The sequence below is a fragment of the Halichoerus grypus genome, chromosome 4 (assembly GCF_964656455.1).
Source record: "Halichoerus grypus chromosome 4, mHalGry1.hap1.1, whole genome shotgun sequence".
In the NCBI taxonomy this organism is placed as follows: domain Eukaryota; kingdom Metazoa; phylum Chordata; class Mammalia; order Carnivora; family Phocidae; genus Halichoerus; species Halichoerus grypus.
In genome coordinates this window covers 53,804,665-53,876,753 of record NC_135715.1, presented here as the reverse complement: position 1 = coordinate 53,876,753, position 72,089 = coordinate 53,804,665, and the positions used below count along the sequence as shown (strand labels likewise).

General features: G+C 36.3%; 2 protein-coding genes across 11 annotated transcripts; one reads left to right on the top strand and one right to left on the bottom strand.

Moving 5' to 3' along the window:
* Positions 1-16,955: 16,955 nt before the first annotated feature.
* LACC1 (laccase domain containing 1) lies at positions 16,956-28,789 on the bottom strand. 4 transcript variants are annotated; one of them, XM_036081572.2, is made up of 7 exons: positions 28,627-28,789; positions 26,843-27,457; positions 26,030-26,208; positions 25,131-25,296; positions 21,909-22,134; positions 20,651-20,811; positions 16,956-19,661 (listed from the first exon to the last, which is right to left on the bottom strand). In XM_036081572.2, exons 2-6 carry the CDS (start codon positions 27,402-27,404, stop codon positions 20,652-20,654), a joined length of 1,293 nt encoding a protein of 430 aa, XP_035937465.1. In that variant the 5' UTR covers positions 27,405-27,457; positions 28,627-28,789; the 3' UTR covers positions 16,956-19,661; position 20,651. The 4 variants fall into 4 exon arrangements, with proteins under 4 accessions (XP_035937465.1, XP_035937469.1, XP_077926455.1 ...); XM_036081576.2 differs by lacking the exon at positions 28,627-28,789 and adding an exon at positions 28,416-28,605; XM_078070329.1 differs by lacking the exon at positions 28,627-28,789 and adding an exon at positions 28,424-28,605.
* Positions 28,785-61,590, top strand: CCDC122 (coiled-coil domain containing 122). 7 transcript variants are annotated; one of them, XM_078070330.1, is made up of 8 exons: positions 28,785-28,919; positions 29,492-29,595; positions 32,062-32,147; positions 35,648-35,737; positions 36,261-36,376; positions 51,213-51,611; positions 52,510-52,626; positions 61,010-61,590. In XM_078070330.1, exons 4-8 carry the CDS (start codon positions 35,692-35,694, stop codon positions 61,157-61,159), a joined length of 828 nt encoding a protein of 275 aa, XP_077926456.1. In that variant the 5' UTR covers positions 28,785-28,919; positions 29,492-29,595; positions 32,062-32,147; positions 35,648-35,691; the 3' UTR covers positions 61,160-61,590. The 7 variants fall into 7 exon arrangements, with proteins under 7 accessions (XP_077926456.1, XP_077926458.1, XP_077926459.1 ...); XM_078070332.1 differs by lacking the exon at positions 61,010-61,590 and adding an exon at positions 55,010-55,168; XM_078070331.1 differs by lacking the exon at positions 28,785-28,919 and adding an exon at positions 29,051-29,110.
* The last annotated feature ends 10,499 nt before the right edge of the window (positions 61,591-72,089 follow it).

Sequence of the window (72,089 nt, the reverse complement as noted above, 5' to 3'; positions counted from 1 at the left end):
ACAATGGCACTAAATTCATATCTATCAATAATTACTCTGAATGTAAATGGACTAAATGCTCCAATCTAAAGACATAGGGTATCAGAATGGATAAAAAAAACAAGACCCATCAATATGCTACTTACAAGACACTCATTTTAGACCCAAAGACAGATGGAAAGTGAGGGGATGGAGAAACATCTATCATGCTAATGGACATCAAAACAAAGCTGGAATAGTCATACTTATATCAGACAAACTAGATTTTAAACCATACACTGTAATAAGAGATGAAGAAGGGCACTATATCATAATAAAGGGGTCTGTCTATTCAACAAGATCTAACAATTATAAATATTTATGCCCCTAACTTGGGAGCAGCCAAATATATAAATGGATTAATAACAAACTTAAAGAAACTCATTGATAGGGCGCCTGGGTGGCTCAGTTGGTTAAGCAACTGCCTTCAGCTCAGGTCATGATCCTGGAGTCCTGGGATCGAGTCCCATATCGGGCTCCCTGCTCAGCAGGGAGTCTGCTTCTCCCTCTGACCCTCCCCCCTCTCATGCTCTCTCTATCTCATTCTCTCTCTCAAATAAATAAATAAAATCTTTAAAAATAAAAAAAATAAAAAAAAAAAAAAAGAAACTCATTGATAATAATCCAATAATAGTAGGGGACTTTAACATCTCACTCACAGCAATGGACAGATCATCTAAGCAGAAGATCAACAAGTAAACAATGGCTTTGAATGAGACGGGGGACGAGATGGACTTAACAGATATACTCAGAACATTGCATCCTAAAGCAGCAGAACACACATTCTTTACGAGTGCACATGGAACATTCTCCAGAATAGATCAGGCGTCAATAGATCAGGGTCACAAATCAGCCCTCAACCAGTACAAAAAGATTGAGATCATAACCATGCATATTTTCTAACAGATCAAATAGTTGGGAACTCCCTGAAGAACAGGCCAACTCAGCTCCAATACTCAGTCATCAAGAAGTGGAAACAATGTCTGCAGCTTTGACTGGACTTCTGTTTGTATAAGAAGCTCTCGGTACTGAGACAGACTTTCAGTACTAAGCATCATGGAAGGGTTCCCTTTAGTGCTGACAAGCTTTGGAAATGAGAAAGAAGAGGGAAAATTGAAGTAATAAATGTTGGCATCTAGTATTACATTAACTATAACTGAAGTGAACCAAAATCCAGACCCTAAATAACCAACATGAAACTCACTGCAAGAAATGAACAGAACACAAACATCCTCCAGTGTAAATGATGGCATAGAAAAATTCTTCTGATTCACCAAGCTTCCTTATCCTTTCTAATATTCATAATTATTCTGGTTCTTGCCCAAGCATTAAATGTGTTCATTAGTTTCTGACAGGCCACATAGAATTAAGCCTTAGTGATTGGGTTTATTTTTGTGCCCTTAACATTCCCCAAAAGTGTTGTTTCAAGAGCCAAAAGTCTACCATCCAGGCTAGTAGTCACTAGACTTGTGTGCTATACTGGACTCTTCCAATGACCTGTTACTTTACCCTAGTGAAGTGCTGGTTTCTCTTTTTTTTTTAACAGGGAAACAATAACATGGTACCTATAATTTGCCTTAACAGGGTAATGGCGAATGTTCTGCAAACATTAGCTCATGGATATTCTTCTGAACAAATATGAAGAGCCATTTCATATTGAAATTGTTATTACACACTATTAAATATTGATATAGAACATTATAGTAATAGCTTCATAGTGGTTAACAGGGCTGAAAGTCATAATTATACATACCTTTCAGTCCTCAGGATACCTTATTACTGCCCATAATCCTTTTTACTTCTCAGGAATGGAAGCCCCAATGGTCCATTTAGTTTTTCCCTTTATCATCAAAATAGCCTATATTAACAAAAATTCAATCCACTAAAAGACTATGGCCTGTAACTCAGATATTTTTAAAACTGACCAAAGTTTTAAATCTCTACTAGCCCAGATTTCTATTAGCCCAGGATAGGTATGCAAATCTGACTTATGATTTAAATATTATAAAGGTTAGTTTGATGAAGAATCTAAGTCAAATAGTAAAAAGGAAAGATTTACAAATCAGCAGAAAGCATATGTAATCCATTCTGCATCCATTATCATGGTGTTCAATTCACTGAGATGTTGGTTTTTTGCTGCCTTAAGGATACAAGGATTCAGCGTCAAGTGAAATATTAGACGGAATCACTTTTGTGTTCATTTTCTGAGGAAGGATATGTGGAATGACAGGAAGTTTAGGTTTTTAATCCTCTGCCCTAAAAAGGGGTGGGATTTCAGTTTTGTCTGTTATATAATATTGTACAAATCATTTAATCCTTCTTAGTCTGTTTCTTATGTATAAAATGAAAATAATGGCACCAACCCTAGAGAGCTGTAAATGCTTTTGATGCATTCATCACACGAAATTTTGATTTGCTTATAGGTCAGTCTCTGAGCTTCTTTTTTATTTTATTTTATTTTATTATGTTAATCACCATATATTACATCATTAGTTTTTGATGTAGTGTTCCATGATCCATTGCTTGCATGTAACACCCAGTACTCCATTCAGTACATGCCCTCTTTTATACCCATCACCAGGCTAACCCATCCCCCCACCCCCCTCCCCTCTAGAACCCTCAGTTTGTTTCTCAGAGTCCACAGTCTCTCATGGTTCGTCTCACCCTCTGATTCCCCCCCTTCATTTTTCCCTTCCTACTATCTTCTTTTTTTTTTTTTTTAAGATTTATTTTATTTATTTAAGAGAGAAAGAGCACAGGAGCACATGCGAGTGAGGGGAGGGGCAAAGGGAGAGGATCTCAAGCAGATCTTGCTCTGAGTGGAGCCCAACATAGGGCTCAATCTCATGACCCTGAGATCATGACCTGAGCCAAAATCAAGAGTCAGACGCTTAACCAACTGAGCCACCCAGGCGCCCAGTCTCTGAGCTCCTTGAGGGCAGGGACTGTCTCATCCATCTCTATTTCTTGAATACCTAACACACACCAACAAATAAAAATCACTCAATAAATATTTGTTAAATGGTACTGAGTCAACTATTTGCACTGCTTTTGATAACAACATACTAAACATTATTTTTGTAAAGAAGAAAATACCAGTTTTAAATTCAGATGGTAGATTAGATCCCTGTTTATCAGATATTCATCCTCATCCCTCTCCTGAATGAGAAGAGCATATTTTCTCACCCCTTAAATTTAGGCTTGGCCATTTGCTTTGCTTTGGCTCACAGGATGTTAGTGGACATGACATGAGCAGAGGTGTGAACTGTACTTGCACAACTGGGCTTGCTCTCGTGAACTCCTGCCTTTCACCGTAAGATAAGTATGCCTTGAGTAGCTACTAGTCCAAGGAGGATGAAAGACACTTGGTATCAAGCCTTGGAGTCTGGGCGTAGTTTGATAATCGGCATTTTTAACAAGTTCTCAGTTGATACCAATGTAGATGTGCCTGCAGGTTACAGATTAGATAAATGGAAAGAAATTTTTGAAAAAGACTTAACCAGCCTAAAGTATTCATCATTCTACCTGCATCAGTCAGTTTTTTAAAGAGAAGGTAATAGAGATATAAGTAGTGAAATTGGTAAGTCAATTAAGTAGCAGTTTGGTTAAGAAATCTCTTACTTTCCACTTCATACAGTTGCTGGAAATTTTCACTGAGGTTATGACTGTAAAGTAGTCAGCAGGGTGCCTGGTATGTGAAAGCACTCAATAAGTGTGATTATTATTATTACTATTCTAGTTTTCTTTTTATTAATTTTTAAAACTCACTCAACACAGCCAAATAATCACCTCTGCATCTTCGTGTAAGTTATTTAATCACTTGGTCACTGAGTTTATTCATCTGCAAAATAAAGTGGTTGGAATAGATGATCTTTATTGTCTTTCTCTAGATCTATAAGTCTCTAGTTTTACATTAACAGGAATTCATCACACCTGTCTTAATTAAGGTTTTATAGTCACTGAGGGTGCTCCCTCTTTCTGATCACAACTGATGTCCTGAAAATCTTGTTTCTTATTTATCTCATTTGAATTTCTCATCCTGTAGAATACTTCTTTTTTTTTTTTTTTTTCTTTGGTAAAAAGTACATTGGACTTTAGGTCAGTTTCCACCCCTATTTATGCCTGAGAACTTAGAACTGAAGTATTATAAAGAGAAAAACCCAAACAGGAAAGGTTGTATTTTCTGTTCATAGGGTCATACTTTTCCCATTTGGGTTTTCTCTGAGGCTTTCCTCAAAAAACTAAAGCCCCATTAGCAGACATGCTACAAAAAGAAGCTGCTATTGCTTTAATGATGTGGGTCTAATTACAATAATGTGATGTGACAGATTACCATACACTGGAGAGTGTACATCTCAAGTTATTCTAGGATTAGACACTACAAATAATTCACTAAGATAACCATTGACCTCACTGACTGGTCACTGTCTAAAATTCTGTATATCAACATTCTCACTATCAGTATAACTTCACTTATTCACTTAATTTAATGATGAGAAATCAAAACAGAGCAGAAGTGAAATGCACACTTGCCAAAATGATTAATTTACTATTGTCTGTTTGCCTTCTTTGGCAACGCCCTAAGTCTTTGGCTGAAAGTTGTTTTTACTGGAAGAAATGTGTTCTGCACACACACTGAATCTCACTGCCTCTTGCCTATATGATAACCCCTCTCTCTTGCCATCATCAGCTTCTCTCTGCTGTATCTTTGTTCTCTGCTCACAAAAATGGTATTTTATTTCTCCCATTTTAGAAAAATCAAAGCTTTTCTTGGTCATAGCTCTCTCTAGGTTCTGCCATTTTCTGCTTCCTTTTGTAGCAATGTGCTGCAAAAGCACTGTGTATATTCACTCTCCATTTCTTCTCTCATTCTCTCTTGAGCAGACTCCTATCAGGGTCCCCTCCATTTCAACAAAACTGTTATTTCCTTGTCGCCAATTAACTTCTGATTGCCAAAATCAAAAGTCGATTCTTGGTCTAAGCTGACTGTCCTCCTTTTTGAAATACTCTCTCAATTCGACTTCCAGAACACTACACTCTCCTGCTGGCCTGTCCTTCTATCTCAGTGGCTAGTCCTTCTTGATCTTCTTTCCTGAATCCTCCTCAGTTCCTCACCTCTAATGCTGGAATGCCCAGGGCTGAGTCCTCAGACATTTCTTTACTAAGTACATTTATTCTCTACATGATCTCACTCATCTGTCCTATGGATGGATGGCTTTCAGTAACACATTATGCAGATGATTCCAAAATGTCTCTAGTCCAGGCCTTCCCTGACCATTCTTTCTAAAATAGCACTCCCTCCTGTTATTTTTTTTTTCTGAATTACTTTTAAAATCTATACTCTTAGCAACTTTCAAATATATAATATAGTGTTACTAACTATAGTCACTATAATGTACTTTAAATCCTCAGGACTTACTTATTTTATAACAAGAAGTTTGTACCTTTTGACTATCTTCATTCATTTGCCCCCTTCCTCTGGCAATCACTGATCTCCTCTCTGTATCTATGAGCTTGGTTTTTTTTGGGGGGGGGTTAGATTCCACATGTAAGTGAGATCATATGGTATTTGTCTTTCTCTATCTGACTTATTTCACTTAGCATAATGCCCTTGAGGTCCATCCATGTCAATGCAAATGGCAGGATTTCCTTCTTTTTATGGCTGAGTAATATTCCATTGTGTGTATCTCTTTATCCAGTCATACATTGATAGACATTTAGGTTGTTTCCGTATCTTGGCAATCATAAATAATGCTGCAAGGAACATAGGGGTAGATTTATCTTTTCAAATTAATATTTTTGTTTTCTTCAGATAAATACCAGAAGTAGAATTGCTGGTTCAGATGGTGGCTCTATGCCCACTTCTCAGCCCATCATAAAGCCCACTTTCACATGATGGAAGCAGTTTGGCTGAGATTGTCCTTAGGGCCCCATGGTCACTGGGCATCTCACTTGTGGCTTCAGTCACTCAGTTTTGGTGGCTCTATTTATAATTTTTTGAAGAACCTCTCTACTGTTCTCCACAGTGGCTACACCAATTTACATTCCCACCAACAGTGCACAAGACTCCTTTTTCCCACATCCTTGCCAACACTTGTTATCTCTTGTCTTTTTGATAATAGCCATTCTAACAAGCATGAGGTGATGTCTCATTGTGGTTTTGATTTGCATTTCCTTCATGTTAGTGATTTTGATTAATGATGTCATTTTCTATTCTCTTTCCCTGCTTTGTTTCTTCACAGCACTTACTTTTTAGCAGCAACTTTATATTATGTATTTATTCATTTACTTGCTTATCATGTTCCATCTAGACTAGAATGTAAACTCCATGAGGGCAGGGATTTGGTCTTGTTCCTTGTTGTATCTCTAGCACCCGAACAGCATGTAGTATGGTATATATTAGGTACTCAGTAAATATTTGTCAAGTGAATAATGACAAAATTAATTCTTTCAAATTGTTCAACACCAATTTCTTTTATGTAACAGTGATAGACAAGCAAGAGCTTTAGCTCTCAGAGTAGGATTATAGCAGGATGCCCGAGCTCCATTCAGCATGCCAGGATGAAGGAGGATGAGCTGAGGGGCACAAGGAAGGGGACCCTGTTCAGTGGTAGCAATTCTAATTTGTGTCCAAACCAGGGAATGGCAAATCCAGTCCAGCCCAATGCAGATGTTGGTTTTAGGGTGAGGAAACAATGGAATGGGAGGGCCAGAGTGTAGGGACACAGCTTTATAACTATCAGGTGAAGAGTGTACACTACAGGTCTCTAAATAGCAAACAAGGTTATCCAGGGAAACTATCAGATGTTCTGAAGCAAAAGAAAATGTGCTAAGCCCACAGGAGACCTACCACCTTAACGCCTATCTCCTTAATTTCAGTGTAGGATCACGGCTGCCTGCAGATGGCTTCATGCTCAATCCAGTATCAGATGTGGGATGTACTGGAGCAGGTATTGTGGGAAATGCAAAGATAAAACAAAATTTCTATTTTCAAAGTTCCTATAGACTTATAGGAGATGATAAGACACAGCTAATAAAAATAAGAGCATTACATAACATGTAACCTGCTCCTCAGAGAGTCATGGAATCGTAGCAAATTATATCTGCAGAGAGGTTATTTCTGGATTGTGTTTAAATATAGAACTAGTCTCTTGAGTACAAGAAAAAAGAACAATTTACCAGTCACAAATCTCTTCATCTGTAAAATGTAAGCTTTAAACAGAATTCTTCTTTATGTTTCCCTCCAGTTCCAAATTGCTATCATTCTTAATTCACATATATGTATATACATGTACATATTTAGATAGATAATAAAATATCATTAATTTGGAATTGGCTAATCTGGAATTTATGATCAACCATCAAAGTGAGCCTAGTTGAATTTTAATTTTGCTCTAACAGAGACATCAGTAGCCTGTTCACTAAACAGTGTAAACAAATTATAAAAGGAATGCTCACAAAATTTAAAGAACAAACTGTTTTCAAAGCATTCAGAATTCCTATTTGTGAACAAATAGCTGAAGTAGACATCAGCCACTTGGACTAGTGTTTTGATATACTTCATACAGATCCCTGAGCTAGGGCCCAATGGACACAAGGGGGTTGACACACCAGTTCCCTGACCCTCACCTCCATTCAGAGCATAGAAGTCAGCTTGATTTGACTGAAGAAGACAGAGGACATCATATCCAGAAGAACCATGGCCTTGCTGCTTATTCCTTGAGCCTCCTACTGTATTTCTTTTTCTGATAGTAAAAAGTGCTATGCAAAGTGTGCGCCGAAACGATGTATTCTTTTTTTTATTGACAGATCATTATGTAAAATCCATTCATTTGGAAAGATTTATCAAATGTCTACTGTGCAGGAGGCACTAATACATATCCTTGTCACATGATGGATTTTTCAGTGCCACATGTTTATTTGTCCACAGCTCTTGAAAATATGCTAGAAGAATATCTCATTATTACGTAATTCTAATGGGAATTTTAATTACATTGCCTCAAAAGGCTGCATGTGGACCTCAGAGGCAAATGGGAATGTTACCAAAAATAGAAACTAAGGTGAGTAGAAATAGAAAATTTAGCAAAACTTTTAGGTTGAAGGTCAGAAAAGCAGAAATTCAGAATGAAATGTAAATTGAAAAAAGCCAAGAAGGAAATGGAAAAGGAGATCATGGAAATCATACAACTAGAAATCTTCGCTATAATTCAGAAAAATAATAAAGTGAATCATGAAGAAGAGGTGGATATGGGAAAGCAGAAATAGGAGTCATACAACCTATCAGCCGCTCTCTCTGGCTGAGTCAAAAGACAAATCAAGATAGGCCATGGTCCTCAATCTCCCTTGAACACATTGAGGTCATTTCCAACTTGGTGTCTTTCCTAATGCTACTCTCCTCACCCACTGCCTGACTTTTCAGATACTGGTCACTCTTTAGAGCACTGTTTCCAAATCTCCATGTGTTCACCAACCTGCAAGCTCTCAGAACCCCATCCTTTTGGGTTTTTATGGAGGCTTCATTACGTAGTACAATTGATTAAATCATTGGTCATTGACCATCTGTGATTGATTCAACCTCCAGCCCCTAGACGCTCTCCCCTCCCCTGAGGTCAGGGGGTGGGACTGTAAGTTCCAACCCTCTAATCATTTCCTTCTCCTGGCAATCAGCCTCCATCCTTTGGTTACACAGGAGTTTTCCAAAAGCCACCTTATTAACATAATAAAAGACATCTTTCTGGTTCTCATCACTTAAAAAATTCCATGGGTTTTAGGAGCTCTCTGCCAGGAAAGGGGACAAAGATCAAATATATATTTCTTATTATAAATCACAATATCATATTATCAAATTCTGCTGATGCTTTCAGATCCATCCCTGCCTCTCCTTAAGCACAGTTTTTACCTTGGCTCCAGGCCTTAGCATCCCCACCCAGGTTCTATGGTCATTTCCTAACTGGTTGCTTAATATCTGGTCTCACCTTTTTCCAATGTGTGCCATATAGAGCTGGGGATGATCTTTCTAAAATGCAAATCTATTTGTGTCATCCCCCTTCCTAAATATTGTAATGACTTTTAATGCCTAAAGGATAAAGTCCTAACTTCCTTGCATGTCATTCAAGGACCCTCATAATCTGGTCCCTACCTTTCCTTTTAACATCAACTTTGGCCATTTACCTATACATCATACCTTCTAACCATGCTAAAATTGTCAGACTTTGAAATACCATGCCATTTCATAAATAAAACCATATTTGACTCTGTATCCATTTAAACTATTGAGTTACCTCCAGACCTAACTCAAGGGCCAATTTCTTTCTTGACCACTCCTGCAAGGCTGATACTTTGGTCATCACTAGGCCTGGTAATTGCCTTCAATCTATTTGTTCATATACCCATTTTACCAACTGGATCTTTACTCTCAGAAGAGTAGAAAGGGACATAGCAGATTCTGGTATGGAAATAGAGTACACAGTTTGTCATCTAGTTTATCAGCATCATCATAATAACCACTCAAATGTTTGTTGAATACTGGTAAGTCAATGATGAGTTTACAAGAAAAGGAATTTCAGGGATGAGAACAGCAGGAACAAAGGCTCAGAAGTAGCAGTGAACTTGCAGTAGGCTGAGACTAGCCCAAGGTGTTGTTTTTCTGACGTTGCTAAATTGCAGGTTTTTATAAAGGGGCTAAAGGTGAGGAAAGGAATCAGTTTGAACAAGCAGTGAGTCAATGAGTAAAACATGAAATGAAACAGAAAAATAACGCAAAGATTTGTGCCTGGGAGGCTGGCAGATTGGCAGCACCTTAATAGAAAACAAGTCTGATTGCACATTCAAACCAGTTCTCATCATCTGAGTTTGAAAAAAATGTCTAAGAAGGAAAACTGAATGGTTACCTACAAACTACCTATAAATGTCCTTGCCAATCTGAGGGCTTATGCCACCTGGTGGCAGTTTACTCAATTTTAGCTTCAGCTCTTTAAAGTGGTGTCACTATAAATTTGTACCTGCAAACCTTAGCACAGTTCCAGGAACAGAGCAGCTACTTAAACATTTTTTGATGAATAGATATATGAGTTGAATGTATAAATCAATGATTAAACAAGACAAAGCTCTGTGGTGAAAAGAGCTCTGACCTGAGGATCAAGACAGTAAACATACAGCTCCACATTATTACCTGTGGGATGACCCTAAGAAAGTCAACAGATCTCTGGGTCTCAACACTGGTGTCTGTAGACTCTCTAAGTAGATGATCTCTAGTGTTGTGTCCAGCACTAACATTATTGACTTTATATTGGGACTTCAGTATGCTCATCTGGAAAAAAAATTAGGTAGTCAAAGTTGATGATATGTAAAAATCCCTTAACATTATATTATTTGGTTTTGAATAAGTATATATGGAAAAAAGGAAAAGTCCATTGTCATGCAAGAGCCACAGAAATAAGAGATAGGATACTAAGACTATTGGAGCTGAAAAATAGGGGAATTTAGAAAGGGCATGCGTGTGTTTAAGGAGTGAGGTATGAATAACTCTAAAATGGTGAGGGATAAGAAGACCATGAAGGATCATCTATTTTGCAAATGTGTGTGTGAACATATTGGGAAGACAGAGAATGTGGTTGAGAGTCAATGGCAGGAAGTATTAACATTATTAAAATCTCTGTAGTCACTTCTGGGTTGGAGCTTGAATATAGATAAAACTGTTTATGATTTGATACAATGGCTATTTTTCAGATAAAAAGTTTCACATCTTAAATTCAGTTACAAAGGGGGTGGTGGGAGAGGAACAGGGGACTAGAAACAGTATACATTCTTGAGTACATATTGCCACCTAGTGGATGAATGTGCATAACACACAAAACATTTATAAAGGGAAAGACAAAGGAAGACCTTAAGAGGTTATGACCATGATGCTAGTGTTAAAGCTTTGTTTATGCTCAGTGAAGGCCAGATATCATAGGTGATCCAAACCTGAATCACCACTCTTTTAGAATGCCAGACTAGATTTTAATATACATTTTCAAAGTATTCTGATAAACAATATCAGAGGCTTTCAGCAATGAGAGAAAAGTATTATGAGTGTTCTTACCTCTGCGTTAGATACTAAAGTCTCATTAATACTAATGAAACTTATGTCCATGAATTTCCAATAAAACATAACTTACAATAAGGCAGAAAGAGGGTTCTCAGGGCAGAGATTAGGGATTCAAATCTTGACTCCCCAGGGTGCTAAGAGCTTTGATATGAAGTCTAGAACCAATTATATTTTTGGCATAATAATCTTGAGTTTCCCTTCATCTGAAAGCAAATAAATATTAGAGTAGGGATATACAGAGACAATGGATGGAAGTTGGGTCATTTATGTATTGAGGTCATGTTTATGGAGGGATTTCCTAGTGGTTCAACTTGGAGGGGCACAACAGTATCCTTCTCATTGGATAACTCCATAAGAATCTTCTGGTATTCTGTAGACAAGTATAAACCTATTTACTAGGTCTTCTCAAAGGAATAATAAAATTCATGCTATTGTTGTTTTTTTAAGATTTTATTTATTTGAGAGAAAGAGAGAGCATGAGCAGGGGGAGGGGCAGTGGGAGAGGGGGAGAGAATCTTCCAGCAGACTCCCCTCGGAGTGAGGAGCCTGATTGGGGGCTTGATCCCAGGACCCCGAGATCATGACCTGAATGGCAGATGCTTAAATGACTGAGCCACCCAGGTGCCCCAAAATTCATTCTATTGTAATGACATTAGAAGTCCAAGGAAAACTAGTCTGGGGCTTTATTTCTTGCTATGTTTAGGTAGTATCCCCATCAAGGGACTTAACCATCCACTTATGAACACCTCTAGATAGGGAGCCCAGTAACAAATGCGCTTCTTCTTTGTTGGGTCTGGAATTTCTTTATCTAACCCTTCTTATAAGCTAATAAATCAGCTAATAAACAGCCTATCACTGTTTAATGGATGTTGGCAGAAGACATGAGATGCCTGAGCCAGGGACAAAAGACTTCATTATTCACAATTAGCAAGTAGGATGAACACTACATTTGAGCTAGTTTCCCTAGCTGCCAAAGTCCCATGGGGGCACCAGAGAGGGACCTAGGTATATTCTTGTGTACACAAGTTTATGTCCTACGATAAGAATACTGAATTTTGGGAATTTACCACTTTTATAATATAATAAGTGGTAAGGAAGTATGCCTTTTTCCAATGGGATCAAGCAATGCCTGTCTGGTCCAAGTTGGGAAGAGAAGCTTTAAATTTAGATCAGATTGGACTCAATATTCTCAAATTTACTACAAGCTTGAAACAGGAAAGTCTAATGATGGGTAAAAAAAAAAACAAAAACAAAAAACATGACTGAAAGCCCGAAGATAGATCTCTATTGCAAACATTCTTTCTTTATACTACATTAATATATCATTATTTAAATAAATTCAACTAAATGAGGATATACAAGTACCTGGTGACCCGTGGTTCTCAAAGTTGGCTTTGAAATGCACTGATGCCTGGTCCTAACACTCCCACCTGTCATTCTAATTGAATTGGTTTTGGGTGTTATTTATTTAAAGATTTTATTTATTTGAGAGAGAGAGAAAGAGCACAAGTGGGGAGAAGGGAGAGGGGCAGAGAGAGAATCCCAAGCAGACTCCATCATGCGACCTCAGAGCCTGACATGGGGCTTGATCCCATGACCCTGAGATCATGATCTGAGCTGAAATCAAGAGTCAGATGCTTAACCGACAAGCGACCCAGGTACCCCTGGTTTTGGGTGTTTTTTAAAGCTTACCAGGTAATTCTATTCATGTAGCCAAGGTTGAGAACTACCGCTCTAGAGATTCTACCAAAACAAGACTCTAGAGAGTCTACCAAAACAAAACAATTTTACTATTTTACTTTCAAATATCAAGAGAGCTATTGAAAAGTTATTTAATTTTCATGGAAAAGACCTACCTATTTGACCTTCACTCTCTGGATCCCTGTCATAGTGATTTGATTAAATGGTTGTATTCATTTCATTAACAGGATGTAAATAAGTAAGTGCCATGGGGTCAGGGACCATGGCTCTTGTGTAATATAAAATAAATATTAAAACATATTATTACAGGAGTGAAAAAAATCAACAGTTTTGCAAAATACATATTGGTCTCTAACATACAGCATTCCCATAGAAGACACATATTTTATTTTATTTTATTTTATTTTATTTTAGATTTTATTTATTTATTTGTCAGAGAGAGAGCACAAGCAGGGGGGAGCAGCAGGTAGAGGGAGAAGCAGGCTCCCCACTGAGCAGGGAGCCTGATGTGGGACTCAATCCCAGGACCCCGGGATTGTAACCTGAGCCGAAGGCAGACGCTTAACCGACTGAGCCACCCAGGCATCCTGAAGACACGTATTTTAAGGCAATAATTTAATGTTTTTTTGTTATACAAACTGGAAACCAGAAATTCCAATGTTTTTAAGAAACATGGCTGAACACTTTAAACAGATGTTCTTTCTTTAAAGAAACATGGCTGAACACTTTAAAACAGATGTTCTTTCTTTAAAAAGACATTAATGTATCACAATTATTTAAATTCAACTAAATATTGAAGATAGAAAACTACTTGGTAAAAAATGACAACACACACACTCCCCCCTGCCCAAAATGTTTTATAATCTTTATCTTTGGACTTTGTATTGGATCATTAAAAGATTCCTTCCCTTCTCCCTCCTTTTCCTTCTATAGATATAAGTGATTACAATGTGTTAATCTTTGCTAGATATTAAAAATATCTAGCCAATGAGTAAGACCTGGTCCTTACTCTGACGGAGCTTACATTTACTAGTAGACAAGTAAACAGAACATTTAAAAATGAGTACACTGAGGACTATAAAAAGTGATGCACAGGATGCTAGCGAGGAAAATGACCAAGGAAAATGTTCTGGAAGAGAGACCACTTGTCTGAACCTTAAAGAATGGTTATGAGTTATTCAAGAAAAATGAGTTTGAGAACTATGCACACAGAGCCAGCAATAGGTACAAAGCCAGGAGGCAAGATAAATCACCACTATGAAAGATAATGGTAAGACCTGCTGTGAACCCAATGACATCCAAAAAAAATTACTCATGTTTAGATACAGCAAAATTTTGTTATATGGTAGAAGGTAGACTTTGAACATTAACATGGCCCCTCACCCTGCCTAATGGAACAAAAACTACTAAGCTTCTTCTATATATGACCGGCGTACCACTCACTGAATATATATACTACATTGACAACTGAATTTTGGTCATATCTCCCTAAGGAACTAGGGGGACACTGGAGTGCTATATCCATTCACCTAGGTGTTTATATTATATGTCCTTGGTGCTGCTTGTTTTCTAATTCAGTAGAAAGCCTAAGTGAAAGTAACCTTAAACCTAATTTGACTTCTAGTCTATCTTTGAATGCAAACCAACCTTTGTGACCTGACCTAGCTTAATGTATATTCTAGGAAATGAAAAAAAATGCAGAATGGCTAGAATATGTGATATCGATATAATGGGGAGTGGTGGAAATTGAAAAGGTAAGCAGGGGTGAGATCATAATAGCACTTATAAAAGTCAGTGAGCAGGTCTTTATCTTGGGGACAGTGGAAAAGCCATAAAATAATTCAGAGGGATGTAATATGACCAGACTTGCATTTTAGAATAATCAATAATAGCAGTAAAAGAAGGGATTCAATGAAGGACTAGTTAGAGGCTGCTCAAATGATGCACATCAGACATGATGATCTGAATATCTGGCAGCTGTGACAGAAACACAGGAATGGATGATAGATTTACAAAGGTAGAAGCATAGGAAAAGAAGAAGTGAAGGAAAGGGAGACACATTCAGAAACACTCTAAGATTTTTGGATGGGCAACTTCATGGAAAATGATTTCATTCTCTGAGATAGAACATGAGAGGGGAACAAATTTTGGAGGGAAAATGGTAACTTGGAGGATATTGTTTTGAGGGGCCCATAGGATATGTCCAACAAGGAACTTTTATACCCAAGTCTGAATATGTACTTGAAAGTATAAAATTGAAAGAATTAAGTTACCTTATGAATATGAAACATCAATTATGAAAACAAGGATGATGGGGGATAAGAAAATATAACTCTAAAACGTACTTAAGTAAAGGAATAGGGAAGTACGTGTAAGATATAAATTGAAGCAACATGCAATGCAAAACTAAGAATTAAGAAAATGGAAAACTCAATTGTTACCATTAACAAATCTATTTTCCACAAATGTTTCTCATGAAATGAAAATACTCTTTTTGTTGTTGTTGTTAGAAAGGAATGTGACATTCTGAGCTAAAGAGTCTGCTGGAAATTTTAGTTGTTTAATAAAATACACAACTGAACACCCCAGCCTTCTGAGAATTAAATAAAACAAAAAGCCTGCTCCAGATTTAGAAAGGACATAGTTTACCACCGGCATGTGGCACAAGGACTCGGGAAATACGATGTAAGCATTTATTTCTCCATTAAAAAAAAAAATGCATCTAAGGAGAGTAGGAAAAGTCTGTCTCCACAAAATTGACATGCAATCATCATGAGTCCAAACTAAATGTGTTAACCTGGAAAAAGTAGTACTGGCAGATTCTAATTCCTTCACTAAGCAAGTATCTAGCACAGAATAATGCATTATTTGCAGCAGCTGCCCCGTCTCTGAAATCACAAGTTTTAAAACACTGCCTACAATGGAAACGTAGGTGCACCAGACCACAGTTCCCATAAACATATTCAGTAAGCACATAAACCATGATTCCCATTCTTTACTGCACAATTTACAAAAACTTTATAGAAAGAAATCTATTAATTCCACTGCATCCAATATGTTTTGTGTGAATTTACATTTAGGGCAAAGAGGCTATGTATCATATATAACACATACAGATTTCTTGCTTGCCATTTAGCATGAACACTCAGATCCACACATACACACACACAAACACATAGATAACTGAGCAGTGCTTTCTTGAAAGCCCTGAACTTCCATAGGTTGGTGGCATTCTCTAAGAGTTCACAAAAAAGTAGGATGGATATATTCTAAGTATAACTTTAGGACAACCAAGTGAAAACCATATCAAATCCACTTTGGGATATAAAATGATGTAATTCATATGTAATTGACATCTTATCTTTCAGCTTCTGAATTGGTGGGTATTATTTATGTTTTTGTCATGTGTCACAGAATAAGCTTCTGTGAATTTTTCCCCAAAAAATCTACTTACAGAAAAAGAGTTACTAGAGATTCTGTAGAAGTGAGATAGTTCCAGGTGGGTGAGGGTTCCTAAATGCTGTTATATACTTGAACTACAAGATATTTGCATATAAAGTAGGACCAATACATTCATTAAGTTTAAATGCCCCTCCTTTTTTTTTTTTTTTTTTGGTATAACTAAATACAGAGAATAGATTGGTTCAACTTTATATCAAGAAACAGAGCAGAGCTACTTGTAGAAATACTGCTTCCTAGTGGAAAGATCACTTTTTTTATTTGTTTTATAAAGCACTGTAGTATAGCATATTTAGTCACTATGCTATTATTCACAATTTAAAATTACAATTAAATTTTAGTTTGATACTTAGTACCTCCAAAATAATCAAGTCATGAACTCCTATCTGATTTACAAACTTAATTCCTCTTCTTAATAAAACGACAACCAATATTTCCTATGTGCAGTTAGTAGCAGTGCTTAGATTGAAAACAAAACTTACTAAAAATAAAAATTATCATTGTGATCGTACCCCCAAAGTCCCAGAAACCTATATATAAATGCTTGAGAGTGACAGAGATCTTATAGAGATAATAAGATAAGATGATTTAACAACCTAGTCATTATGTTTCTGAGTTATGAATCAGTATTTTTCACTCAGTAAAACAGCAAGGAGACTTTTCATTAAATACTCTGAAGCAGATAATCTAAAATCACAGATATTCAAATATAATTTTTATTTGGTTTTAGAATATTTTGGTACATAAAGTGAAATATGGCCACCTAATACTCTTTTTTTTTAAGATTTTATTTATTTGAGAGAGAGGGCGAGGGAGCACGAGCGAGCAGGGGGAGGAGCAGAGGGAGAAGCAGACTCCCCGCTAAAAAGGGAGCCCAACATGGGGCTCAATCTTAGGACCCTAGGATTAGACCTGAGCAGAAGGCAGACACCTAACTGATTGAGCCACCCAGGTGCCTCAGCCACCTAATACTCCTGTAAATTTGTAAACTTCAAAAAAATAATGCACAGAAGAACTGGAAAATTATCAACCTTTCTAAATGTGTGAAATTATTCTTTATCTTTATAGTTATCATTAAACAGAAAAGTTTTTTGCATGAGTTTGAAATTATTGTCCTATGCTTTGTGTTTAATGCCTTTCGCCAACTGGAAGAAATGAGGTATTTTATTTAAATTTTACACTGAGCTACGAGTTGCATAGAAGAATTCAACTAAATAAGGTATCAGGTTGTGACAGCTATACAACATAAATCACAGTATTGAAATTGCTGGCTTATTGATTGCCACCTTTCACTAGATATTAAACATCTGAAAGGCTACGACTATATTTTTTTTAACCTATCCTTGTATCTCAACAAAATTTTGGCTGAATGTATGAATGGATGATATTAACAAAAAGTTGAAAATAAAAATTAACTTAGATAGCTTTGATTAACTATAAAATCTGAAATGAGATTTTAAGTCACAAGATATGGGTTCAAATCTTATTTTACCACAAATTATATGATTTTAAGCTCCAACGAGACTCAGTTTTCTCACCTGAATAAAAAGAGTAACAACTGACCTATGTATTTCAGAGTAGCTATAAAGGTAAAATGAGATAATGTATGTAAAAGTCCTTTGTAAATACCTAACAAATGTAATTTTCCATTATTCTACTACATGTTCAGTTAGAAACAAATGTATAATAAGAAAATTTTTTAAGATGCAATATAACTACTCACATTAAAAATAACATGTCATATATTACATGTCACACCATTTTCTCCCAAGTGAAAACAGCTTGACGCCTCTCTTCAGCCTACAAATATACTTAAAAGTACTGATCAAAAAAAAAAAAAAAAATACCCCTTCCTTTGAGATACAACCCCCAGTACTTTATTTTCTCTAGTAAATACTATCAAAGAAGAGAGGACACTTATGCATCCTCCTCCTCAATGCACTGAAATCAGACTCTGCCACCATTGCTTGTAGAACAGCTTTGATATGGTTAATCCACTGGCTTCCTTCTCAGTCCTCATTTTATTCTATCTCTGAAAATTTCTTGTACCTTGTATCTCTGGAAATTCTGAGTACCTCTCACATTCATACTGGCTACTTTCTTCAAAATAAGTATACTCTGTTTTTTCCCCCCTTAATTCTAATGATTCATCTTTTTTTTTTTTTTTACTGGTTCAGCTTCTTATTCTTCAAATGTAGGTGTTGTATGAGGTTTCACACTTGAACCTCCTTTTTCTCACCCTGTAGTTCTGTCTAGATGATTCAGCCTACTCCAACAGATTCAGGCCTCATTTCTGCATAGCCAACTTCTAAATCTGTATCTTTCTCCCAGCTCCCACCAAGATGTGACGTCTGTATTTCTAGTTATTGACCAAATATTTCCATCTGGATATACTTCAGTCTGCATGTCAAACTCATTATTCTTCTCCCTTTTCCCAAACATCTTCCTTCCCCTTGTTGCTGTCGTTGATAGTCAACCAAGCAGAAATCTTGGAGTCATCAATGACTTCTCCACTCTTCCTCACCTGTCATCTTCATTATCTATTAAGAGGATCTACTGATTCCATGTCTGAAATGTCTCTTCATCTACTCTCCTCCATCTTAATTCCACTGTCTTCATTGTTTCTTTTTAGAAGTATTTTGCCTCTTAAAAAAGTCGCTCTGCTTTGGTCTCTCACAATTTAAATCCATCCTGTTACAAATGACACTAAGGAAATAAAAACACTCCCCTACTTTTTATGCCTACTCTTTATCCAGAAAATCAACTCTAAACTCTTTGACATGGCATTTGAGACTAACTAATCTCTTTCCAACCTGTTTTTCTAGTAACTTCTGCCTACACCCTTCTCTCTCTAGAACATGTTTTACACTTTCAATTTCATGCCCTAGTTCATGGTGTTCCCTCTACCTGTTATGGTTGTTCTTCATTTATCAAAAGCCTGTACATCTTTTGGGCCCATGTGATATATCATTTTCTCTATAGCACTTTCCTGACCCTTCCTTCTTCTGTACTCTTCCACTGCTATCAAAATTAAAGTATTATAAGTGTTTATCTCCTCCACTGCATTCTCAAGGAGAAAAGGTCTTATTCACTTTGATTCACTTATGTTTCACACAATGCCTGACAAATAGGATATACCCAGTAAATAATGAACTGAAGAGACCTATTCCTGATTTATATAATGAACAGAACAAACTTTAAGAATAATCCTCATCTAGATTTTACTAGAATCAAGTGAAAGTCATTTGGCTTTGGAGAATAGTGAAAATATACCTAAAGATGAATTATCCATTGTAATCCTTTTGGTTTTAAGTAAATCAAACAGCTAAATTTCTCTCTTGTAGTCAGTTTAGAAGGAGGCAAGAAATAGTTGTATAAAAATCCAGTCAAGTATCTGTAAAAATACATAGAAAACAAATATAAGATTCTTACTAGTGCTATTACAATATCAAGGTAAGGATCATTAAGCCTACTAAAGTCTTTGGTATATTAAAGAGTTAAAGACATTGTGAAGATTAAAAATAATATTAATTCAGTTAAGAGTAAACTTAAGGAAAATTAGATATATGCTAATGGGTCAGCACTAAATCACTGTCATGAAATATTTTTGTATAACTCTAAAAAAAAATCTGAAATAAATACTAATTTAATGAAATTATACTCAGTCTTACTCAATGACTACAGATCGTGTATCAGCAAATTATAGTCTGTGGGCCAAACCTGCCTGGTCCCTCACCTGTTTTTTATAAATAAAGTTTTATTGAAACACAGTCAAACTCATTTGTTTGTGTTGTTATATCTGCTTTTGCGGTATAATGGCAAAGCTAAGTAGTTGAGACAGAGACTGTATGTACCACAAAGCCTAAAATATTTACTATCTACCCTTTAAAGAAAATTGGCCAACCCTTGCTATAGATAATCAGTTGCAAATCTAGTTGAAAACCAAGCCAGTTTGGATATGTGAGGACTTTTTATTATCCTAGAATTTAAAATCTTTATGCAAAGATTTCTTCTCAAAAATCAAAAGAATAAAAAAGAAAGGTATAAAGGTGTTATGATAGGAAATATACTGATGTCAAGTACATAGGTGATAAATGGTATACATACAGGATTTTTTAAATAAATGATTTTATTTTTATTTTTATATGCTGGCCTGATTATTCTTGATTAACTAGGAAAAGGAGTGGCTATTCTTTATATTAGAGCATGCCCCTAAAAATTAACTTTTCTACCTCTATTGCTTCACTAAAAAGTAGAAACTTAATTCTTCCTCCAAGAATAAAGGGGTAAAGTTAAATATAATTAGTTATTTTTAAAAATGAGGGGAGGGAAAGGTGGAAACAGGAAGGAGAGAAGTAAAGGGAGAGAAAGAACCTACTGTACCTCATTCTCTAATTGATATGAAGCCAATCTGTGTACCAAAATTAAGGCCATCTCGGACATGGGAGAAAAACTTGTCAGGATGGCAGGATGTACAGAGGTTAAGATCTTGGTTCAGGTCCTGGATATTCTGTGGTAGAATTCCTCCCCGTTCTAGAAGAATCCTTAGGATAAAGATTTTTCAAAAGATACCAAGAGTTTATTTTACCAATAGCCAAAGCAGTAAAAAATATATACATCTGGATACTGGTGTAAAAGAATTCTGGGAAAGATTTGCTTGAAACAATGCAAATTGGTTTTCAGATATAAAACATGAAAAAGTCAAGAAATGGAAGACTTTATCACCCTTAATCTAAGTTCATATATGAACTGTAAAACCTTCTATATTGTCCTGCAGACATGACCTGGGTACAGAATTTTATAATCAAAATCAAGTACTTATTTAGAAGAAACTTCTAAAGTTACCAGGGTATTTGCAGAAAGATTCATTTCGTTCAGACAGAGCATGCTTTTTAGTCATTTGGCCTTCCCATCTCTTGTCCTCCTATTAAAAAATTTTTCACAGAGAGGTTGCTTCTCTGTAAACACTTTACAATATGAAATATGACTATAAATTAGTGATACTAATTCCACAAGTTACATTTAAGAATCAACTTCAATCCTTTCTACTTATGTGCTAAATCATGCAGAATCTGGGCAAGGTTTTGTTGACGAATAGAAACACAATTCAGATCAGACAATTTTCTTTTTTAGAAAAGACAAATAATGGCTTTTAATAGCAAAATTTCATAATTCAAAATTGAAAGGGACCATAAAAAGCTTGAAAGTGACTATGTGCTTATATTATCTAACATTTTTGCTAAGAAATATATTCCTCTAGTTAATTAGAGAATAAAAATAATTTTAAAATATCATCTTCCTAATAGTTTATTACATTAGAGATTTTAGCTGAAGAAGGGCTATGAAGTACATGCAACTTTTCTATATGAAGTTTAAGTAGATCTCTCAAAACTATATGCCAAATATATCTTCCTTCACTTTAAAGTCAGTTAAGACATAACAGGAAAATTTGTTAGTCAAATGTAGATGAGAATATATTTCATAATCAAAATAAGTTTTTATATATATGTATATGTCAGCTACTTATTTATCTGCCACCTCAATTTTTCTTGGAGTTACTAATTGTTGTCTAAAATAATTTTCATTTTAGAAACAATAAGCAATAACCAAACTTGCAGTTCTGGAATGAAATCAAACATACCTGGTGGCTTTACGAATGTCAACACAGGGATTTGGTGAATCAAATAACCGTACACATTCAGGATCAAGATTATGAAATCCCTTTGCTGATTCCCTTGGCAGAGTAAAACAGCAAGGTCCTACTGAAGGTCCCAGTACAACAATAATGTCTTCCAAACTACAGCCATATTCTGTGATCATAGCATTCACTGTAGCCATAGCAATACCTAACAAAGTACCCCTCCAACCTGGTAAATAGGAAGAAAAAGAGATAAGGGAAGTTAAAACATAACATTTCACCTTGATTTATATCTAACTTAAAAATGAGCAGAGTCAGTTTCTTTTTTTCAAAGTCAGAAATAGCAAATGAATCACAAAATCAATTAATTAAGCTAAGTAATCAATTAACTAAAACACTGGTTTTTAAATGAGGTACACTATGAAAAGCATCTGACATGGGAGAGATACTTAATGGGAGGTCCTTTCCACTTCCTTTAAAAATATTCTACACTTTCAGTTTCCACTGGGATTATACCATGTTAGTCTTCTTCCTCTCCTTCACTTTTTATTCACATTTCTTTAAATTGGGGGGGAAATATACATAGCATAAAATTTACCATTTTAACTCTTTTTAAGTGTATACTTCAGTAGTATTAAATATATTCACATTGTTGTGCTACCAAGTTCTAGAACTTTTTCATCTTGCAAAACTAAAACTCTATGCCCATTAAATAACAATTCCCCCTCGCCACTTTCCCCCAGCACCCCCGCACCCACCATTCTACTTTCTGTTTCTATGAATTTGACTACTTTAGATACCTCATATAAGTGGAATCTTACAGTGTCTTTTTGTGACTGACTTATTACATTTAGCATAATGTCCTCAAGGTCTTCATTCAGGTGTTAGGATTTCCTTCCTTTTTCATGCTAAATAATATTCCATTGTATGTATATATCACATTTTGCTTATCTAATCACCCATCTATGGACACCTAGATTGCTTCCACCTCTCTGCTAGTATAGATAATTCTGCTATAAGCACGGGTGTGCAAGTATCTTGTCAAGATCCTGCTTTCAATTCTTTTGGATAGACACCCAGAAGTAGAATTGCTGGATCATATGGTAATTCTATTTTAAAATTTTTGAGGAACCACCATACTATTTTCTATAGCAGCTTACCACTTTACATTCCCACCAACTGTGCATCAGAGTTCTAATTTCTCCACATCTTCACCAACATTTGTTATTTTTTGTTTGTTTTTTTTAGTATTAGCTATCCTAATGGGTGTGAGGTGATATCTCATTATAGTTTTGATGGCATTTCCCTAATTATTAGTGACATTAAACATCTTTTCACCATTTGCTTACTGGCCATTTGCTTATCATGTTTGAAGAAATGTCTATTCAAGCCCTTTGCCCATTTTTAACTGAGTTGTTGATATTTTCTGTTGTTGAGTTGTAGGAGTTCTTAATATATTCTGGACATTAACCCCTTATCAGATACATGAATTGCAAATATTTTCTCCCATTCCATGGGTTGCCTTTTAACTTTGTTGACTGTGTCCTTTGATGCATAGTTTTTTAATTTTGATGAATTCCAATTTATCTGTCTTTACTCTTGTTTCTTGTGCTTTTGGTGTTGTTTCTATGAAACCATTGCCTAATCCAAGTTCACAAGGATTTACACTTTGTTTTCTTTGATAAGTTTTATAGATTTAGCTCTTACATTTAGGTCTTTAACCTATTTTTTTTTTAAAGATTTATTCATTTGAGAGACAGAGAGAGACAGAGAGAGCACACAAGCAGGGGGAGAGGAGAGGGAGAGGGAGAACCAGGCTTCCCGCTGAGCCAGCCAGGAGCTTCATGTGGGGTCGAACCCAGGACTCTGGGATCAAGACCTGAGCTGAAGGCAGATGCCCAACCATCTGAGCTACCCATGTGCTGGGTCTTTAACCTATTTTGAGTTAATTTTTATATATGATGTAAGATAAGGATCTAACGTCATTCTTTTGCATGTGAATATCCAGTTTTCTCAGCACTATTTGTTGGAGACTGTCCTTTCCCCACTGTATACTCTAGACACCTTGTTAAAAATCTTCTGATCATATATGCAAATGTTTATTTCTGGGCTCTTTCTTTTATTCCATTGGTCTATATGTCTGTCTTTATGCCAGTACCATACTGTTTTGATTACTGTGGCTTTATGACAAGTTTTAAAAATCAGAAAGTGTCAGACCTTTAACTTCATTCAAGAGTTGACAGCTTTGATCTTTGGTATTTAAAAATAATGTTTCAAAACCTAAGAAATAACAAATAAGATTCTCTTTTTGTATCTAGGAAATAAGACTCAAATGTTAAATAACTTTTTGATACTGTCAAATCATAAATCTGACTGCTAGACATCCAATCCTATAAGTTTAGCTAGATCAAAAGAAAAATATGCCACTTCCTTATCTTTTGTCTAAAAAGCAAAGTAGTCAAAGATTTACAAGCAGAAGGAACTCTAAAAGATCATCCCTCATTTCACAAAGTTATAACCACAGGATAATCCAAATAGCATTTTAAAATACCTTCAGAAAACAAAATTCCATAACCTTAACACAATATTTAAAAATCCTTTGTTCTTAACTATACAGAATAGTTAAAGGCACTAGACTACAACATACTAAACTAAATGCAGTTTTCCAAACATATCTTGCTTCTTAACTCCATACCTTTACACATGCTGCTGCACCTTCATCTTCAATGAGTACCTTTCTCCGACATGCCTTATCTTCCTATTCCCCATTGCCTAGACTTCAAGGGTTCTCAACCAGAGGCAGTACCACTCCCTTTGGAGTGCTCTGAAAAGCATGTAGGAGCTTTTTTTGTTGTTATTACAACAACTGGGGGTGCTACTGGCATTAGGAATTTTGAAAGCCAAGCAAACTGCAATATAAGATTATCTTGCCCAAAATGTTAATAGCGACCCTGCTGAGAAACCCTGGCACCTAGTCAAGTCCTACAAATTCCTCAGGAATCAGCCTGGGTATTGCTTCCTTTGGGAATTCTACTCTGATTCACATAATTTGACTTAGGTACTGCTTTTATCTGCTCCTATAATAAAAGTATCCTGTCTCTATCCCTATTTTTACACTTAGTACCATGTAAAGTAATTAACTGTCATGCCCAGCAGAAAGAAATTATAATTTTTCCTATACTACAAAACTGGTAAAATCCTAAATGCTTAATTAAGTATACTTACCAGAGTGAGCAACACCACATGCTTTCCTGACAGGATCAGCAAAAACAATTGGTATACAGTCAGCAGCAAGAGCTGCTATTGTGACTCCCCTCTGATTTGTGGTGATTCCATCATAAGATTCAGGTTCTTTCCTTTCCATAATCCAGACATCACTGGCATGATCAGTCTAATACCAAAGATGTGTGATAAAAATATTTTGAAAGAAGAATTTCTCATACCATAAGCTTTTTCTGAAAATACTCATTTTGTATAAAATTATATAACTAGTTTAATATTACTAATAAGCATTAAAAATATCACTTCTATGGTAAAATACCAAATTTACTTGTCATTTAACTTTTGGTGTTATAATTTCTGCATATTTTATGCAAAGGAAAACAGACTTTAACACTTAACAATTTAATAAAGTCCATCACAAATATCTCCTACTAGAGATGGGTAAATCTCTACTTGCAGCACTTTCCATAAAGTTCTATTTATGGAAAGAAGTTAAATTAATTACCAAATTAAAGATATTTTTACTTTTCCTGACCCAAATAAACCTAGAATTCTGTAAGAAACAAAGCATCAATAGAGATCCTAGTTCCTCCGAATGCTGATTTAGAAAATAATGGCCTTTCCCACCATTCTGGAATCTTCCTTCTAAATCAAAAAGTGCAGTGGTACTATAAGAATTGACTACTTTTAGATACATTGAACTTCAGGTGAAAGATACCTATCATAGAATTGATTTTTAGGCTATAGTGTACAGATCTAAGAAAAACAACCATAAGCATTATCCTAAAATTTTAGATAAAACACAAGATGCAAAAGTTAAATAGCTTGATTAAAGTCCATGTAGTCATTAGCACAGTCAAGAATATATTTTAGATCTTCTAAAACATGAAACAAAATTTTACCTTTATTCGGTAAAATTTCTCCACATTAAATCCTGCAGCATTCCCCAACCTACGCAGATTTTCTTGAACAACGACCTTGGGATCTCTCCTTTTGGAACTACTGAAGAGATTGAATGAGCTAAGAGTTGGGATGTAAGATATTCCACCTGTTCTTGTAGTAAATCCATGTAAGAAAATATCTGTTGAATAGAAGTAATAAAGATTAAAAATACACTATATAAAAGACTATAAAATGTTACAAACCCAGTGTCTCACTAAGACTTTCTATGATCACCTCAAGCTGCATGTTTTCCTGGCTTCCAATTTCTACAGCACTGTGTACCTCATGTGTTCTTGTTACATATGGCTTTGTGTTTTCTTTACCATCCCCATGGGATTATTGCTCTTCAGAGTATCTTCTGTCCCCTTTGTTTTTGTTATTCCTAACAGCATATAGCCCACACTATATATCATTTAACCAAGAAGTAAGATTGACTTTCTAAAATTTCATTCTTCTGTGAAGGTGCCAATGAGTTAAGGTATCAAAATTTCTAAATAGGAGATGCTTAGGGTCATAAATCTCATTTTAAAGGAAGGCTGGGGGATTTGTCTTAAAACTGAATTTGCATAAAACAAATTTATCTATTAAGGGTGGCTCTGAAGGGACTATCCCTTGATATCCCTTGACATCCCTCACACTCCCATGTTGCAACTGATGCCAATGAGCTCATAAACCTATAGTCTACAAAAGAAAGGAGGGAAAAAAAGGCGAACAACCTCTAAAGAAAGACTAGTTTTTCATGTATACAGTAGAAACAACAGTGTTTAACATACCTGAGATCAAAGGAGATGTGATAATGGTTAACTCTCCTTTCAGTGCTGGCAGACTTCTCAAATATGTTTGTATTTCATTCTGGATTGCTTCTACTTCTTGAGCTGTGATCATGTCTATTTCAGTGGATTGTTTCAGAGGAACTCCCCTCAAAGTCACCTGTAAGTCTTCAAACTCAAAACTGTAAACATTGGTGAAGAGTTGATCAATAAAAGCCTTCAGTAATGTCTTCCGGTGCATGGGGACAATTACCTTAATGCTGCTCAAATTTTTTTCATCAATTTTTTGCTTAATAGTATACAAGGAGGCAGCCATACTAGGATTGCTAACAGTCTCAAATTCTCTCAAGAGAGTTGATAATCCATTACTTGCTTCTAATTCACAGTTATTATGTGCACCATTCCTTTCACAGCTGATGTTATTGCAACACATTATGCAAAGAAACTTGGCCTTGGCAGCATGGTGGTATCGGATAGCATTCAATGTCTTCAGTAATGCCTGATGACTATTTTTCTGAGAGTTACATTTCAAACCACAGAAATCAATCAACACTGCTTCTGCCATCCTTCAATACGGTACAAAGCCCTTCAAAGATTTCTGTACCTCCTAGAAATCACCTATAAAGAAAAATTAGCCTAAGAATGCAAAATTATATCAATCTTCTCATAGTTACAAATTTGTACCTACGTTCTTAAAAAAAAAAAAAGTTTCACTGATCTAAAAACGTAACAAAATAGTAGATCTAGACGATTCCAAGCAAAGATAGTCCATTATTTGTCCTAAGAGAACCAAAAGAGTGAAACCATCTCTTAATTCGTTTTGTGAAAGTGATTTGTACATCTTTCCAGCAGAACAACAGTTACTCTGTGTGTGTGTGTGTGTGTGTGTGTGTGTGTGTGTGTGTGATGTTTTTTCATACAGCAAATTTTAAGTAGGGAATTACTTATTAACTTAGACAAAGTCCTGCTTTTTAATTACAGGGTGTCAATTTATCTTATATGTATATCATTAATCCTGACATGACTGGCATGTTAGGTCATACCCTTCATATGAAATATCGGGGCCTTCAATAGGTTAATGGGAGCTGCACCTAAAATATACATTTTTAAGGGGATAAAAGCTGAGACGATTCCAGGATTTACACAGCACTCCAGGTGAGCGATTTGGATTAGACGTGCTACCCACCTACTTCTTTACTCGGTACCAGCACCACCATCACCCGCTCTCCCCGGCGCGGATCTTCTCCCCTCCCAGCCCTGGCAGTCGGTTTCTCTTCAGGGGCCGCCTCTGGTGGTGACCCCCTTGGCCCGGGACGCTTTTCTCCTGCAGCCACTCCCAACCTCCACTCCGTACCGAACTGGGCTCGAACTGAGGTTCATTTCGCCAATTTTGAAAAACGAGAGCAGCGAGGGGGGTGACGACCATACTCCCTTCTGCCTTGGGAAATGCCACAAAAAGCATCTGTCCTCCCCGCCCCGCCCGGTCCTGCGCTCGGTCTCCACCTGCCCTGGCGCCCCCACCAGCCCTGGCGCCTCCACCGCCTCCACCCCGCACCCTTGGGACTTTCTGACCCACCGACGCACAACGCAGGCAGTTTTCCCCGTCCCGCCTGCCGGCGCTCCGCCTTGGCTTGTCCTCTCAGTCTTCCGCGAGCTCCGAGGCGCCCGGCCGCCGCCACCCGCCGCCCAGAGCCTGGACGGAACCCGGAAGCCACGAGCGTGGCACCTGGAGTTCTAAGCCCGACCCCGCGACTCCGCCGCGGCAGCGCCTGCCCCACCTCACCCACCTCACCGCCGACCGACCACGGGCGCCCGGCCTGGCGTGGGCACGACGGCTGGGGCCCCGCGACTGCGGAGGACCGGGCTGGGCCAGGCCAGCGATCCGCAGGGAGGCACGAGCGAGTTCGGGGGAAGAGGGCTGGGCACCGAGAGGCGCGGGGAAAGCCCGGGAGGAGCCGAGCGCCGGCCCTCGCAGCCGCCTCAGCAGTTCCGGGTCAGCGCAGCCCGTCGAGGCCGTCCTCCGCCGCCCGGTTGAGGCGATAGAAACAGGAACCAGAGCCCTCCAGCAGGAGCCAGCCGGGTCAGCCGGCGGGGGCCGGGGCGGCGAGCCACGAGGGGAGCTGGGAGGGAGGCGGGCCCGTGACGGGGGCGGGGCGGAGGGCGGGCCCTTGAGTGGGGAGGGACGTCGGGCGCGCAGGTGAGAGAAGCGGGGCGACTGGCAGGCTTGCTGGCCCCTGAGGGGAGCCGGGCGGCTGAGAGGCTTGCGGGCGGGTGAGGGGAGCTGGGCGGCGGGAGGGCGGGTCGGTGAGGGGAGTAGGGCGGCTGGAAGGCTGATGGGCCGGGGAGGGGAGCAGGGCGGCGGGAGAGCGGGCGAGGTGAGGGGAACGAGTCGGTGAGGGGAGCAGGGCGGCGGGAGCGACCGGGGGAACAAATGGCAGACTCCCTTCTGCGAATGGAAGCGCTCTCCCCCAACGCTTGAGGACGAGCAGTGTGGGTCAGACAACTTGGTTTAATCACCAGAGCCCAACCCTGAGACAGCCTGTGTTATCCCTTGGCAGTTCGCCCCATCCAGGGTTCAACTAATCGGCCTCCTTGGGTGGAGTTTGTTTGTTCTTCTTGGTGTTTTTCACAGTGTGTTTTTTTTGTTCCCAGAAACACTTGGGTTGAACCTTCCTTTGCCTTTTTGCGGATTCCACCTTACTTGCTGACTGGACCAACACTCTTTACAGCTCCTTTATTTGTACTGACAAAGTCTTGTAAGGCCGTTTAAAGATCTGTGTCACTAGTAGAAAATTAGAAGACAGTAACTCTTAGAATTGTGATAAATTAGCATCCCTTGTCTAACCTCAAAGAGTATAACGTTTATTTAGAAATAGCGAACAGCTACTACTACATGGAGGGCAGATGCTAAGATAAAGGGACAATCTGTTCAGCCATTGAAGAGTAGGAGAAAGGATGCTTCCTGTGGAACTGGTTATGGTGGAAGGAGAGGTCCCTTTTGTCTTTATTGTTGCGCAGACGATAAATGCTGAAGAAGTTTTGCCTGAAAGAGAAAGAGTCCTAGATATCTAGGAGTTTAGAAGAGCACTTGGAGGTGGGCAAGTGCTTCCATTCTATTTGACTAGGTAATGGGATCACCAACCCAGAATAGGAACTTGCCGTTCAGTATCCCTCGCAGATATTTTTGTCAAAATTTGTATTTTCATGATTTTTGTGGGGCATTTGTTAAGAGCCCTGAGCGGTAGATGGTACACCTGATCAGAAGGTACACTCTACACTCTCTGAGTTTGTTTTATGTTAAATATTACCTTAAGCAAAATAGAGATCTTTTGAGTTACAACACTGGTTTAAAACATTTATCCCTGTTTTTATAGATAATGATTTTCTTTCATGAAACAGTAGTGGCAGTAAAAAATTTAAAAATATTTCAAAATAGGAAAGCTGTCAGGGAAGAGATAGTTTGTCATTGTGTTGTATTTACATACCATTTCCTTTCACCATTTGTTCCTAGACTATCTACCCTCATCTAACTCTCTTACCTCATCTCCATTGACCCACTCCAGTGGTTCTCCTGGCTGTACATCAGAACTACAAGCAGAACTTAAAACTAAATCTAGGGACTCCACTCGATATACATTTGAATCAGAATCTCTGGGAGTCAAGTCCGGGCATGTTTTTCTTTGCTGTTTATTTTGCTTTAATCTATACAGATGATTCAGATGCATAATTAGGTTTGAAAAACAACTGCCTTATTCCCAAGCCACTCAAACTAAAGGCTGTTTCTTGGATGAGCTACAAGATTTTATCCCATACATATGCTATTCCTTTTACTTAGAACACCCTTCTCTTTTTATGCTTACCTAACTGCTACTTATTTAAGATCTTTCAAGCTCAATCATAACTTTCCTTGAATCCCCATTCCCTCACCAGGCAGAATTAATTGCTTCTTCCTTAGCATTTTGTTCATACAAAAGAAACCCTCTCATTGATGCAGTCTGGACCCATAGCCTAGTAATAAGTTGAAAAAGTCAATTAAACACTGAAGTGTACACTTTATAAGGATGAACTTGATAGTATATAGCTGTGTGACTTGGGACTCTATGTCTTCATACTCATACGGTCTTCTTAATGTGTGTCTGAGTTTCAAATTTCCCTCTGCCTTTCTGCTGTAAAAACACCTGTGTGGAAATAATGACCAGCCATATGAGAACAAGCAAAGAATTATTTATGCAGAGTTTGCTATGGCAAGGGAGTCAGCCATCACTTGTGTGTTGGCAGAGTAGGAAAGCTTTAATAGTGGAAAAAGGGGAAATCTTCAGGTATATCCCGATTGGAGGCTACTGGGATGGGGAAGCTGTAGGTAGGCTAACTAGAAGCAGGACATCCTATGTGATTGGTTAAGAGTGTACATTTTGGCTTCCTCTGATTGGCCCCAATTAGGGAAGCTGTTAGTTATTCATCAAATACTGGTCATTTGGGGCCAATTGTTATAGGACTTATTGTTTGGCTTCTGGAATTGTTATTAGAGATAGTGGTCTGGCTTCCTACAAGTCTGACATAGATAGCAGTATGGCTTCCTAGTCTGGTTACTGTAGATAGCGGATTGGTTTCCTGAATTGGTTGCTGCAGGTTGTGGGTGAAAGTGCTGTATTTATATATGGTCTGATCACTTTTTACATAGCCAGTCTCTTACCTGCATTGGATTTAGGGCCCACCCTAAATCCACGATGATCTCATCCAAGGTACTTAACTTAATTACATCTGCAAAGACTATTTTTCCAAATAAGACCACATTCACAGGTTCTGGAGGTTAGGATATAGACTTATGGCGGGGGGCACCATTCAACCCACTACAAGCTCCTTATGGTTTAGAAATCACGCTTACTTGTAGAGTAACAGAAGACCTTGCTTCTTACTGTTCTCGATGAAACAAGCAGGTAGATTATGACTGGATTTCATCATAGGCCTAGCATTTCTATTTGAAACAGTGGCCTAGCCATCCCTTAAAGCTTGGATTCAAGCTGCTGATCAGTCTCTGTATGTCTACACTTTAAAAGGACACATTTGGTAGTCCAGCACTATCAGAACATTCAGAGAAATCTCACCTTTGGTAGAAAGCTAGAAGCAATGTGGATAATATATTAATGTTGTCTGTATTGTCTTTGATAGGAAGTTAAAGAACAGTACAAATCCTTTGGGTTTTTGTTTTATTTTGTTTTCAGCATCCTGAAACCTTAATCTCACTGCCTAGTCAAAGAAGAGAGTAATGCCTAGTCCTAGCAGATCCTAACACACAAGTATATAATAGGTATGAATAAATTTTTAATGATTCAATGAATTAATTCCTTTGGATGACTCTGATAATGTTGTAACTTCTCTTGAAAACATGTGGTTGAAAACACTTACGGTCTTTTTTTTACCTGAAATATGTCTTATTCTTACTCATTTGTACAGTGTGTCACATTTTTCCCACTATTATCTTGTTGGAATTGAACCACTCAAATCTGATTTCATCATGCTTATGGCAAATATAGACCATAATTTAAAATTTGCTTGATACCAAGGAACTCTTTTATCTCATCTTTCCCCAGGCTAATTTTTTAGCTTTCTCAGTTAAATATCAGCTTTAGATATTAAGCCCCCCACCCTTAGAAAACAGTTTCACCCAAGGAAAAATTATCTGTTTTCTGATAAAGTATCTATTCTAAAGGGGTAGAATGAAATTATAAACTTAACTACTTTAACTACCTGGCAGGTTCACATGATAGCTTTTCCCATTCAGAATCAAAAACAGTGCCTATGTGATATGGATGCACATGTACAATTGCCTCCTCTTAATTCTTCTAAGCTAAAAGCTCTCAAAAGCCCCAGGGTAGTTTGACAATCTTGCTTTATTTTGCTCATTAATGTGAAGGAGGTACCAGATGATAAGTTTCCAAAAGCTGGAACCATGGCCTTTTTAAATTCTCCCAAGGGTCAAATAGAGGGGTTTGCCTCTTCAATGGAAAAGAGATAATGCACAAATCATGCTTATCCCAGTGCTTTAGTACATATTAAGTGCCTAATAAATGTTAATTTGGATCCTAATTGTTTCAAATTCCATCCTTCCTACTTGTTGGATGTGTGGCCTTTGGCTAATTTCTTAATTTCTCCAAGTCTTAGTTTACTCATCTACAAAATATAAATAAAAATAATATCTAGCTTATAGGATTGCCCTGAGGGAAAATAAAGATAATTCCTATAAAAGCACTTAGAAAAATGCTAGTTAATTGTAAGTACTCAATAAATGTTGACTATAGTTATTATAAGAGAATGGTAGTTTAATATAGTATCTGCATTACATTGTTTTCTGTAAAGCTAATTTTCTTAGTTAAAAATATTTTTTCTAAATGTGTTTTAGATGTAAATTGGACATTTACTATGGAATACTGTAGATACTGTTTTTTTAAATCAGAGTCACTTAATTCATCTTTATATTCCTCACAATACCTTGCATATTATATGTACCTACATATGTGGTTTGAATGAAAGAGTAATTGATACTGTCTAGTCTAAACTCTGTTTTCATTGATTTAAGCAATTGTAATGAATTATCAGTAGGTGGCAGTAGTTTTCATTTTTATCTTTTGTCCACTCTACAATAGAGATCCAGAAAAAACTAAAACTTTCCCAATTTTATTTTTTTAAAGATTTTATTTATTTATTTGAGAGAGAGAGCACAAACGGGGAGGGCGGGGAGAGGGGCAGAGGGAGAGAGAGAAGCAGACTCCACCCCTGAGCAGGAAGCCTCACTTGGTGCTCAGTCCCACCCATGACCAGATCATGGACCTGAGCCAAAGGCAGACACTTAACTGACTGAGCCACCTAGGCGCCCCTAAAACCTTCCCAATTTTAAAGTAGATATCCTTTCACAAATAGTTGGTTTAAATAAATGTCACCCAAGAGTTTTTCAATTTATGTTGCTTCAGAAATAGAGATCAAGAAGTACCAGTTATTTTATTTTTTGTTATATAGATCTAATTTTCTTCATTTTTTAGATTTCTTCACCAAATTTTTTAGGGAATACAAAAATGTATAAGACATTATATCTGTCTTCCTGGAGCTTACAGTTTAATAGGGAAATAGAGTATAAAATAATGGAAATAATAAGAACAAAAACTTTTGAGTAGCAGGAATTTGCTAAATGCTGTCATGCATTATTTCATGTAGTCCTCCCAATAGTCCTAATGAGACAGGTATTACTATTGTTTCTGTTTTATAGATAAAGAATCTTAGGCCCAGCTTGGAAAGAATTTACCTAATAAAGTAGTAAGTGGTACAACCTGAGTTCAAAGCTAGCTCTATCTTACTGTATGACCTAAACGGTTATAGAGATATAGAAACAATTGCACTAAAGAGAGGAAAGGATCATATCTACCAAGAAAGACTTCTTAAAGAAGATGCCATCTATGATGGAGTTGAAAGATTGGCTGTGATGTTGACATGGTGGGAACAGTATTTAGGAGCATAATTCTATCATTAGAACAGGGTAAATTGAAGTGGAGATAGACTACAAATAGACACCTGTTAAGTAAGTGCCAGGCACTGTTCTAAGATCTCTGCCCTGGTGGAGCTTACATTAGTAAAAGGAGATAGAAAAGAAACACTTGTATATAAAATATCAGTGGTGGCAAATGCTATTAAGAAAAATCAGGCAGGGTAAGGAAATGGGAGAATGAAGGAGGAGAGGTCCTGTTTTAAAGGTTACGAGGGAAGTCTTCTCTACTAAGATACTATTTAGAAGTGGTAAGCAGTGAGTGGATTCCAATATAATTTAAACGTAGAACCAATGAGTTTTGCTAAAAGAATTGCATGCAGCATATAAGAGAAAAGTTGAGATTCTGGTTTGTCCTTTGAGTAAACAATTAGGGCAGAAGTCCTGGGCCATACACTTGGAAAATGTCTTAAAGGATTTCCCAAAGAGCCTATGAAACATCAACAGTGAGCTCTCATTTATGATTATCTTGGACAAGTCTTGTTGAATTTCCATGGGCTCTACACTCTTCTAGAGGCCTCCTTGCTAATGTCTCCAGGGATTTGGGCCTGATGAAGAAAAACTTGTAATTTATTGAAAGGAAGAGACTATGAAGGAGCAGGTTTAGTGGTGGTGATGGAGTGAACAGAGACATCAAGAGTTCAGTTTGGGATATATTAAGTTGAAATGACTGTAAAAATCCAAGTGAAGATACCAAGTAGGCAATTTAGAATGAGTCTGGAACTCAAGAAGGATGTTCAAGTTAGAGATATAAATAAGATAAAACCTATAAGTGGATTTTAAAGCTATGCAACTAGATGACATCACCTGAAGAGTGAGTATAGAGAAGAGGCCTAAGGACTTAGCACTGGGACACTGACCTAGATGAGAAAGCTGAGGAGGAACTAGCAAAGGAAACCCTAGACAGAGTCCATAGTAATTAATTACTCACTATATATGTAAGGTACTATGCTAAGCATGCTACATATATTACTTTATTATGACAGTCCTGTGAGGTTTTACAGATGAGGACCCTGATGATCAAAGAAGTTAAGAAACTTGCTCAAAATCATAACAGCTAAAAAGCAAGAGAACCAAGATTCAAATACAGTTCTATTTTCTCTAAAACTCTCTGACTTAACCATTGTATTTTAATTCTTGGAACAAAGATGAAATATCATTGCCATCCCTATGAGGTATTTGACAGTGAATTTGCTTTCAGTATCACCAGGATAAATGATGGGGGGAAAAAAACAAAGAAGAGTGAAAAATTGTCAATATTGATTATTTTGTAGGCATAAAGAAGGTGAACAAAAAAGGGAGAAAGAAACAAAGTAGAATGTCAGGCAACAAAGAAAGGAAGAGTCAAGGAGTTCCTGAAGAAGGTAATGAAGCAATCTTAAGAAATAAATAATTAAAAGATAAGCAGCAACAAAAAGGTAGTATGATAGGATAATTGTGTTAAAATGTATAGCCAAATAGAATAGAGGGAAGCTATTAAATTTCTCCAGGAAGAAACTTACATGGTGTTTAGAAAAGGCATAACAACCTAAAAATGCAGGCCTGTACTGAAAATTCATCAACTATAATTGCCATATGGTTATTATGGTAGCACTGTAATTATGCATATGTATAAGTGGTCTGGATTAAAAAAATGAGGACAATCAAAATATTTATCCTGTTCCATACAGGAACAGGTATAACATTGCAGTAGGCAATTCTGAATTGTGTCTTATTATGGCTTTTGATTTTGGTTTTGTTTATAGTCAGAAAGGTAGTATTACCAACCCTAAATCTACTTTATTTAGAGAAACATCATATTTTTCATGACTATGTGTGAAGAAACAATAACTTTCTTAGAGTGTTTGCAACTTACATTTTTATTATATACTTTATTCTTTTGTTCAGCTCTGGCTAACCAAGGCACATCTTCATTAACTGATGCTGTAGAACAAGTTGCAAAGCAACAACAATCACAAACATCAGAAATAGAAAAAAACAAAAAACTTCTGTTCCATTTGCAGGTAATCTACTTCATATAGTCTTTTAAATGAGTCATTACTATCTTCAGAACTATATTAAATTATTAATAGGGAAGTTATTAAGGATACTTAACTTGGGAGGCTATTTGAAACTCCTGTTTTTCATGCTTACTCCTTCTTAATTATTATGTTATCCCAAAGTGAAGTCTGTACAAGTATTCTAGTTTCATGGAACATTTCACACACCCAATATACAAGGATTCAGCAATGTCCTTACAACTGTAGTATGTACATATAAAACCCATGTATCACACAGAATTATTTTAAACTCACTTTTATTTGATAGTTTTTCCTAAAATGCTAAATTGAAGGAAGGTTAAATTTTTAAGCCAGTGTTTTTAAAGCCATGGCTTTTGAGTTATTAGTTGTCAGTGAACATTTCAAGTTGATAAGAAACATTTTTGTGTTCCTTATATTTCATAATATAGTCATAATTCCGCTGTGGAGAATCTGGAAGCCATACTTGTTTTTTGTATGCAGTACAATTAGATATAACTATACTCTGTTAATATAGCTAAAGAAACAAAAATGGAAATGGTATCTTTACTTTGTGCTTTGTAAAGGTTATTATTAAATATATCATGGAAGTGAAGACTAGGCTCTACAGCCCAGCTACCTAGTTTGAAAGACAAGGTTTGCTACTTTTAGCTCCATGGTTTAATTTCTCTGTGCTTGTGTTTTTGTATTTGTAAAATGGAGATAATAATATGACCTGCTTACAAGGTTTTCATGAGGATTAAATGAATTAATATTCGTAAATATATGTAAAGTATCCTGCTGGGGCCCTGGTGGACAATATAGAGCTAGATTTTGATGTTGGCTTTAGGTATTAATGCATCAGCAGAGCTGTGATGATAATAATTATACTATCTTAGTACTATGGATCTCATAAATATTTGCATTGCATAGTCATTTTTAGAAAAGAATACATTTTTTGCAAGAGAATATAGTATAAAAATAATAATGTCTTAGCTTTTTATAAAGAAATTTTCTGTAAAACTTCTCAGTCTTCAATGAGTTTCACAGGGCTTATTTCACTTATATCAAGGGCCTACTTTTTTTTTTTTAAGATTTTATTTATTTATTTATTTGACAGAGAGAGAGACAGCAAGAGAGGGAACACAAGTAGGGGGAGTGGGAGAGGGAGAAGCAGGCTTCCTGCTGAGCATGGAACCCTATGTGGGGCTCAGTCCCAGGACCCTGGAATCACGACCTGAGCCAAAGGCAGCCACTTAACCAACTGAGCCACCCAGGTGCCCCTTGAGGGCTTACTTTTTATTAAGCATTTTGCCAAACATTGTCCTCACTCATCTATTGAAGAGGGAGACAATGAAATAAATAATTATATGCAGGGTAGTAATGTCCACAACAGAGGCATGAACACAAATTTAACACTGAAGACGGAATGATCACAAAGTGATGTTTCAGTTGAGTTTAAAAGAAGACAGCTGGAGTTCACTTGAATATTGGGTATCTAGGACACGTTTAAGGGTTAGGGGGTGAGGAGGATGGTATTCCGGACAACAGGTTTCTGAGAAAATTCACAGAGGCCTGAAATAGCATTTGATACATTCATAGAACTACAGTTGACCCTTGAATAATGTGGGGGTTAGGAGTGTTAACCCCTGGCCCAGTTAAATCCACATATAAATTTTGATTACCCCAAAACTTAACTACAATAGGCTACTATTGACTAGACGACTTACCAATAACATAAACAGTCAATTAAGACAGATCTTTAAGTTACGTGTATTATATACTGTATTTTTACAATGAAGTCAGCTAGAGAAAAAAATGTCATTAAGAAAATCACAAGGGGACGCCTGGGTGGCTCAGCTGGTTAAACGTCTGTCTTTGGCTCAGGTCATGATCCCAGGGTCCTGGGATCAAGCCCTGAGTTGCAAGTTGCATTGGGCTTCCTGCTCACCGGAGAGTCTGCTTCTCCCTCTGCCTCTCCCCCGGCTTGTGCTCTCTCTCTCTCTCGCTCACTCTCTCTCTCAAATAAATAAAATCTTAAAAAAAAATTATAAGGAAGAGAAAATACATTTACAGTACTGTACTGTATTTATATATATAAAAAATCTGCCTATACATGGACCCAGGCAGTGCAAACCTGTGTTGCTCAGGGGTCAACTGTATATGTAGTTTGGTGGCAGTATAGCACAGGGTATGTTTTGAGAAGTGGTGGGAGATACATAATTATGATAAAAAACCTGGACATTATTCTAAAAGTGATGGGAAGATTTTGATGGGCTTAAGCAAGAGAGCAAATGATTACATTTATATTTTAGAAAGAGAATTACAGATGCATAAAAAATACTTTTCATAATCCAACATCCATTCATGATTAAAATTCTAGCAAATTAGGAGTAGAACTTCCTTAATCTAAAAAAGGGCATATACATCCCTTTATGAATCCTATAGCCAACTTCATACCTAATGGTGAAAAACTGAATGTTTCTCTCCTAAGATCAGAACAAGGCAAGGATATGTGGTCTTACCACTTCTGTTATTTCTATGGTACTGGTGGTTCAAGCAAGTGCAATCATGAAAGAAAAATAAATAAAAGGCATCCAGATTAAGAGAAGTAAGTAAAACTTTTTATTCACAGATGTTCAGTACAAGCACTTTGGAAACAGTTTACATTTTCTTAAAAGATTAAAATATAATTACTGTATAACTCAGCCATTCAACTTCTAGATATTTGTTTACCCAAGAGAAATGAAAGTGTATGCTCACTGGAAAACTGCATAAAACCCAAATACCCATCAGAACAAAGCGTGGTATATCCATACAATGGAATGCTACTTGGCAATAAAAAGGAAGAGCCACTGATATATACAACAATACAGATGTATCTAAAAGTAATTATGCTGAGGACTTTGAGCCTTGCTTGATTCATCAAATTAGACATCTGAATTTTTTTTTTAAGATTTTATTTATTTATTTATTTGACAGAGAGAGAGAGACAGCAAGAGAGGGAACACAAGTAGGGGGAGTGGGAGAGGGAGAAGCAGGCTTCCTGCTGAGCATGGAACCCTATGTGGGGTTCTGCTGCTCAATCTGCTTTTCTTTCTTCTCGTAGTATTCCATAATCTTCAGTCTTTGGGTTTGCACAAGACGACCTTTCTCAGTGTTGAACTCTTCCTCTGCCTTCACATCTATTTCCTCTGCTTTCTCATTGGCTTCTTGTTCAATAAAAGCCATCATAGCACATACCTCCCCAATGTCTATCACCCAGCCACCCCATCCCTCCCACCCACCCCCCACTCCAGCAACCCTCCGTTTGTTTCCTGAGATCAAGAATTCCTCTTATCAGTGAGGTCATATGATACATGTCTTTCTCTGATTGACTTATTTCACTCAGCATAACACCCTCCAGTTCTATCCACGTCGTTGCAAATGGCAAGATCTCATTCCTTTCGATGGCTGCATAATATTCCATTGTATAAATATATATACCACATCTTCTTTATCCATTCATCTGTCAATGGACATCTTGGCTCTTTCCACAGTTTGGCTGTTGTGGACATTGCTGCTATAAACATCGTGGTGCACATACCCCTTCGGATCCCTACATTTGTATCTTGGGTAAATACCCAGTAGTGCAATTGCTGGATCGTATGGTAGCTCTATTTTCAACTTTTTGAGGAACCTCCATACTGTTTTCCAGAGTGGCTGCACCAGCTTGCATTCCCGCCAACAGTGTAGGAGGGTTCCCCTTTCTCCGCATCCCCGCCAACATCTGTCGTTTCCTGACTTGTTAATTTTAGCCATTCTGACTGGTGTGAGGTGGTATCTCATTGAGGTTTTGATTTGGATTTCCCTGATGCCGAGCGATGTTGAGCACTTTTTCATGTGTCTGTTGGCCATTTGGATGTCTTCTTTGGAAAAATGTCTGTTGATGTCTTCTGCCCATTTCTTGATTAGATTCTTTGTTCTTTGGGTGTTGAGTTAGATAAGTTCTTTATAGATTTTGGATACTAGCCCTTTATCTGATATGTTATTTGCAAATATCTTCTCCCATTCTGTCGGTTGTCTTTTGGTTTTGTTGACTGTTTCTTTTGCTGTGCAAAAGCTTTTTATCTTGAGATGACCTTATTACAGACCTACTAAATGAAGCAAAACAGAGACTCAGCAAAGTGGTAAAAGATACAACCAGGTACCAGGTGCTGCTGGATGGACTGGTCCTTCAGGGTTTGTACCAATTGTTAGAGCCCCGAATGATTGTTCATTGCAGGAAGCAGGATTTCCCTCTGGTAAAGGCTGCAGTGCAAAAAGCGATTCCTATGTACAAAATTGCCACCAAAAAAGATGTTGATGTCCAAATTGATCAGGAGGCCTACCTGCCTGAGGAGATAGCTGGTGGAGTTGAGATCTATAATGGGGATCGTAAAATAAAAGTTTCCAATACCCTAGAAAGCCGGCTGGATCTTATAGCCCAGCAGATGATGCCAGAAGTACGGGGAGCCTTATTTGGTGCAAATGCCAACAGGAATTTTTTGGACTAAACGTTTGGGCGAGGTGGAGTTCATCCATTGCTCTCCTGCTGTCATGCAGAAGTTTCTGATATTTGAAGAAACAAGATATCTGTGTGGCTTCCTCTTCGCTCTTCTGATATTCTGTATTTATCAGTGGATCCTCTCTGTAGCTAATGCCCTTGGCCTAATTGTTAACATGAGAGAAAGTTTCACTTACTATGATCAGGAAACCTCCTTCTTAGCTTATCTGAAAGTAGCACAACTTTCATTTGCTTCTGTAGCATGAAGGTGAGGGTATCAGATGGTGGTTACTAGAGCTTCCCTGAGTCTCTGCTCTTCCTCTCGTCTTCTGCTGTCAGTTCTCGAGTCTAGAGGGTGATGTGTATGGTGTTCTCTGACATTCAGTCTCTGCTCTTTAGGCTTCAGATGCATGGGGGGCATGCATTCCTGCCAGCACTAGTAGCTTCACTGTTCACCTGTTTGGGCCTAGAAGCGTTTCTCATCTGTAAATATGATTTAGAATCTAAGCCATTAATCGGTCTTATTTATTAAAACAAAAGGCTTACATGGAAAAAAACAAAAAAAAACAAAAACAACAAAAATACAAAATAAATAAATAAATAAATAAATAAAAGTAATTATGCTGAGTGAAAGTGGTGAGACTAAAAAAGTATATATGGTGAGATTCTATTTTTGTAAAATTCTTGAAAATGCAAACTTATCTTTAGAGACAGAGAGCAAATGAATGATTGTCTGGGAATGGAAAGATGGGAGAGAAGGATGGATTGCAAAGTAGCAGGAGGAAACTTGTGGGTAATGGATATGTTTATTATCTTTATTGTGATGTCTCATGAGCATAAAAGTAAGTCAAAACTCATCAACTGTAAAGTTTAAATATGTGCAGTTTATGTAAATTCTACATCAATAAATCTATAAACAAAAAAAAAGGAGAGGGGAAGAGGAAGGGAAGGAAGAAGAAGAAAGAGGAGGGGTAAAAGGAGGAGGGTTTTGGCATGAGGAAGAAGGGGAGGAGGAGAAGGAAAACAACATCAACAAATTCTAGTGAAAGGGTAGAAACGGGCTGAAGGAGGAATTGACTAAAGCCAGGGAGAAACATTAATAGTCTATTACATTAGTCCAGAACAGAGAAGAGATGATGACCAAATCAGTGGAAATACCATCTTTCCCCATATTGATCAATAGTGTCAATAGCCTGATCTAGCTGGCTGTGCCTATGTCCCTGTGCATCACTCATTCAATCATTTAATATTTATTGATCACCTTCATTTTACCAAGTACTATTTTAAACACTGAGAAGATAATGGTAAAGAAGACAGACAAAGTTACTGCACCCATGGGGCTTACTTTCTAGTCAGGCAAGGCAGGCAATAAAGAAATAAACAAAAAAGGTAATTCCATTAATGGATGTGTTACAAAGGAAATACAATAATGTGTAGAGAGTAACTCAAGGAGAAGGATAGGTGGTTAATTTATATTTTAATTCAGGGAAGACTATTTGAAGAGTAATAATATAGCTGAATTGTGAAAGACAAAGACCCCAACAGGTAATAACTAGAGGTAGAGAAGTCCTAAGGTTGAGAGAGCAATTACAAATATCCTCAAATGAGAAGGCACTAGGCGTATTTAATAAACAGAAAGGAGGCTGGAAGAGGGGAGAGTAAAACATGAGAGGGATGGCACAGTAAATAGTGACTAGAGGATATATGACCTTATAAGCCACATTAAGGAATTTGAATTTTATTATTACTGCAATAGGAAATCACTGGAAGGTCTTGAGCAGGGAGGTAATAAGATAGGACTTATGTTTTTGAAAGATTCTTCCATCTAATATGTGGAACACGATTGTGGGAGAGGGGGAAGAATAGAAATAGGAACACCAGGCAGGAGGCAGGCCACACTACAAAAATTGGTCAGAAGTGAATTTGGGATTTTATGTTGGAGGCCCAACCATCAAGCTTTGCTGGTAAGTAGGTTGTGGGGGGATTAGGTAAAGAGAAGAATCAAGAATGACTTGTAGATCTTGAGTATTAGGTGTAAAGTGGTGCAATTTATTGAAATCAGGAAGACTAGGGGAGGAACATGTTGGGTGTATAGATTATTCTTTTCTGAACATGTATAGTTTAGATGTCTATTGGGTATCCAAAGAGGAATGTCAAGTGGGCATTTGAAATCTCAGAGCTGGAGATAAAAATTGAGGTTCATCAGCATGTTGTACTTTTCTCTCTCATCTCTGCCAGGAAAAGGATAACTGGGTCTGTCTTTTTAATGCACTGCTCCTTCCCAAAATTATAAATTTATTTAAAGAGAATGCCATACTAGATAGGGGGGAAAAAAAAAAAAAGAATGGACGATGGTCTGCAGAGTTGTTTTGGTGGGAGGATCTATAAAATTTGGTGAAGAGATATAAATAGTAAATAGAAGGAAGGAATTAAGGCTGGCTCCCAAAGTAGTACCATTAGTTAATTAGTTTGGGAAACTAGGGGAGTGGTAATTTGCATTTTTGGTCCCAGTTTTTCATCTTTGTCTACAGTCACGCCCTTGCCATGTATCATTACAGTAGGTGGGCATACTTCTACCCTTTGACTGTGAGTTTCATCATGTGACTAGCTGAGATATTAACAAATATTATAAATAGAAGCTTGATAAAGCTCTTCCATAATTGGACTTCCATTCTTTTGCATCTGCTATCATCTTGAGGACATGCCTAACCTAGCCCACTAAAGGATAAGATACATATGAAGCAAAGCCAAGATACCATAGCCAGCCCAGTCAGCCAAACCAAACCATCTTACAGCCAATCAAGCCCAGACATTTGAGCAAATCTAACCAATGTCAACATCTAGCCAACTCCAACTGCTCTCACTCATGTGAGCAATAAATATTTATTGTATGTCACTGAGGTCTTATGGTTCTGACAATAGATAAGTAATGCAAGGAAGAACAGGATGGGAAAGGGAGGAGGATTAGTCTGATTTGAGATGGCCAGTGGCACCTGGGTGTAGGACTCAACAGCCACTGTGTTCTGTGAATCATCAGCATATATGTAGCTCAATATGTAAGTATGGATAAGATTACCCAAGGAGTATACATAGAATGAGCAGAGGAAATTATGATAATTGCACCCTGAAAAAGACCTGTGTTTGAAGAAACAATTGAGATTGAGAAGGAATGCTTAGATATCTGAGGAGAACCAGAGAAGAATGGTGGTGTGAAAAGTAGGTTTTAAAAAGGAGGTGCTGGTGAGAAATGCCAACTGTCCCAGAGAGGTAAGGCAGACATCTTTATATACTCATTTACAAATGAAGAAAGTGAGATTTGGATAGGGCAATTAAGTTTGCTTTGTATGATCATACCAACTAGTAAATGGCAGTAAGGGCCCTGGAACCCAGATCTTTTGATTTTTAGCCTAGGGCTTTATCATTTTTATCATATTATCTTTCTTCAGTGAGTACTTCTGATGTCCATAAATATATTATTTAAATGATTATAGAGTAACTTTTACAAATAAATGTTAACACAAATGATAAAATTTTTTAAATTTTTTTATTAACATATAATGTATTATTTGTTTCAGGGGTACAGGTCTGTGATTCAGCAGTCTTATACAATTCACAGCACTTACCATAGTACTTACCCTCCCCAATGTCCATCCCCCAGCCACCCCATCCTTCCCACCCCACCCCCCTCCACTCCAGCAACCCTCAGTTTGTTTCCTGAGATTTAGAGTCTCTTATGGTTTGTCTCCCTCTCTGGTTTCGTCTTGTTTCATTTTTCCCTCCCCTCCTCTATGATCCTCTGTCTTGTTTCTCAAATTCCTCGTATCAGTGAGATCATAGGATACTTGTCTTTCTCTGATTGACTTATTTCACTTAGCATAATACCCTCTAGTTCCATCCACGTCATTGCAAATGGCAAGATTTCATTTTTTGATGGCTGCATAATATTCCATTGTATATATATACCACATCTTCTTTATCTATTCATCAGTTGATGGACATCTTGGCTCTTTCCATAGTTTGGCTATTGTGGACATTGCTGCTATAAACATTGGGGTGCATCTGCCCCTTCGGATCACTACATTTTTATCTTTGGGGTAAATACCCAGTAGTGCAATTGCTGGGTCGTAGGGTAGCTTTATTTTCAACTTTTTGAGGAACCTCCATACTGTTTTCCAGAGTGGCTGCACCAGCTTGCATTCCCGCCAACAGTGTAGGAGGGTTTCCCTTTCTCCGCATCCTCGCCAACATCTGTTGTTTCCTGACTTGTTAATTTTAGCCATTCTGACTGGTGTGAGGTGGTATCTCACTGAGGTTTTGATTTGGATTTCCCTGATGCCGAGTAACGTTGAGCACTTTTTTATGTGTCTGTTGGCCATTTGGATGTTTTCTTTGGAAAAATGTCTGTTGATGTCTTCTGCCCATTTCTTGATTGGATTCTTTGTTCTTTGGGTGTTGAGTTTGATAAGTTCTTTATAGATTTTGGATACTAGCCCTTTATCTGATATGTCATTTGCAAATATCTTCTCCCATTCTGTCGGTTGTCTTTTGGTTTTGTTGACTGTTTCCTTTGCTGTGCAAAAGCTTTTTATCTTGATGAAGTCCCAATATTTCATTTTTACCCTTGCTTCCCTTGCCTTCAGAGATGCGTCTAGGAAGAAGTTGCTGTGGCTGAGGTCGAAGAGGTTGCTGCCTGTGTTCTCCTCTAGGATTTTGAGGGATTCCTGTCTCACATTTTGGTCTTTCATCCATTTTGAGTCTATTTTTATCTGTGGTGTAAGGAAATGGTCCAGTTTCATTCTTCTGCATGTGGCTGTCCAATTTTCCCAGTACCATTTGTTGAAGAGACTGTCTTTTTTCCATTGGACATTCTTTCCTGCTTTGTCAAAGATTAGTTGACCACAGAGTTGAGGGTCCATTTCTGGGCTCTCTATTCTGTTCCGTTGATCTTTGTGTCTGTTTTTGTGCCAGTGCTATACTGTCTTGATGATTATAGCTTTGTAATAGAGCTTAAAATCCAGAATTGTGATGCCACCCACTTTGCTTTTCTTTTTCAACATTCCTCTGGCTATTCGGGGTCTTTTCTGGTTCCATACAAATTTTAGGATTATTTGTTCCATTTCTTTGAAAGAAGTTGATGGTATTTCGATAGGGATTGCATTAAATGTGTAGATTGCTCTAGGTAGCATAGACACTTTCACAATATTTCTCTTCCAATCCATGAGCATGGAACGTTTTTCCATTTCTTTGTGTCTTCCTCAATTTCTTTCATGAGTATTCTATAGTTTTCTGAATACAGAATCTTTGCCTCTTTGGTTAGATTTATTCCTAGGTATCTTATGGTTTTGGGTGCAATTGTAAATGGGATCGACTCCTTAATTTCTCTTTCTTCTGTCTTGTTATTGGTGTATAGAAATGCCACTGATTTCTCTGCATTGATTTTATATCCTGCCACTTTACTGAATAACTGTATGAGTTCTAACAGTTTTGGAGTGGAGTCTTTCGGGTTTTCCACATAAAGTATCATATCATCTGCAAAGAGAGAGAGTTTGACTTCTTCTTTGCCAATTCGGATGCCTTTTATTTCTTTTTGTTGTCTGATTGCTGAGGCTAGGACTTCTAGAACTATGTTGAATAGCAGTGGTGAGAGTGGACATCCCTGCCGTGTTCCTGACCTTAGGGGAAAAGCTCTCAGTTTTTCCCCATTGAGTATGATATTCGCTGTGGGTTTTTCATAGATGGCTTTTATGATATTGAGGTATGTACCCTCTATCCCTACACTGTGAAGAGCTTTAATCAAGAAAGGATGCTGTTCTTTGTCAAATGCTTTTTCTGCATCTATTGAGAGGATCATACGGTTCTTTTTCTTTTATTAATGTATTGTATCACATTGATTGACTTGCTGATGTTGAACCAACCTTGCAGCCTAGGAATAAATCCTACTTGGTCATGGTGAATAATCCTTTTAATGTACTGTTGGATCCTATTGGCTAGTGTTTTGGTGAGAATTTTTGCATCCATGTTCATCAGGGATATTGGTCTATAGTTCTTCTTTTTGATGGAGTCTTTGGTTTTGGGATCAAGGTAATGCTGGCCTCTTAAAATGAGTTTGGAAGTCTTCCTTCCATTTCTATTCTTTGAAACAGCTTCAGAAGAATAGGTACTAATTCTTCTTTAAATGTTTGGTAGAATTCCCCTGGGAAGCCATTTGGCCCTGGGCTCTTGTTTGTTGGGAGATTTTTGATGACTGCTTCAATTTCCTTACTGGTTATGGGTCTGTTCAGGTTTTCTATTTCTTCCTGGTTCAGTTTTGGTAGTTTATACGTCTCTAGGAATGCATCCATTTCTTCCAGATTATCTAATTTGCTGGCATATAGTTGCTCATAATATGTTCTTAAAATTGTTTGTATTTCTTTGGTGTTGGTTGTGATCTCTCCTCTTCCGTTCATGATTTTATTTATTTGGGTCCTTTCTCTTTTCTTTTTGATAAGTCTGGCCAGGGGTTTATCAATCTTATTAATTCTTTCAAGGAACCAGCTCCTAGTTTTGTTGATCTGTTCTACTGTTCTTTTGGTATCTATTTCATTGATTTCTGCTCTGATCTTTATTACTTCTCTTCTCCTGCTGGGTTTAGGCTTTATTTGCTGTTCTTTCTTCAGTTCCTTTAGGTGTAGGGTTAGGTTGTGTATTTGAGACCTTTCTTGTTTCTTGAGAAAAGCTTGTATTGCTATGTACTTTCCTCTTAGGACCGCCTTTGCGGCATCCCAAAGATTTTGAACAGTTGTGTTTTCATTTTCATTTGTTTCCATGAATTTTTTAAATTCTCCTTTAATTTCCTGGTTGACCCATTCATTCTTTAGTAGGATGCTCTTTAGCCTCCATGTATTTGAGTTCTTTCCAACTTTCCTCTTATGATTGAGTTCTAGTTTCAAAGCATTGTGGTCCGAAAATATGCAGGGAATGATCCCAATCTTTTGGTACAGGTTGAAACCTGATTTGTGACCCAGGATGTGATCTATTCTAGAGAATGTTCCATAGGCACTAGAGAAGAATGTGTATTCTGTTGCTTTGGGATGGAATGTTCTAAATATATCTGTGAAGTCCATCTGGTCCAGTGTGTCATTTAAAGCCTTTATTTACCTGTTGATTGTTTGCTTAGATGATCTGTCCATTTCAGTGAGGGGTGGTATTAAAGTCCCTTACTATTACTGTATTATTGTCAATGTATTTCTTTGATTTTGTTATTAATTGGCTTATATAATTGGCTGCTCCCATGTTAGGGGCATAGATATTTAAAATTGTTAGATCTTCTTGTTGGATAGACCCTTTAAGTATGATGTAGTGTCCTTCCTCATCTTCCTTTTGATTGGGGCATTTAACCTATTTACAATCAGGGTAACTCTTGAAAGATATGAATTTAGTGCCATTGTATTGCCTTTAAAGTGACTGTTACTGTATATTGTCTCTGTTCCTTTCTGGTCTATGTTACTTTTAGGCTCTTTCTTTGCTTAGAAGACCCCTTTCAATATTTCTTGTAGGGCTGGTTTGGTGTTCACAAAAACTACTAAAAGTAGTTTTTGTTTGTCCTGGAAGCTTTTTATCTCTCCTTCTATTTTCAGTGACAGCCTAGCTGGATATAGTGTTCTTGGCTGCCTATTTTTCTCATTTAGTGCTCTGAATATATCATGCCAGTCCTTTCTGGCCTGCCAGGTCTCTGTGGATAGGTCTGCTGCCAATCTAATGTTTCTACCATGTGGGTTACAGACCTCTTGTCCTGAGTTGCTTTCAGGATTTTCTCTTTGTCTCTGAGACTTGTGAGTTTTACTATTAGATGTTGGGGTGTTGACCTATTTTTATTGATTTTGAGGGGGGTTCTCTGTGCCTCCTGGATTTTGATGCCTATTTCCTTCCCCAAATTAAGGAAGTTCTCTGCTATAATTTGCTCCAATATACCTTCTGCCCCTCTCTCTCTTTCTTCTTTTTCTGGGATCCCAATTATTCTAATGTTTCACTTTATGGTATCACTTATCTCTCAAATTCTGCCCCGTGATCCAGTAGTTGCTTATCTTTTTCTCAGCCTCTTTATTCTCCATCATTTGATCTTCTATATCACTGATTCTCTCTTCTGCCTCATTTATCCTAGCAGTTAGAGCTTCCATTTTTTATTGTAGCTCATTAATAGCCTTTTTTATTTCGACTTGGTTAGATTTTAGTTCTTTTATTTCTCCAGAAAGGGATTCTCTGGTATCTTCTATGCTTTTTTCAAGCCTAGCTAGTATCTTTATAATCGTCATTCTGAACTCTAGTTCCAACATCTTACTAATGTCTGTATTGATTAGGTCCCTGGCAGTCAGTACTGCCTCTTGTTCTTTTTTGTGAGGTGAGTTTTTCCGTCTTGTATTTTGTCCAGAGGAGAATAGATGAATGAGACAACAAAATGCTAAAAAAATGCTAAAAAGGTAACAATGGCCCCAGAAAAATATACACTAAACAAATCAGAAGAGACCTGAAACCTGGGGGAAAGGAAAGGGGAGGAAAAAATGAATATGATCAGGCTGGTGAAAATAACAGAGCCACACACTAGATTTTGGGTGTATTTTGGTCTGTTAGAAGAAATTGCCTCCCAAAATTTTAAAGAAAGAAAAACATATATATATACAAAAATAAGGGTAAATATGATGAAGTGATAGAATATGACTATAAAGATGAAAATTAAAAAAGATTTTAAAAAAGGAATTGATAAGTTGGTTGAAAAAAGAATGAAAAAAATTAAAAAAAAAAGAGAATGTGAATAGACGGGAGACTAGAACAATGTCATACACTAGATTTAGGGTATATTTTGGTCTGTGAGAAGAAACTGTATCCCAAAATTTTAAAGAAAGAAAAACTTATATATATACAAAAAGTAAGGTTAAATACAATGAAGAGATAGAATATGACTGTAAAAATGAAAAATTAGAAAAGATTTTAAAAAAGGAATGATAAGACGTTGATTGAAAAAGGAAAGAAGAAAAATTCAACTAAAAAAGTAGAAAAAGAAGAAAATAAAATTTAAAAAATTAACTTTGAAAGACTAAAGAATCATGGGGAAAAAAGCCATGAATTCTATGTGCTGTATTCCCCTAGTGCTGGGGTTTTGCCATTGTCATTGATCGGTAAACTTGGTCTTGGCTGGCTGTTCTTGCTGATCTTCTGGGGGAGGGGCCTGTTGCAGTGATTCTCAAATGTCTTTGCCTGAGGCAGAATTGCCCTGCCCTTGCCAGAGGCCAGGCTAAGTAATCTGCTCGGGTTTGCTCTCAGTATCTTTTGTTCCCTGCAAGCTTTCTGTACAGCTTTGGAGGACAAGAATGAAAATGGTGGCCTCCCAATCTCTGGTCCCGGAGGAGCCTAGAGCTCAGGGCCCCACTCCTCAGTGCACCCTCCGAGAAAAGCAGTCAGTCACTCCTGTCTCCCTGGTCTCTGGCTGCACTCCGTGCTCACCATGACTGAGCATTTCTATCTCTGGCACCCGACCCTGTGTGGAGTCTCCAAACCCAGCAGATTCCTGCAGTGCGCTCCCATGCCGCTCCTTCCAGGGGAGGAAGAGGAGTGAGTCTCCCCGGATCTGCCGCTTGTTGGGTCCCTGCTGGAACAGCAGTGGCCAGACTATGCCATGGATCACAGTTTATGGCCACCCCGAGCTGAGAGCCCACTCCTCGGCTCCGTCTTTGCAGCCTGCTTCCCTGCTCCAATACCTGGGAGCTCTGCCGTACTCAGGCACCCCCAGTCTTTCTGTGACCCCAAGGGTCCCGAGACCACACTGTCCCAGCGAGGGTTCCATCCCCTGCTTAGCCACTGGAGCGACGTCCCTCAGTGGAGCAAACTTCTAAAATTTCTGATTTTGTGTTCCACTGCTCTATTGCTTGCTGGTAGCAGCTGATGGAGGCTCCCTCCCACTGAGGTCTGTCTTCCCATATATCGCCTCAGATTCACTTCTATGTCCTACCTTCCAGAAAGTGGTCGCTTTTTTGTTCAGAGAGTTGCTGCTATTCTTTTCTTCAATCTCCTGTTGAGTTTGAGGTACAAATGATAAAATTTTAATATTTTGAATTAGATGAACATTAAAAAGTAAGAAATATATAACTCTGGGCTCCCTCCAACATTATAAAATAATTTTGTTACTTATTGAATGGTTCCTTTTATTGTATATCAATTTTTCTATATCTGATAAATATGTATTTTTTATGTTGTGATTTTACTACAGACTTATGGATCAAAACAATAACATTCTTAATGTTGAATATCATGAATTAATAATAATAATATTGAAATATTTTACAGAATGAACTCCATAAGCTTGAAAAACAAATAGCATCTGTCTCTGCAGAAACTAAAGAAACAGAAAGGCAGATTTATCAGCAAGATGCTGCCATAGAGCATGCCAAACTTCAGTGTGGGAACCTGGAAACTCAAATCAAATCCTTACATACAGAAAATGTCAAGCTTAAATTTGACATAGAAGCAGCCCAAGAAGACTTTGAGGAACACATGATAAGATATAATGAATATTATGCAAAAATAAAAGAGCATAAAGATAGTTTGGGGGAGGTAGAAAGCAAATGGTCATTCATGACTGCACTACATGAAAAGCGAGATCTTGTTAAAAAACTAAAAACAACGAAAGAGGAACTTATGCAAAATCTCCAAAATCCAGACGGAAATCGCATAAAAGAAGTACAGGTGTGAAATACCACTTATTATAACTTTTTCTATTACTCCTTTTTTGCAAGTACACTTACTAAGTAATACATTTATCATTAGTAAAATGTCCATAGCTGCCTTAACTAGATTCAGAAACTATTTTCACAACTTTTAAAAACTTAAATACATGAGTTATGTAACAACTACACCAAATGTACAAATACATAAGGGAGTTGTTCTCAAATCCTCGGTGGATTAATAAAAATATATGGTCAAACAAAATTGCAGTGAACAATTAATCCATTTTTTCAGAAAGTGTGACTCACAAAAATGTTGAAGCCCTATCTTCTTAGGCTAATGGATCTGACCAATTCAAATCAATTTTGTATGCTTAATGCTATTATACAAACAATAACAATTAATAATTGTACCTTAATAATTTTTCTTTTTTTAATACTATTTTTTGAAGACAATAGGATATATAAACTTAAAATATCTGTCATTTCTTGCTAGAGAATTTAAAAGTATCGTTTATACTGTTACTGGGCAATTGCCACTATGACTACCGCTTTTCTTATGTCTTATTTATATTTAGTTTTAATTTAAGATTTTTATTTTATTATTTTTTTAATTTAAATTCAATTTAATTAACATTTACTGTATTATGAGTTACTGTTGCTGGGCAATGGCCAGTATGACTACCACTTTTTTTTATATCTTACTTGCATTTAGTTTTAATGTTAAGTTTTTAAATCAAAGGTTTATTTGTTTGAATAACAGTTCTTTATTTGTACCTATAAAAGTAATATTCTAATCCTGCTTACTGAAACTAAATGTGATGGTTAGTTTTTTTAAATTATAGAAATACTGAAAATGTTGGACTTATATTGACCATTCATTGTTTGACTTGTATATTTTAAACTTTATAAACATACAGGAAGACATTACAAAGTTAAAGGATAAAATTATAACTGTAAAAGAATCTATCACTGAAAAAACTTGTTTTCTTGAAGAAGAAAAAAAGACACATGAAAAATTAAGAAAAGAAATAGAGGTAAGTCTTAATTATCTGATTTCAATGTTTTATGGTATCATTTCTTAAGCTTATACCATATTTATAATTTCCATAGTTTACTCTCAATTTCTAAAACAGCTAGAGAACAAAAAAGAACTATAAAAAGTAGTAAAGTTCAAATCATTAATAGAGATAACTCCCTCATTTAGATACTTAAATATGTGAAATGTATTCAAACAAAGCAAGCACTCATTCCTATTAAAATGTGGCCTAGAATTATTATAGGTCTCATTCCACCAACACCTTGGTTCTTAATTAATGTCTAGAAAGCAGAGATTATCAAGTCAGAAAGGATGACCATTATTAGAGAGACATCAGAAACTTCTTAAAATAGAGTAAGAGACAATGGAAGTCATTAGTATTCTAAACCTCTCTGACTTTATATTTTCTATTATTAAGAATAAAAAAAAAACTGATATGCAAAACTGAAAGTGAGATTAAATTTGGGGTACCACTAGTAGACTTCTATGGTCATTATTATTTAAATGAATGGAGAACAAAAATGGAAAAGAATCTGTTGTTGAGGGCAAATAAATAATTTTCACCCTTAAGACATTAATTTGAAAACTAAAAAGATGCATTTGCTTGTGACTAATTTGCTTATGGCTAATTTGCCACAATAAGAAAGCATCTGAGGAATTTGAAGATAAAAATCCTCACCTTTACAAAACATTTATCTAAGAAACATCATTACTTTATCTTACATTTTTCTAGTAATCTGAATAAGTGATTATTTTTTTACCTTCTAGATCAAGATTTACTATAAAATTATAAATAGTAAGACACTATCAGTGGCATCAAAATAGAAATAAAATGATTAATGAAATAGAAATAAGAATACAGATATAATCATTCATAAATGGTACAAACAAAATAGGTTAGCCATATGGAAAAATAAAGCAAATTTAGAAATAAAATTGTATTTCTGTCTTATAACACACACATATAACCATTTCCAGGAAGATTAAAGACAGTATAGGAGACAAACTTACCCACTTATGTCAGAGAAGTATTTCTTTTAAAAGACACACACTCAAACTGCATGATTAAATATTACTTTTGACAATATCATAAATTTCTAATTATTAATAATAAATGCACCATAACAATAGAGAAGAGAATACTCATTTTGAGAGAAGGTATTTGTGATTTATATAAGTGACTAAGAGATAAGATGTCAAACAAACCAGTAGAACATTGAGTAAATGATATGAAAAGTCTTATTTTTTGAAACATGAATATTAAAAAAATAATGGGAAAAATCACTAACCTAATTAATAATAACAGACTAATAGTTAAAACCACAATGGGGTTCCATATTTAGTCCCTCAGATTATCAATATTATAGCTGGTAATATGTGGAGCACTTGAATTTTAATATACTATTGGTATGAATGTAAATTGGTAAAAAGCATTTTGGAAAGGAATTTGAGATTACCTATTAATTTTTTACTCTAATCTTCTTTATTGAGGTATAATTATAAGAGTAAGTATACAAATTAAAAGGTTTAGCTTGATTAATTTTGACTAAGATATATATTTACACCCATGTTACCATTACCTAGATCAAGATGTAAAACTTGCCCATTCATGCTTAGGAAATTCTTTTGTGCCCCTTTCCTTAGGCTACCACTATTCTGATTTTTAAAAACAACTTTATTGAGATACAATTCACCCATTGAAAGTGCACAATTCAATGATTTTTGGTATATTCACAGATAATTTGTAACCATTACTTCAGTTAATTTTAGAAATTTTCATCACCTCCAGACAAATTCCATACCCATTAGCTATGACCTCTCCATTTGTCTATTGTATTTACCTATATATATAGAGAGAGAGAGTTTTGATTTTCACTTTTCAAAAAGTAAACAATGTAATTCAGTACATTAACAAAATTGAAGGAGTTAAAAAGAAATAATTTGATAGTTGCAGAAACAGCATTAGACAAATTTCAACACCATTCATAGTAACAACGCTCAGCAAATTAAGAATAGAATTCTAGGAAATTTTCTCAGCCTAATTAAGGGCATCTATAAAACAACTTACAGCTAACAACATCATGTTTACTATAAAATGTTGAATGATTTTCCCCCAAAGATTGGAAACAAGGCAAAGATGTATTATCCTACCTAAAACATCATATTAGAGATCCTAATCAGTGCTATAAGGCAAGAGAAAATAAGGCATAAAGATTGTAAAGAAGTAAAATTATATTTACAGACAGCATGATTGCTTATGTAGATTCCTAAAGAATCTACAAAAAGACTAATAAGCAAGTAAATTTAGTAAGGTCACAGGATAAAAGGTTAAAACAAAAAATCAATTGTATTTTTTTCTATTCTATTTCCATTCTATATAGATTCCATGAAGTAGCAACAAGCAACTGAAAAGTGAAATGAATAAAATAAAACTCTTCATTGACACTAAAGAACATAAAATATTTGCTAAGAAATTTAATGAAAAAAATCTATAAAACTTCTATAATAAAAATACTAATGAGAAATTAAAGAACAATAAATGGAATGATATAATATGTTCATGATCTATAAAACTCAATATTTTAGTGTCAACTTTCTCCAAAAATGATCTATAGGTTCAACACCATTCCATAAAAAAATCCCAGTAGATATTTTTTGTAGAAATTTACAAGCTGTTCTAAAATTTATATACAAATGCAAAGGATCTAGTTAGCTAAAACAAACTTGAAAAAGAAGAATAAAGTTGTAATACTGCCCTAACTGATATTAAGATTTATTATGAAGCTACAATTATTAAGAAACTGTAGTATTGGTGAAAGAATAAATAAATGGACCAATGGAACAGAACACAGTTCAAAAATCAATCACATTTTGTTAATTTGACAAAGATGTCAAGATAATTCCATGAAGAAAGGAAAGCCTTATCATAAAATGGTGCTGGAACAACTGGGTATCTGTCTGGAAACAATGAACCCCTGTGCCTACTTCACAACATACATAACACTGCATTTGAAGTAGATCAGAGATCTAAATGTAAAAGCTAAAACCGTAAAGCTTCTAGAAGAAACCATAGCAGAATATCTTCATTAAGATTTGGGTTAAACAAAGATTTCTTAGAACACAAAATGCACTAACCATAATGGAAAAAATTGATACATTGGACCTTAAACTTTGAAACCTCATTCTTCAAAAGATGCTCTCAAGAAAATGAAAAGATAGAGGTGCCTGGGGTGGCTCAGTTGGTTAAGCATCCGACTCTTGATTTTGGCTCAGGTCGTGATCTCTGGGTTGTGAGATTGAGCCCTACCCCCAACAGGGAGCCTGCTTAAGATTCTCTCTCTGCTGGGGCACCTAGGTGGCTCAGTCATTAGGCATCTGCCTTCGGCTCAGGTCATGATCCCAGGGTCCTGGGATCTAGCCCGACATCGGGCTCCTTGCTCAGTGGGAAGCCTACTTCTCCCTCCCCGACTCCCCCTGCTTGTGTTCCCTCTCTCGCTGTCTCTCTCTCTGTCAAAAAATAAATAAAATCGTTATATATAAAAAAAAAAAAGGATTCTCTCTCTGCCTCTCCCTCCACACCCACCCACCACCCCCTCCCCCCACTTAAAAAAAAAGTAATGAAAAGACAAAATCATAGGAGTAAAAATATTTGCAATACATATAGCTGAGAGAAGACATATCAAAGGCCTATATATGAAGAACTCTTAACAATCCATTTTAAAATGGGCAAAAGATATAAACAAATTTCACAGAAGACATAGGATGGCCAGTAAGTACATGAAAAGATGCTCAGCATCTTTAACCACCAAGGAAATGAAAATTAAAACCACAGTATGATATCATTTCACAACCAATAGAAAGGTTAAAATTACAGTGAATGATAATACCAAATGTCAAGGATGTGGAGCAACTGAAAATCTCTTGCATTTTTGGTGAGATTATAAAATGGTGCAACTGCTTTAGAAAATGGTTTGGCAGTTTATTAAAAAGTTAGCACATACCTATTGTATGTTTCAACAATTCCATCCCTAGGTGTTTACTCAAGAAAAAAGAAAACATATGTCTTAAAATAAAACTTGCATGTGAATATTCATAGAAGCTTTATTCATAATAGCCCCAAAAGAGAAACACTACAAATGTCCCTCAAAAAGAGAATGGATAAACAAATTGAGGAATTTCCGTGTTATGGAATACTATTCAGTGATAAAAAGAACGAAATACTGACACACACAACATGGGTGTATACATTTGTCAAAAGTCATTTAACCATAGCCTTAAAAATCTATGTACTTATACTTCCATAAATATATTTAACCATAATTTTAGATTAAACAACCAGAAGAGAAGTTATAGGACATGTTCAAATGGTAACCAGTGAGCTCCAAGTCTTTTAAGTGCAGCATTTTCTCCATGGTAAAACAATGACATTTTAGGAGTCTTTGTTACATTCTGAACAATACAGAATTTAATAATATATTTTATATAACATTCTTCTCAAAGTAGGGTAGCAGTTATTTAGTTTCCAAAAGCGGTCTCATTTTATTCATATATTTATTCAGTAATTTATTCAACTTATTTATTGAGCTCATACTATGTGCTAGTTCCTCTTTTAGGCTCTGACAATAGAGTGGTGAATAAAATAGAACATGACTCCTTCACTTTTCTATGTGTGTGCTACATTCTTCATAAAACCCTTTCTAATATATGTCTTCATGAACTTGCCTTCTAGTTGAAGAGACAGACCTAAACAAGATGTGTAAGACATACAGCATGTTAGCTAAGGATAGGGTTAAGAACAAAAAAAAAAATGGAGCAGAGAAGGGAATATGTAATACATGTATTGCAGGGAGAGAGAAGGTGAAATATTAGATCTTGCAGCCATCAAAATCTTTACTGAGTAGGTCTCTTTCAGCAAAATCCTAAAAGAAGTGAAGGAGAGGCATGCAGATCTGAGGAAGAGCTTTCCAGGAAAAAGAAAAAGCAAGTGTAAAGGTCTTAAGATGAGAACATACGTTGGCTCAGAGAATAGAAGAACAGTGTGGCTAGAATGGAGGGAACAAAAAAAAAAAGTAGTGAATGAGGTGAGATTTGGCTTATACAGGGCTTTGCTTTCTTTTTGCCACTGTGTTTTGTGGGCACCACCCCTCCTTCACTATTGCTCTTAGTTCTGCCTAGCCAGCAACAGTAATTAATGAGAGGAGTAGCCCATCCACTTCCTAGAGGCAAAAAGTTATGTTCTATACAGAACCATTTACATCCTTAGTGCCTACAGATATTCAAGTTTGAATATTAAGATACATATCAAAGTCTGAATGTTACCAGTAGAGGCTGAACAAATGCCTGTCTTTCAAGAAGGCTCACAATGCGACCTTTGCCTTTATAAAGTCACTTCTTGTCTCTCCCTCTTCTTTTTTCCCTTTGCTCATTTGGTGGTGGTGGTGGTGGTGGTGATGTGTGTGTGTGTGTGTGTGTGTGTGTGATGTTTTATTTGGTTGTGTTTGTTTGTTTAGTTTCAAGTTTTTATTAAATTCCATTAGTTACCAGAGGGGAGGTGGGTGGGTGACAGGTGAAATAGGTGATGGGGATTAAGGAGTGCACCTGTGGTGATGAGCACTGGGTGACATATGGAATTGTTGAATCACTATATTATACGCATGAAACTAATATAACACTAAATGTTAACTGGAATTCAAATAAAACAAAATAAGATAAATGAAATATTGGCATGTGAAAAAAAATAAAGTCACTTTTTGGTCAAAACTGCCTTTTAGCCTTGTGAACTTAGAAACTTAATCTTGTTAGTGTCCCAGTGTTCAGTAGACATGGAGAGATGCTAGTAGAGTTCACAAGAAACTGATGTATGAAACTCAAATACCAGTTTATTAATTTACAATAATAAAACTCTCAAGGAAACCAGATAACTTATGTCAGTCATTAGTGCTTCTTCTTCCTTATAAGGAAACTACAGTGGAAACCAAATTATCACAAATTTTTAGTTAGTGAGCATGGAAATCAAGTCAGTCATCTGAGTTTGACTGTTCTTGGTCTCTGGCTCTGAGTGCTCAAGTCAATCTCCATAACAGAGTTATACTTGTGTCAGATAAATAGACCCTACCAGTGCATGACTCCTTACCTTCCTATGTATGTACTACATTCTTCACAAAACCTCTTCTGAAGATATTCTTTCTTTAGATACATTCTTTCTTTAGATACATTAATATCATCTGTGACATCTAGCTATGACTGGTGATCTGGGGTCCCCCTAAGGGGACTTTGCACATCTCTACTCTGATCCATTGTCTATTAGTTTCATAGCTTAACTACTGAAGAATAATTTTAGAAATATGCTACTGTGCAACTGACCAAATGTATTGATTAACCAAAAATTTGTTTTAGTTATTTTATTTCTATGAATATATTCTATGAACAGGAGTATGGGCATATTTAGTTATTATACTCTCCCTATGAATATATTCTATTGAATATACCAATGAATATATATTATATATAAATATGTATAGTGAATATATATTTTTAAATAGAAATATATTCAATGTTTAAAAAATGTTCTTTTGAATATAGCTTCATATCTAATATGATGTTTCAATTTAAACTAATTTATTTCTAATCCTTTTCAAGTCATTTTTTTATTTTGCCAACATACCAGTAGGCCTGGTTTACCAATTTCAATGATTATCTGAATTTACAGAATTAACAAAAACTGGAGACTTAAAAAGACAAAGTTTATAGAAATTTATGTGAATTTTTAGTTGACAAGTTTTCACTTCATTTTTACAGCAGTACTTTGGAATACTTAGAGTGTCTTGGTCCCTGTTCCTCTGCTACTGCTGCAGAGTTGTGTTTCAATATAATTGATTTCCTTTGTAATCGTGCATGTTTTATTTGATGCATTAAAAACATTATTCTAAGGAGTCCATAGTCTTCACCATACTGTCGAAAGAACCCATGGCATAATAAAAGTAAAGAAGCCATGCAGAGGGAGGAGCTTGGAAACAGGAAGTATCCTTTGCTGGGGGAAAAGCAGAGAGGAGATTCAAGATGTGGAGAAATTTGAACCCTCACACAGGAATCATGGGAATGTAAAAATGGTGCCATCACTATGGAAAACAGTCTGGCAATTCCTCAAGTGGTTGAACATAGAATTACCATATGATCTCAGTTCTACTCCTAGGTATAGACCCTATAGAAGTGAAAATATAAATCCACACAAAAACTTGCACATGAATGTTCATAACAGCATTGTTCATAATAGCAAAAAACTGGAAACAAATGTCCATTATCTGATGAATTGGGTAAATAAAATTTGGTATTATTCTACAATGGAATATTATTTGGCAATAAAAAGTAATGAAGTACTAATACATGCCACAACATGGTAGACCCTTAAAAGGATTATGCTAAGTTGAAGAAGCCAATCAGAAAAGACCATATACTGTATGATTCCACTTATAAGAAATATCCAGAATAGGCAAATCTATATAAAGAGAAAGATTAGTAATTGTCTAGTGCTAAGAGTGGGGGTGTGGGAATGGGAAGTCACTGCTAACGGGTACTACCTTTCTTTTTGAGGTAATGTAAATGTTCTAAAAATTGATTGTGGTAGCAGTTGCACAACTCTGAATGTACTAAAACCCATTGAATTGTCCACTTTAACGGATGGATTGTATGATATGTGAATTATATCTCAATAAAGCTGTCTTAAAAAAGAAGATTGGGTATTTTTTGTATAGCTAACACCAATATAAGGAATTTTTTCCTTTCTACTTTCTCATGGCCTGACACCAAAAGCCTTGCACTTTCCACTGTGCTTCATTGCCTTCCAGTGTAGTAGCACTGTCTGGCTCAGCATAAATATACTGCTCTACTTATTATTATGACTATATGATCTTTTGGATCTTTGAGATGGATGGGTCTATGTTTCAATGAACCACTGGATATAGGGAATGAAACCATTTCTCCTAACTGGTAACTATTTTGATAACTCGAAGGCACTCCATCACAGATGCTTTGCTTGAATTCAGATCTCAAACACCATCACTTGCTACCTATGAAGCCTTGGTTGAATTACTTAAACTCTTCAATCTTCAGATTTTTTGGTACAAAAATGGAGATAATAATATCTATCCACATCATATGGTATTATGAGAATTTAATTATATCTAAAAAGCTCTCAGTATAGTATCTAACATGTAATAAGTGTTGAATAGTTATTATTACTGTTTATTTTTATTACCATTATTATTTACAGTGAGTAATTTCTAATCAAGTGTTTTCTTCTTTAGAGTAGTCAAAATATCCTTTATGGCCATTTACTAGTTACCCTTCTCAAGCCCTGTTGACATGTACTCTTCTTTTAATAGGTGCAACATAAGAGATATGGTGCAATTCTTAAGCGTTTGCATTGTCAGGTGAACAAGCTTCAGTCAAATAAAAGACAATGGCAATGGAACATTCACCAACTGGAAAAAACTGCAGCTGAACTAAGAAAACGCATTGGAATGAAAGATTAACATGGCCAAAGGGCAATGTAGAACACAGACTATGCCAACAAAAATGATAGGACAAAAGGTTCAGAAAATTCTTTGGATTCTTAACCAGCATCCACTAACAGAGGTCTGTCTTAATAACAGATATATTTTCTTTTTTTTTTTTTGAATCGGTTAATCTGTTTGCTAAAGTGCCTTGCAAGCCTGCAATTGATAGCAGTAGACAGACAATAGGAATGCTTACAGAAGAATAGTGGAAGACTCTGTATAAATATTTTGAGTATGTAAGATATAACTCTATTCATGAATGCCTATTTATAAACATGTTGCCTTCACTATCATATGAAGTAAAAATGTAGAAGAAACACATAAAGTTACAATGATTTAAATTGTTATGATATTTTAAATGATTCTGTTTCAAACTTTTTATTAAAACTTGCTTTTTTACCACTGTCTTCACAGTAGTCCATAAATATTGACATTTACAATAATGTTGTATGTTCAATGCTTCAGGTATTTTACTTTTTATCTTATTCAGAAGGTAACAATCATTTTTTCTTTGTTATTAGATAACACAGTTTTAGAGTGTTGCAAGGCATAAAATTTTTTGTTTACTTTTCTGTCTTTAAATTCTTTAGTACTATTCTGTGAAAAATTTGAAGTTATAACATCATTATAAGGTAAATACCAGCTCTTAAAAAAAAAAAAAGAATGTTAATGAGTGTAAACTACTGTGTATTTTTTTCTCACTGAAAGTTATATGCTATGTCCATGGCAACATTTCAAAATTTAACTTGTCCATATTAAGATAAAAGTGCTCCTTCTCATGGCTCCACTGAATCAAATTTTTAGGAACAGAAAAAATATTATTGAAGATAATGGTTTTTAAATATTTACTTTTAGGATGTAATGCTTTCAAAGCAACAACATCAAAAAGGTATCTCAAGTTCATTTTCTCCTCACCTTTCTTCATGCCTAAGACTAAGTAAGAGGATAGCTGATATAAAACCTGATATTAATAATCCTGTTATGTCTAACATTAATAATCCTACTATGAATTATCATGGCTTATTATAGCTAACACTTCAGATGGCTTTGCTGTAACACAATCAACTTTGGCACATGACTCAGAAATGCAGTTACAAATAAAAATGGTTAAACCTACAGATTGTAGAGAGTACCCACTATGCTCAGCTGAAGACAAGGCTGAAACCTTTTAAGGCTGATTGTATAAAAATATTTCAATTTAATTTGCATATTTAAAAGGCTATTTTTATAACTATACGTCATAATTTTATTTACAGTTTCTAAAAGAAAAATTCTAGTTTTCTAAACTCTTTTTAAGTTTATAATAGGTTTCAAAATATTTGTACCTGATAGCTAACTCCTTGAGTTATATTTGTGAAAGTTATTTTTCAATTAAGATATAACAAAAATAGGTTTAATCTGTTTAAGATAATGTGCCTATTTGAGAAAGTAATTTTCAGTGTAGTGTTCTGAAGTACCCATGATAATAATACCTGTACCTATTTAAAATTTTGTGACAGATGAAAGTATTATTTGAACAAGAACATTTTTCCTTTCCTTGCTCTTTATAATCTTGAAAATCATTTCAGATGATGGACGCTCTCAGATTAGCCAAGAAGAACTAAAGCTTGGGGTATCGTCAAGCCTGATCATATAGTTAGTGAATGTGATATCTCAATATGGTCACAAACTCTAAAGTTAGAAAATGAATTAATTTTAAAAATTTCTCTAGAACTTAACCTAGCTTAGAATATGAGCTCTTCTGCTTAAAGGCCTTTGTCACATACACTTTTGCCTTAAAATTCAGTCTCTTTTGGGTTATCATTCAGTTCAGAATTCTCCTTCTCATTTTCTTCCTGGAAGTAACCTAAATTCCTGGGGCAGGGATTGGGGGGTACATTTATGTTGTTTTGTCATCAGGGGAAGGGTCCTGGTGCAAGTGCCATTCTCACTGGCCTCTGCAGAGGTGTAATCGATCTTCTTGGTCTTGAGCATTACCTTTTGTCTATGCTGTACCTGCAGTTGTTTTCTCTAGTCAATGTGGTCAGCCTCCTGACCCAATCACAAAGCCTCTTCTGGTCATATTTAATTCTCTTTTTCTGTATGCAGGCCAAATTTTACCTCTTTGCGGCCTGCTATTCTACCCATGCATTCTTCCTTACTCAGATTTCTGGTATAAAATAAGTCTTTCAAGTCTCTCAGTGCTTTGGGGCTCCAGGGGAGCCCAGTCAGAAGGAGGTCCCCACAACATTGTGAGATTTACCTCCAGATAAGAATTACATCTGACTTCTCAGGAACCATGCAAGCAAGCAGAGAATGATGTGAAATATTTAAAGTTTGGAGGGGGGAAAAACCCACCAACCTAGAATTCTGTACCCTGTGAAATTATCCTTCAGAAGTGAAGGAGCAGTAAATATTTTCTCAGACAAATTGAGGGAATATGTTGCCAGTAGACCTGCCTCACAGGAAATGTTAAAGAAGTTCTTTAGAGAAAACAAAAATAATATAGGTCAGAAATTTAAATCTACATAAAGCAAGGAAAAGCATCAAAGAAGGAATAAGTGAAGGTAAAACAAAAAACTTTTACTTTTATTATTCTTAATTAATCTAACAGATAACAATTTGTTGAAAATAGGGCACCTGGGTGGCTCAGATGGTTGGGCATCTCCCTTCAGCTTGGGTCGTGATCCCAGGGTCCTGGGATCGAGTCCCACATCGGGCTCCCTACTCGGTGGGGATCCTGCTTCTCCCTCTGCCTCTCTCTCTGTCTCTGTCTCTTATGAATAAATAAATAAATAAATAAATAAATAAATCTTAAAAAAAACAATTTGTTCAAAATACTAATATTAGGAACAATGTATTCATATATATGCTTATGTATATACAAATATGTTATTAATGCTTCTATATTTGAAATGAATGACAGCAATTACACAAGGTATGGGAGGAAAGAATTAAAATTATTTTGTTATTATAAGATTCTTATTCTACCAGTGAAATCTTATAGTCTTATTTGAAAGTGGACTTGGATTGGTTGTAAATGTATATTACAAACTCAAGAGCAACCACTAAAAAAAAGTTTAAAAAGAAGTATAACTGATATTCTCCAAGAAGAGAAAATGTAATCACATAAAATGCTTGATTAAAACCACAAAAGGCAGAAAAAGAATGAGAGACAAAAATTATGAACCAAAAACAAGGGCAACAAACAGAAAATATTAGCAAATATGCTAGGTATTAATCCAACTATATCAATTATCACTATGAATGTCAATGATGTAAATGCACAAGACAGAGATTATCAGAGTGGATCAAAAAAACACAAGTTATATGGTGTCTATATGAAACCACTTTATTTTTTATTTTATTTTATTTATTTACTTACTTACTTATTTATTTATTTAAGAGAGACAGAGGAGGGACGACAGAAGGTGAAGGAGAAGCAGACTCCCTGCTGACCAGGGAGCCCAACGCAGGGCTCGATCCCAGGACCCTGGAATCATGGCCTGAGCAGAAGGCAGACACTTAACCGACTGAGGCACCCAGGTGCCCTGAAACCCCTTTAAATATAAAGACACATAGGGGCGCCTGGGTGGCTCAGTCCTTAAGCGTCTGCCTTCGGCTCAGGTCATGATCCCAGGGTCCTGGGATTGAGCCCCGCATCGCACTCCCTGCTCCACGGGAAGCCTGCTTCTCCCTCTCCCACTCCTCCTGCTTGTGTTCCCTCTCTCGCTGTGTCTCTCTCTGTCAAATGAATAAATAAAATCTTTAAAAAAAATAAATAAATAAAAATAAATATAAAGACACATACAGATGAAAAGTAAATGGATAGAGAAATACGCCATGCTGACATTAATAATAATAAAAAAAACAGGAGTAGCTGTATTAATTTCATAACTGAGCAGACTTCAAAGTAAGGAAAGTTATCAGAGATAAAGAAGGACATTACATAGTAATAAAGGGGTCAATTCTCCAAAAAGACATGACAGTCCTTAATGTGGATGCATCTAATAATAGAGCATCAAACTATGTGAAGCAAAACCTAATAGAACTGCCAAGGAGAAATAGATAACTCCACTATCATAGTTGCAGACTTCAATATCACTGTATCAGAAATGGACAGATTCATCAGACAGAAATTCAGTAAGGACCCAGGTTAATGCAACAACATTATCAATCAACTGGATACAACTCACACCTATGCATTACATTGTCCAACAACAGCAGACTACATATTTTCTCAAGTTTACATAGAACATTCACCAAAATAGACAAAATTCTAGGCCGTAAAACATACTTAGATGAATTTAAAAGAGTAAAAATCATAAAATATCTGCTCTCAGACCACAATGGAATTAAATTAGAAATCAGTAACAAAAATGTAACTGGAAAAATCTCCAAATAGGTAGAGGTTAAATTACATACTTCTCAATAAATAGATCAAAGAAGAAATCTCAAGAAATTTTAAAATATTTTGAACTAGATGAAAATGAAAACACAATTTATCTAAATTTGTGGAATGCAGTAAAATCAGTGCTTAGATGGAAATTTATGGCATTGAATGCATATATTAGAAAAGAAGAGAGATCTAAAATTAATCATCTAGGGGCACCTGGGTGGCTCAGTCGTTAAGCGTCTGCCTTCGGCTCAGGTCATGATCCCAGGGTCCTGGGATCAAGCCCTGCATCGGGCTCCCTGCTCCGTGGGAAGCCTGTTTCTCCCTCTCTCACTCCCCCTGCTTGTGTTCCCTCTCTTGCTGTGTCTCTCTGTCGAATAAATAAACAAAATCTTTAAAAAAATAAAATAAAATTAATCATCTAAATTCCCACATTAGGAAACTAGGGGAAAAAAGTAACTTATTTCCAAAGTAAGTAGAAGAAAAGAATAAGATTTAGAGCAAAAATCAATGAAATCAAAAGCAGGAAATCAGTAGAGAAAATCAATGAACCAAAAGCTAGTTCTTTGAAGAAATCAGTAAAATCACTGAACCTCTAGCTAGACTAAGACAAAAAGGCCAAGACACAAATTTCTAATATCACAAATGAAAGAGGGGACATCACTATAGATCTCACGAAAATTAAAAGGATAATAAAGGAATTCTATGAACAACTCTATGCCCACAATTTGATACCCTAGATGAAATGGACTAATTCCTTGAATGATAGAAACAGATTATCTGAATAGACCTATATTTTTTAAGGAATTGAATCAATAATTCACATTCCAAAACAGAAAGCACAAAGCCCAGTGGGTTCACTAGTAAATTCTTTTTTTTAATTAATTTTATTTTATTATGTTATGTTAATCACCATACATTACATCATTAGTTTTTGATGTAGTGTTCCATGATTCATTTTGCATATAACACCCAGTGCTCCATGCAATACGTGCCCTCCTTAATACCCATCACCAGGCTAATCCATCCCCCCACCCCCCTCCCCTCTAAAACCCTCAGTTTGTTTCTCAGAGTCCACAGTCTCTCTTGGTTCATCCCCCCATCCAATTCTCCCCCTTCATTTTTCCCTTTCTACTATCTTCTTCTTTTTTTTTTTTTTAAACATATAATGTATTGTTTCAGAGGTACAGGTCTGTGATTCATCAGTCTTACACAATTCACAGCGCTCACCATAGCACATACCCTCCCCAATGTCCATCACCCAGCCACCCCATCCCTCCCACCCCCCTCCACTAAAGCAACCCTCAGTTTATTTCCTGAGATTAAGAGTCTCTTATGGTTTTTCTCCCTCTCTGGTTTCATCTTGTTTCATTTTTTCCTCCCTTCCTCTATGATCCTCTGTCTTGTTTCTTAAATTCCTCATATCAGTTAGATCATATGATACTTGTCTTTCTCTGATTGACTTATTTCACTTAGCATAATACCCCTAGTTCCATCCACGTCGTTGCAAATGACAAGATTTCATTTTTTGATGGCTGCATAATATTCCATTGTATATATATATACCACATCTTCTTTATCCATTCATCTGTTGATGGACATCTTGGCTCTTTCCATAGTTTGGCTATTGTGGACATTGCTGCTATAAACATTGGGGTCCACATACCCCTTCGGATCACTACATTTGTATCTTTGGGGTAAATACCCAGTTCACTGATAAATTCTACCAAACATTTAAGAGTTACACCCATTCTCTATAATCTCTTTCAGAGGATAGAAGCAAAGGGAATACTTTCTAACTCATTCTGTGAAGCTGGCATTACCCTAATACTAAAACCAGATAAAGACATTACAAAAAAAGAAAACTACAGACCAATATCTCTCATGAACATAAATGCAAAATCCTCAACAAAATATGAGCAAACCAAATCCAAAAAAGTATAAAAGAAATTATATGCCATGGCTAAGTGGTACACAATGCTGGCTCAATGTCCAAAAATCAATTAACATAAACCATATCAACAGACTTAAAAAAGTAAAATCATGTGATCACATCAATAGATGCATAAAAATCATTTGACAAAATCCAAATCCAATTTATGAAAAAAACCTCAGGAAAGTAAGAATACAGGGGAATTTTCTTAACTTGATAAAGACCAAACACAAAAAACCCTACAGCCAACATCATACTTCATGGTAAGAAACTCAAAGATTTCCCACTAAGATCAGATACAAGGCAAAGATGTTCCTCTCACCATTCCTTTTCAACATCATACTGTAAGTCCTTGCTGAGGTAATAAGGCAAGAATAAGAAATAAAATGTATAAGATTGGGAGGGAAGATATAAAACTGTCTTCACAGATGACATGATCATCTAAGTATAAAATCCAAAATAACTGGGGAAAAAAACCTCCTGGAACCAATAATCAATTATAGCAAGTTACAGGGTAATATAAAAAAGTCAATGCTTTCTTATATACCAGTAGTGAACAAGTGAATACGAAATTTAAAACACAATACCATTTATATTAGTACCCCCAAAGATGAAATACTTAGGTACAAATCTAACAAAATATATGCAAGATCTATATAAGAAAAACTACAAAACTCTGATGAAGGTAACCAAAAAAGAGCTACATAAATGGAGAGATAGTCCATGTTCACTGGTAGGAAGACTCAATATAACCAACATGTCAGTTCTTCCTAAGTTGATTTTTTTTTTTTAAGATTTATTTATTTATTTGACAGAGAGAGATACAGAGAGAGAGGGAGCACAAGCAGGGGGAATGGGAGAGGGAGAAGCAGGCTTCCCACAGAACAGGGAGCCCGATGTGGAGCTTGATCCCAGGACCCTGGGATCATGACCCGAGCTGAAGGCAGACGTCTAACGACTGAGCCACCCAGGAGCCCCCTAAGTTGATCTTTAGATTCAATGCAATCCCAATCAAAATCCCAGCAAGTTATTTCATGGATATTGACAAACTGATTATAAAGTTTATAGAGAGGGGCAAAAGACCAAAAACTAGCCAACACAATATTGAAGAGAAAGAACAAAGTTGGAGGACTGACACTATTTGACGTCAAGACATACTATCAAGTTGCAGTAATCAAGACAGTGTGGTACTAGTGAAATAATAAGTCAATGTAACAGAATAGAGAGCCTAGAAATAGACCCACATAAATATATCAACTGATTTTGACAAAGGAGCAAAGGTAATACAATGGAGCAAAGATAGTCCCATCAACAAATGGTGCTGAAACAATTGGACATCTACATGCAAAACAATGAATCTAGACATAGACCTTACACCCATCACAAAAATTAATTCAAAGTGGATCATAGACCTAAACATAAAATGTAAAACTATAAACTCCTAACATAGGAGAGCTAACATAGGAGAAAATCCAGATGACCTTGGGTATGGTGTTATCATTTTAGATACAACACCACAGGCACAACCCTTAGAATAAATAATTGATAAGCTTGACTTCATTAAAATTAAAAACTTCTGTCCTATAAAAGACACTGTCACAAGAGAATGATGAGACAAGCCACACGCTGGGAGAAAATACTTGCAAAATATCCATCTGATAAAGGACTGTTATTCAAAATAAAGAACTCTTTATAAAACGCAACAACAAGAAAAGAAACAACTAGATTTTTAAAATGCGTGAAAGACCTTAACAGACACCTCACCAAAGAAGATAGACAGGTGGCAAATAGCATATGAAAAGGTGTTCCACATTATATGTCACTAGGGAAATGCGAATTAAACAACGAGATACCACTACACACTTATTAGGATGGCCAAAGTCAGGAACACTGACAACACCAAATGCTAATAAGGATGTGGAGCAACAGGAACCCTCATTCATTGTTGGTAGGAATGCAAAATGGTACAGCCATTTTGGAAGACAGTTTGGCGGTTTCTTGTAAAACTAAACATACTTTTACCATACAATCCAGCAACTGTGCTCCTTGGTATTTATCTAAAGGAGTTAAAAAATTGATGTCCACACAAAAACACAGATATTTATAGCAGCTTTATCTATAATTGTCAAAGTTTGGACACAACCAAGATATCCTTCAGTAGGTAAGTGGCTACATAAACTGTGGTATATCCAAACAATGGAATATGATTTAGTGCTAAAAAGAAATTAGTTATCAAGCTATGGAAAGACATGGAGGAACCTTAAATGAATGTTACTAAGTGAAAGAAGGCAATCCGACAAGGCAACAATACTGCAGGATTCCAACTATAGGACATTCTGGAAAAGGTAAAACTACAGAGACAGTAAAAAGATCAGGTGTTGCCAGGGCTGGGGGGGCAGGGGAGAGATGCATAGGTAGAGAACAGTGGATTTTTAAGGCAGCAAAAATACTCTGTACGATATTTAAAATGATGGATATATGTCATTATACATTTATCCAAGTCCATTGGTAGTATAACACCAAGAGTGAACCCTAAGGTAAACAATGGACTTCGGGCGATTATGACATGAAGGTACCATTCTGGTAAGTGAAGTTGATAATGAGGGAGGCTATGCATGTGTAGGGACAAGGAGTTTATGAGAAATCTCTGTACCTTCCTCTCAATTTTGTAGTAAATCTAAAACTTCTCTAAAAAAAATTAAGCACTCAAATGCATAGTTAACATTACAGGAGGGAAAATATCAGTAAACATTTTGGCTAAGGAAAGAGGAATCCTGCGTATAAATATTGCTTTGGAACCTTTTAAAGTTCACATAGGTGATCACAATAAAAACCCTAAATTCCTATATCACCTAACATTGTACATGGTATCCATTGCTCATATAAAAATCATTAAGGTCTATATTAATGTTAGGAGATTTGGGACTATTTTTGGGGGGGGCAGGAGAAATCAGTAGGTTCAGAAGAACTTGTAGCTTTGCAACTGTTTGATTTGTTGCTTATATTTCCAATATTATAAATATTTTATTTTTCATTAAGCTAATGATTACTAAAGCTAATGATCAGGAGCTAAAAATTATATGCCTGTCAAAAATTAACTATGCTATATTTGTTTATTTGAATTTATAATGTATTCCTAAGGAAAGGATTTTTTTCTTTTCTGATAAATTTGGCAGTGTGAGTAATGGGTTTTCTATATCACATTAGTTATCATATAACTTTCTCCTGAATGTAACTGAACTATGACCAAAACCAGGAAAAATAAATTGAAAAAGATGCTAAGAGCAGGATAGCTTTACTCAATACATAGCTAAGAATGGGATGCTCAAATTGCTTTTTCTCTTCTATAATTTTCCATTTGAATGATGGTTTTGGGATCTAAATCTTTAGAAAAATAAAAATAGTATATGATTTGGTAATGACAGAGCTTTTTACATAATCTAGTGAAGATAGACATGAAGTAATGAAACTTAAATCCCTTAATTAATGAAATGATGTATTCCAAAAGCAAAATCAGATCTCATATGGAAATAGTTTTAAAAGGCTTCTTACCCAGAAAGCTCTCTGGCATAACAATCATGTCAAAATTGGAATAAAACACATAAATTACACGTTTTCCAATATTGCTCAGTCCACATGGCACAAGGTAATTTAGAGACAGTGATAATACACTGACAATCTAAGATACATTTTCAAATATTTTTTGTCCAAAATGTTCAAGTCAAGACATATCGTCCACCTCATCTACTATTACTTATTACTCCCTGTGACATTATTCGACAGAGTAAGACAAATGTAATCTGTGTGCTTGTATTGAAGAAGCTTCATCAAGGTGTTCTTAAGGTGTTCTTAAGACGATGCCTCCTTGAGCCCACAGTGCTTCTTGGCAAAAAAAATAGCACGCCTGCAATCTGCATGAGTTGTTTTGTCTTCAGTGACTAATGTTAACTAACTCATGTGCAGTGATCCAGCCAGATGTCAGTACATCTACTTGACTGAAAATATCACATAGTTTTCTCTTCATCTGCCTTTTCCACAGAGACTGTAGAGCCATCCTCAAGTGTCTGTCATTCTTTAGAATGAGACCTCTTTGGGGACACTTCCATCCCTTAGGTGTAACATTAACTTTGCTGGGTTGTTAGATAATGTTGATATTATTTTAATTTGTGGTTCATAATGATTTATATAAAGCACTCACTTTTCCAGAAAGTTCCAGTCTTTTTCTAATATTTCAATAATTTGGATTATTCATCTTCCAAGCCTTTCAGTCTCAATCTGTCAATATCATTTACTCCTGCATAGTTTTCTAATAACTAGTGTAACTCTCTCATTTTCTCACATTTCTTTCCATTAAAAATGCAGGAGGGGAAGAATGAAGGGGGGGAAATTGGAGGGGGAGATGAACCATGAGAGACGATGGACTCTGAAAAACAAACTGAGGGTTCTGGGGGTGGGGGGGAGGATGGGTTAGCCTGGTGATTGGTATTGGAGAGGGCGTGTTCTGCATGGAGCACTGGGTGTTGTACGCAAACAATGAATCATGGAACACTACATCGAAAACTAATGATGTAATGTATGGTGATTAACATAACATAAAA

What these genes read in the sequence shown, in the direction of transcription:
- CCDC122 (XM_078070330.1), top strand. Translation starts at nt 35,692, where the DNA reads ATGTCAGGCAACAAAGAAAGGAAGAGTCAAGGAGTTCCTGAAGAAG. An exon ending in AACTTCTGTTCCATTTGCAG is followed by an intron (nt 36,377 to 51,212) that starts GTAATCTACTTC and finishes AATATTTTACAG; the next exon opens with AATGAACTCCATAAGCTTGA. An exon ending in AATTAAGAAAAGAAATAGAG is followed by an intron (nt 52,627 to 61,009) that starts GTAAGTCTTAAT and finishes TTCTTTTAATAG; the next exon opens with GTGCAACATAAGAGATATGG.
- LACC1 (XM_036081572.2), bottom strand. Translation starts at nt 27,404, where the DNA reads ATGGCAGAAGCAGTGTTGATTGATTTCTGTGGTTTGAAATGTAACTCT. An exon ending in ATGTGGTGTTGCTCACTCTG is followed by an intron (nt 22,135 to 25,130) that starts GTAAGTATACTT and finishes CCTATTTACCAG; the next exon opens with GTTGGAGGGGTACTTTGTTA. An exon ending in GACATTCGTAAAGCCACCAG is followed by an intron (nt 20,812 to 21,908) that starts GTATGTTTGATT and finishes CTTTATCCTAAG; the next exon opens with GATTCTTCTAGAACGGGGAG.